General features: G+C 38.4%; 1 protein-coding gene and 1 long non-coding RNA gene across 2 annotated transcripts; one reads left to right on the forward strand and one right to left on the reverse strand.

Moving 5' to 3' along the window:
- The first annotated feature begins 12668 nt into the window (after window positions 1-12668).
- LOC124161521 lies at window positions 12669-21220 on the forward strand. Its single transcript, XR_006865371.1, has 2 exons — window positions 12669-16162; window positions 21068-21220. It is a non-coding gene; the product is annotated as an uncharacterized LOC124161521 (long non-coding RNA).
- LOC124161520 lies at window positions 17254-20674 on the reverse strand. Its single transcript, XM_046537873.1, has 8 exons — window positions 19755-20674; window positions 19438-19464; window positions 18628-18768; window positions 18475-18540; window positions 18299-18364; window positions 17959-18221; window positions 17546-17735; window positions 17254-17431 (listed from the first exon to the last, which is right to left on the reverse strand). The coding sequence occupies exons 3-8, from the start codon at window positions 18650-18652 to the stop codon at window positions 17301-17303; spliced, it is 741 nt and encodes a 246-aa protein (XP_046393829.1). The 5' UTR covers window positions 18653-18768; window positions 19438-19464; window positions 19755-20674; the 3' UTR covers window positions 17254-17300.
- Window positions 21221-72089: the final 50869 nt, after the last annotated feature.

Genomic DNA, 72089 nt, shown 5'->3' on the forward strand with positions numbered 1-72089 from the left:
ATGTAAAACTCCTATCTGCTCGTATAGAAACTAGGTCCCTGTGACGACATGAGGAGTGGAATCGCATTGGCGCCAATCTGGCCTTTTTCAATTCAAGTTAATGTTGACCGTTGCCATTCGTCTAAACTGGGATTTCTGTAACCAAATAATTTGTAAATTATGAATACACTAATGGTGGGTAAGGAATTGCAATCAATGCCTTTCGTTTTCTTAGATTAAGGAAACTACCCTATACTGATGGTAGCACCGATTTTTAATTGCTTTGTGGAAATAATTGTCAAAAATTCCGTCTTACATAATACTAATACTTTCTTTGGTATAATAAATACTTGAAATGTATTTGAATTTCACATGAAATGAGCTATTTGTCAAGATATAAAAGTTAATCCTTATTGAAATGTGCTATAAGAATACCATTGCAAGTGGGTTTGCCGCGCTTCGCGTAGACCGTCTAGTAAAAGCGACGGAGGTATTTTTACAGTCTATACGTCTCGCAAGCATGGTAAGAAGGATTTAGCGGAGTACTAACAACGTCCTTGAATTATATAAAGTCATAATATTTTCAAAGTGGTATTTGTTGCCACCTCGATCTTTAGCATATATCTACATAATACCCTGCGAGCTACCTCTAGTGTGATTGACAGGGTGTGGTCATTCGCCAGCAAGCAAGAATATTCACAAATAAACACACTACAGTGTATAGTCACGCATGCTAACAAATCACCCTTCCACGTTTATGCAAAGGCAAAACCTGCCAACGACTCATGAAGACATTCTGCCTAAGAAGCTAGAACATGTAAAGCTTAATGCATGTTTCTCAATTTTATTATTATTTCTAACGGCATATGGTAGTATAATTTGCTAGTATGCGTGACGTATTTTGTACTGTGTGGTGAGCATGTGGGAGTCCAAATGCATGCTGCATCCTGGTGATTGATCACCCCCTGCCAAACACCCAAGAGGTGGCTCGCACGGTATTATGTAGATGTAGATGAACATACTGTTAGCAATACTAGACAAATTCAGAAACATCATTAGGGAATACACTATTCATACGGCTACACTACAAGTCAACTAACCAATTTTTAAGTCTTAATGGTGCCGTTATAATCTCTTATTGATCGTGGAAAAAACGACATTCCGAATAAATCTGTTCTAGAGTTCTCTCTCTCTCGTTTTATTTTTATGATATAATCTTCCGTTGTATGTTGGCGTTCGTAAGATGTAATTATGCATGATACCTTGCTTGATACGAGACCAAAGTTGGTTTACTACCCTTATAGCACAATCGAGATCAAAAAAGATCGAGGCATTGTTAAACATAGCACATAGGTATGGGTTTCTGAAGAATGCCTCAAGTTGAATTTCTTTTATTTATATTCATGCTTAGCCTAATTCTTATTATTATTGTTATTGTTATTTTTATTGATACATATGTGAATAAATGTTCAACTAAATTTAGAATTGTGCTAAATCACAGTGTTATCCTAATGTTTTATTAAAGTATTTCAGAATTTTTAGCGGATTGGTAAATAAATCTTTATCACAGTTCACCGCATTCTAATTCAAATTAAATAATTCTGGCGATTTCACATTGGTTTGATAAATTTTAGCCATAAAGATAACCTGGCGCAGATTATTTCAGAGTATCTAAGCCAAACTTAGGCTTCTAAACTGGAAGGCATGCTTTAAAAAATAATTCTCTCACAACGAATCATCATCCCGGCCTTTATGATGCCTTAAATGTTTGCTCCAATGCTCAGCTTGGAATTCCTCAGAATATCCTAAAGGAATTCCTGACTGAGGAGAAAGGTGTTATTATGCAACGCGCTTCTAATGTCATCCGCATTTCCAAAGATTCTAATGAACTCAGCTGCGAGAGTGAATGCATTTTATGGCGTCATAAATACGCTCTTCGAGCCATGACATGCCGACTCGAATCAGTTCCGACATTCATGGCGTCAGAGAACAAAAAAAACGCAGCTCCGAAATTAGAGACAACATCGATGCTTCCATAGTTTCGAGGTATCGATACTTATTCTACGATGAAATTAACGAAAAGTGAACGAGGGGTACATCTACATCTTCATAATACCCCGCAAGCCGCCTAAAAGGCGTGTGGCAGGGGATGTTAGGACACCAGCCGTTTACAGCAAAAAAAAAATGAAGTGCTCTAACGAAGTTGGGACTAGAGTTTACTAAAGTCCTTCATGGTTCGGAGGAAAAACGAATTCCCATATCTATCCGTTAGGCAAAACATCTCTCTTATTTATCGCTTCTATCGGACCTGGAAATATAGTGTGGCCCTAATATTATGTTCTCTGTATCGCTCTTAAAGATATCCATTCTCAATTGTTCAAGCAATCTAAAGGCCGTATCACACTAGCGACTGCGACCGCCGCTGCGACCGCGACTGCGGCTGCGGCTGCGACTACACCCCATCACACATTGCGGCCGACGCCACGATCGCGCATGCGCACGTATGAACGTTTCTGCTTGTGGCTTGTTTGTTTACGAAAGCCCAAAGAATAGATAGAGAGCAGCAATTGTTGAAAATGTTCCTAAAATATGTTAAAACGTACTTAATTTTCATTCACCTGTGTACTCGGGTGCAATATCCGATATACTGGCCTTCCATCTTCACTTTAAAAATCCGAAATTATCTCAGCGTTATCTTATAACCTTCTTGAACTTCCCTCGCTACGGTAACCAAAACAAACAAACACGTCTGCCGCCAGCGCGCGAGATTGAAATGGAGCTCTCTGATTGGCTGCGACTGCGACTGCGACTCTGAAGAATAGCCGGTCGGCTATTCTTCGGAGTCGCAGTCGCAGCGTCGACTGCCTCGCTCTGATTGGTCGACGGGCCAGTCGCAGTCGCGGTCGCAGCCGCAGCGCCGGCCGCAGTCGCTAGTGTGATACGGCCTTGAGACTAGCGCGCAGCCTCCGAGTCTCCAGCGGCTCCCAGCCTAGTTCGCTTTACATCTGGGTAACACTGTCTGTACGCCCGTAGGAGTTTTTGACGAAACGCGCAGCCTTCCTGTGTATTTTATTCAGTTCGCGGATTAAGTCTTTCTGCACCGGATCCCATACGCTCGCTGCATATTCGAGGTGCGGTCGGACGAGAGCGAAATAGCACCTTTCTTTTATTTTCTCATCCGAAAATCTTCCCACAATACGCTTAACGAATCCTGATTTCTTCACGGCTATGCCGCAAATATTCTTTATATGTGTTCCCCACGTGAGGTTCGAGGCTATCGTAATTCCCAGGTACTTCACTTCGTCCGCTGCCTTAATGTTAATACCATCCACTGCATAAACATGGTTAGAGTATAGTAGAGTAGAGGGTACATGAATAGGAAGGTACTCACAAGAGGGTGCGGAAAATGGACACTCAGGAAGGAGGACGAGAGGAAAGACAGGAGGCGTTTCAGAGAGGGTGTGGAGAAGAATAAAGAAGGTGAAGTGGTCGGAGGGGAGGAGGAGGGACGATGAAGTGATGGACATGGTGGGTGAGGGGAGGTAGCTATGAGATACGGATAAAGCAGAATGTAAGAGAACATGAATTTTACAGGAAAATCATTGCGACTGATAATTATGTCTGTCGCAGTTTCAAAAAAAAATACGTCCTGTCAGGGAGATTGAAAATCTATTGAACCATTTTAATGTACAAGATATGGAAATTACACACTCAGGCCCGTATCGTCAGTCGCTTCTTTAGCCATCCTTCATCTTCCTCGGCTCCTAAAGGATAGATTTCAGTTCGAGAGACGTCCGAAGGTCTTCTTCAGCGCACTTTGCTGGTGAAGGACTCCTCGCCAGCGTAGGTTGGTCTGACCCAACCTTCACATCCACTTCACAACCATTTCATCACTTTAAAGATTTTTAACCCTTTCACTGCTGTTCAATCTCCGGAAACCTTCTCCTCACATGCGGCGAAAATGTTAAAATGCGTCTCCTGGGCCCGTGGAGCAGGTACTTCCAGGATGGGTGTGGTACAACCTCCGAAGGGTCACTAATCCCCGACCCTATCCTCGACGAACTCACCCTCGCAGGACCGTCTCATCGGCCCTAGCAGCGGGGCCCTACCTCCGGAAAAGTGACCGCTCTGACTGCAATTTGAAAATCAATCAATCAATCCGATCATCGAAATATGATAGTTTTCATCGCACTCCTGCCAATCAAGCAATCAAGTACGTCTTTGAACCGTGTCTCTGCGATAAAAAATAACGATTTTGTTAACTTTGCAATAAAACGTGGCTGCGGACCACCGGAAAATGGCCATTATATCAAAGTTAACAAAATCATTATTTTTCATCGCAGAAACACGGTTCAAAGACGTACTTTATTGCTTGATTGGCAGGAGTGCGATGAAAACAATCATATTGTGATGATCGGATTGATTGATTGATTTTCAAATTGCAGTCAGAGCGGTCACTTTTCCGGAGGTAGGGCCCCAGCTGGTAGGGCCGATGAGACGGTCTAGCGTGGGTGAGTTCGTCGAGGAAAGTGTCCTGGATTAGTGGGTCCCTTCGAAGTGCTTCGTGGAAGTGGTGACCGTATGGCAGGGAGGAAGAAAAAGTACGTCCACCGCAGTCTGTCGTGCGGACGTACTAGGTACGTCCACAGCAGTGAAAGGGTTAAACAGGCCTTACATAAAAGATAGGTTGGTAGAAATGATTTTGTTTTTATTATTTGTGATGGCGATAACGTTTTAATTTTGTTTACGTTCATTTTTCTGTTAAATTCTGCTTTACATTGCAATGTTATCCGTAAGCCGGTGCATCAAAGGCAATGATTGAACAGCGTATTATCATGGATATTAAAGCTGTAAGGAGATGTTTGTGTATTTCGACACATAAAAACCTTAATTAGAGGTATTCCTGAGGCATAATCATTCGCGATCATGTTGAATGACATGTGATAAAAGTCGTCATACTAGACTCAATCCATCACCCAGCACGTTATAATCATCTCTACATCGATGTAAAAAGCCTACAAATAAAGTTTTCTTGCGCATCTGCACTAGAAATGGATATGGAGTAACTACGTAATGCAATTGTGTGCATCAAGTATTCCTCTTAAGATTAGAAAGGGAAAGTTTAGTCACATCTTATTCACATTTCAACGCAAAGGTTGATTATTTACATTAATAAAATATTATTGCCTTTGTGTATGGCATTCTTACTGTAATCGATTTAGCCCAGTCGTTAGCGCCAGTCGCTACCACGCGGAGGGCACACGTTTGGATGCTGCTTGAAGGTGAATGTTTTTTAGCTTTTTTTTGTATTTCTTTAGCATAAACTTACGTTAAACTATTAATTTTATGATTTTAAATCAGAATAGTGTTTTCTGGATTGAAAATCTTTCACGCGCACTCTGCACGCTACGTCGGTTTTATTAACTTTTGATTTTGATAGTTTTTATCGAACTGCTGTGGCCATTTCGGTATCAATTACCAAACCAGTTTGATATAATTTATCAAACTGGTTTGGTAATTGTTACTTAATTTTTCAATGAGCCATATGACGACCGAAAAGTTTGATGAATTTCATCAGAATTCGATAGTTCTAACTAAACCTTTTTTCCGCGTACGATTACTTATCTCGACAATACTTGAGGAATTGCCAAAATCCAGTGGAATTTTATTCGGAAAGGGAATGATGGCTTTAAAATAAAACAACACATTTAAGTAAATGAAAGATCGCAGCACTTTTCCACAAGAATTTTTAATGAGCCATCATCTGGTACAACCAGATGATGGCTCAGTGAGCCGAAACGCGTTGTACGCATTAAAAATTCTTGTGGAAAAGTGCTACGATCTTTCATTTACTTAAATATGTCTAACTTCCACCAATTGAAGTCTGAATCTGTTGAACTTATTATAAAACAACACGTTGGCAAACACTTTTTCCATTATATTACCTACACCCCAGGAATTATTTAATCATCATGTTGGCTTACGTTAATGCTGGATTGTTTAGGTGTACGTTTCGACTACTAAAGACTATAGTTGATATTTACTAATCATCTAACTGAGGAAACTTGTTGCTTTTTTCCCACGCTTCGGTCTGTTGTGTATTTGAAGTATGAATTATCTATGAATTTTCGGTGAATTTAATTTCTGATTCCAATGCAAACTGTCACTGCGTCCGTTTTCTTATTTTCTTGAATATCCCTATGTTTGATTACCAAATTAAACAGAAAAACTCTTTCCGCGTTACCCATTCGCTCCATTTCGGCTTATTTTGTGACCCATGTGACGCTAGGTGAGTTATGCTTTGTCTTTGTTTGGCTGGATGACCGGATCTCAGAACCGGACATGCCATGAGCGACGAAAATGATCCAAAAGACCAGCTTACGTCGGAAGATAAAGAAGAGCTTCACTGAGGATCGTCTCTCGAACGTAATCGCGTCCTTCGCGAAGGAGGCCGCCGAAGGAATCCTAAGTGAAGACGAGATCTGAAGGAGCGACTGACGATATGGGCCTCAAAGTGCCTAAAGAATTTAATCAGATACCTCTTAGTTTAATTAAAATTACGACAAAACGAAATTAAGTTTTAAGATGATCAGTTGAAGACTGATAATATTCACAATAAACGAAAATTGTGTTGTGTTGACATGCGAGTAAATTTACAAATGTTGCCCACGAATAAAAATGTTTATTCTATATTCGTTGGCAATGGCGTATTGGTATTGTATATTTCATTATATACCTATTGGATATTTAAATTGTATAATTCACTTTTCATTGAGGGAAATTTGAATGGGGTACTCTACATATAAAATGGAAAATGTAGATAAAAAATTATATTTTTAAATGATATCACCTACTGACAAGTCCTTAAAAACTTAGTAATGAACCAAAGATGTGTTATATTTTATTTGTGTCAACATTTCGTAGTTTTTGTGTATAAAAGACATATATTATAAATTGACATTAGTATTACATAGAAAAAGGGGTGTGGATAGGAAAGAGGAATGGAGAACTATGTAAAACCAATCTTAGGATGGTTGACTAATGATGATTAAATAGAAATAGTAAAATCTTCCAAATATTTACATAAAAGGGTAATGATTAAGGTGGATTATTAGTTCAACTTGTTCTGAAGTATGGCCATAAAATATTATTTGGGGTAATTGAGCATCCCACTAGACGGACGAAGGTTTAATTTAATGATTTAATAATTTTGTTACGATAGAGTAACTGCGATAACCAACTTTAAATTTGAATAGAATAACGCCTCGTTTGTATTTATAGCTTTTAACCACAGAATTTATAACGGCATCAAACAGAAATTGAAAATTTTAACTAAAATATTTACTTAAAAATGGTTTGAAAATGGGAGGATTATAAGTTGAACCAGTCCTTAGATACCTATGCTCAATATTCTCTCATACTCAAAAATCATGTCAGCATCAACAGTGTAGATGAGATAAAGTTTTGATGACTGACTCATGAAGTAATTGATTGTCCTTTCGATTGAATTATTGTGTGAAAACGAACTTTATAACGGTTTTTGTCAAACTTTCACGTATGTTGGGAAAGCAATTCAGCATTTATCTAATTATTACACATGCGTTTTCGTCAGATTTTGTGCACAAATCGACCGCTCTAACCGCAAAATGGTATCCCTAAAAATCATTCCATTCGGTATATCTTCAATTCCAAGCCCACAAAATGGCATAAGTAAAACCTGAGCCATGTATCGCAAGTATCTTAAATTTCGTGCGTGAAATCGTACGTCAGAGCACTAGTCCACAAGGCCGTATCCTGACTAATAATTCTATTTTAGTTTTCTGAACTCAATTTTTCATTAACTTTTATTATAATTATGAATTCCAACCGAAATCCGGCGAAAGAATGCCATAAATAACAAATCTCCCTCTCCTATATACACATCATCACTGGTCAACAATCCTAGGATTGGTTTGACGCAGCTCTCCACTCAGTTCTCCTATCAGCTAATCTTTTCACTCCTACGTATTTCTTCTCTTTCACATCTTTCTTTACTTGTTCCATATATTTTGTTCGAGGTCTTCCTTTTCCATTCTTGCCTTCCACTTGTCCCTCAAGGATTGTCTTCATCAGGCCATCATGTCTCAAGATGTGGCCTATTAGGTTGTTCCGTCTTCTTATTAAGGTTTTCATGAGGCTTCTCTTCTCTCCTCCCCTTCTTAGGACTTCCTCGTAACTAACTCGGTCGATCCATTTGATTTTCATCATTATATACACATGGAGTTTAAAACCGAGAAAATGGTTTTAAAGGTAAGACACGAAAATGTTGCTTTTCATAAAATATACAGGATGAGCCATTTCTCTTGACCACCCGAAATGACTTTTTCTCCGGATCCAAATTCGAAAATGTTTCTAGCAAATGTTCATTATCCGTCAGGGGGACATTAATCAGCATGTTTGCCTTCCTTGTAGCTTTGTTATTTACAAAGATATGAACAGCGGTATGTCTTTTTTAAATGGCACCCTATAATTTTTATTCTGCAATTCATTTCCTCTCCTGAAGACTTATTCAAAAATGTAACAAAGTGGACCATTAACATAAACGCAACGTTAGGAAAATATAAGAAACTCGTCCACTTACTGGACTTAGCTGTAAACAAATAACAACCAAGTCAAAACATAACACAAAAGTCACTTTGAGCCCGGGACCACAACCGCGTCCACTTATTGGAGTTAGCAGTAAACAAATGACAACCAAGTCAAAACATAACAGAAAAGTCACGTGGACTCTCCTGTACTACAGTACTGTACAGTACAGTACATGACACATTTTTGAATTTGCATCTGGACAAAAAGTAATTTCGGGTGGTCAAGTTAAATGGGAAACCCTGTATATGATTTAAAAATAATGGAAATCGAGATCCAAAAACAAAAATTAACTAATCGGGCGAGATTATATGGCTACCTGGTCTGATTTTTCGACGCAAAGCTTTGTAACCTGGTGTTCTAACATGCGATTTCATTGACTGAATTTCAGATACGATCTTGCGGCTCTACTTTTACAAATACGATTCTCTAGACTAGAAATTCCAGATACGCCTGAATGCAATGATATTCTAAGTTACTGTTTCGCGTAATTCGTTCTCTCGGGCGTGACTTCATGGCATTGACTTAGCATAAAGATATGCAAAAAAACCTTTTGATTCCACATAAATATAATATTGTTCGACGTAGGCTACGACGTGGCACGCCGTTATCTTGTACCATGACCATATACCTGACCATAGGAGGATTACGGGGGGGAGGGGCACGGGGGCATGTACCCCCCCGCCAGACGCTTATAAAATAGACAAATATTCTTATGCGGTTATCATTACGTTCGTTTCATTATGTGTATTACGGAGTCTCAGTCACTTAATATTAATAACTTTCATATCAAATAGATAAAATATTTTCAAAGGTAATAGTCGTATTTTGTTTTTAATCTCAAATATGAGAAGGCCTTTGAGACTCTTGTTCCAATCACAGAAAAAAATCCGGGATCCGCCCCTTTACCAGACCATGTACCAGTTGATGACGTGCCACGTCGAATCCTAAGTCGAAAAGTACGAAATTCATGTGGAATTATTAAGTTTTCTAACATTACGTTAAGGCCGTTTTACACTGGGCACGGAATTGCGTAGGTTAGACCTGCAGTAACATCTAAAATGGTGTAGAATTGCGCGAAGGCATGAACGACATTAAAACAGGGGCTATTTTGCCGTCTCGCATCCACGCATTCTCGCATGTGTTCTAGCAATTCACCGCTTTACACGACGCAATTTTGATTGCGCCTTCGCACGTACGTCAGGTCGCGCAATTCCGTGTACCGTGTAAAACGGCCTTCATACTCTTTTGCGTTTAGGAGCGGTCGAAATATATATTTTCACGTGCAACGTCAAAAATTGACACTAAGGATTTGGTAAGCCTACTTAAGACTCTGAGGAGAAAAGGCATTCTTTCGGTTCGCGCGTTGGGCCGCGGGTCACAAATTTCACCGTTCGTTTTGGAAAAGGTTAAGTAGGAGAGGGCACCTCAGCCCCCACGAGAGTCATTCCGAAGGAAGAAAAGAACGGAACTTGATGTCGAGTGAGTATGTGTGTGAATCTTGCGTCGGAGTTCACGCCATTGAGAGAAATGATTGATGCAGCAAATGGCGGGCCGGAGTTCATCCCAAAAAGTTTGTGCTTAAATAACATACCGTGGCAAATTGTTGTGCCTACGATTTTTCAAAAATGGCCATTTACGACATCCACTGCCAACCTATGAATCTCTCCTCAGCATTCCCTGCGCCTACGATGCCTCAATTAAATATTTTTCGTATATTCCAGGGTGGGTACACCGCTATTTAACGGTGAACTTTCAAAAACGTTTGGTACACATTTTTTTACGATTTTCCATTTAGTACACACTTGCTATTGGAAGAACAGACTTCGAAAGTTTCACGAAAATGGCATCTACTTCTCTTCTCGCAAATGTGTAACAAGGTTCGTGGTGTATGAAGAAGTTTAATGGGGGAAATTCTTTACCAAAATTATTATACCAGTTTATTCTTATGAAGGGTTGGTCAACACAAATTATTTTCTATTTCTACATCAACATCTAAATAATACCCTGCGAGCCACCCCTAGGGTGTTTGGCAGGGGGAGACCAATCACCAACATGCAGCATGCAAGAGGACCGCCACATGCACACCGCACGGTTATAGAAATATTACGCACACAAGAAAAATATACATGCGTATTCATAAAAAAATGCTAAGGGTTAGTAATTCCTATAACAAGTACATGCAAGGTTAGAAATATGAAAAAAAACATACAATGAGTCATCCTCGCGAGTGACGCCATCAGTCATATTAATTGAGACTGCGTTACTATCCTTAATAGTACGAGGGAAGAATTGCATTTTAAATCTCTCTATTTGGCAATATAGTTCTTTTAATTTCTTCTCATGATCACGTTTACCTTAGTAAGACGGTAAACGTTTCACGTCGTCTGAGATTTACTAAGTAAATTTACCATATACTTCAACCTACGCTCCTGTAAAGAGTCCCATCCTAACTCACTCGTGTAACATAGTGGAAACGCTGAACTTTTTGTCATAACAACTCATCACAAATCTGGCCGCCCTGCGCTGTACTGGATTGATTTCAGCTATCAGTCCTACTTCATAAGGGTCCCGTACGCTAGCAGCGTATTCTAAGTGAGGCCTCACTAGAGTCAGGTAGCTTATTTCTTTCACCATTTTTGGGCATTTTACCGAGAATTCATTTTACAAATCCAAGTTAACGGTTAGCATTTCTGCATACTCCACGCATGTGTTTACTCCTGGAAAGATCCCGGGTAATGGTGACCCCTAAGTATTTTTCGAATTCGGCATTTGATAAAGGAATCCCGTTAGCGGTGTAGCTCCTTCTGGAATATATACTTTTCCCAAAAATACGTCACCATACACTTTTCAATATTTAATTCTAACTCCCAATTACTGCTTTAGTCATTTATGGCAACGAGGTCCTTTTCTAATACTAATCTATCGCTATGGTCGTAAACCTCTCTGTATACAACTACATCATCTGCGAAGAGGCGGATTTTGCTCGTGACCACGGTGGTAATGTCATTAATGCAAAGAAGGAACAAAAGAGGACTGATAACACTTCCTTGGGTTACACCTGAGGTAACTTGAAATTTATCCTAAAATTACCTGAAATAATATCCTAGCGACATTCTTATCTAAAATATAGTACTATTTCCCTGCGGCAATGTTACACAAAATATAAAAATCATAATTATTTTCCATGATATTCCTCATGACAACAAACTCCCTTAGCAACAACTGATAATAACGTTGGTTAGTGTCTGGGAGTACAGGTCTTGAAATACAAATATTAACCAACGTTTCGATATAAATATCAGGGAATTTATGCAATGGTTATGAAATAAATTCATATCAAAATTAATAATTAATTAATAAATAGAAAAACATTTCAATTCATTGCAAATAACCCTGTTGAAGGTCTATAATTATAGCAAAATGTTGGATAAAATTTGCGTTCAAATTCTTCAAGACCTATCCTCCAAGGCACTAACCAAAGATAAACATTGTGTTCAAGAGAAAGAAAAAAAACTCAATTGATAATAAATGGAATGCTCTGCGCTCGTTCTAGCAGAAATTTTCAAAAAATTATTCAATAGCTAGCGAAGTGGCTAAATAAATCAAGTTCCTGCGGCCTCCTTTACGTAGTTCTCTATTCAGGGCGTAAATGTGCAGTTGAAACATTAGGTTACAGCCGGGTTGGATCTCAGAGTAAGGATAGGGAGAGAGATTTTTGGTTTCTGCGCATGCGGACAACATTGAAAGAGCCGTGGTGGGGGTAGGTCACGTGTCATCGGGGCTTTTTGCTGGAATCTCCTATTTAAATGCATGGGATTTCTGTACGAGGTATGCTATTTTGCAGTGAATTCGGCATAAATATTTTTATGAAGAAGATTCTAGTGCCCTCACGTTGAAGAAGAGATATTGTTCTTATCACGGAAGAATCTTTGGGCCGATACATCGCCTATTTTGTGCATTAATTAGCTTCAATATACCGGTAAGATGGTTATGTATTGCTGCGCTTGGAATTGTACGGAATCGTACGTGAAAGGAGGAAAAATTACTTTCCACTCGTAAGTATTTCTTTTTTATGTGTACCATGTGTTTTATTTCTATCCGCTTGAAGTACTCTGCTACAAATATGTTAAAGTATAGTGTTTAGCTACGTTGGTGATGAGATAACGTGGTTAACAATGTAAATGTGTGCTTCTGTCCATATCCTTGGTTGCTGATTTTTAAATCGATTCCACCACTGTTAAAAATCACATACTTTTTAATTGGTAAATATAATTAATGGCGCGTGTTAAAAATGCGTACTCGCTGAACGATGAAATGCGGTAAGTTCTTTCTGTCTAAGAAAATCTTCACGTTGTCGGGAAATCAAATTGTGTGATTGCTTATTTTTTATATGCTTCTATTAGTGCTGGGTATTGAAGGATGCTCAAGACATTTGCTATGAAGCTGCATTATTATATTGTTCCTGTGACTTTCTTCTGAGTGCTTATTTTTGATAAGCTTCTATTAGTGCTGAGTATTGGGGGATGCTCAAGACATTTGCTATGAAGCTGCATTATTATATTGTTCCTATGACTTTCTTCTGAGTGCTTATTTTTGATAAGCTTCTATTAGTGCTGAGTATTGGGGGATGCTCAAGACATTTGCTATGAAGCTGCATTATTATATTGTTCCTGTGACTTTCTTCTGAGTGCTTATTTTTGATATGCTTCTATTAGTGCTGAGTATTGGGGGATGCTCAAGACATTTGCTTATTTTTGATATGCTTCTATTAGTGCTGGGTATTGAAGGATGCTCAAGACATTTGCTATGAAGCTGCATTATTATATTGTTCCTGTGACTTTCTTCTGAGTGCTTATTTTTAATATGCTTCTATTAGTGCTGGGTATTGAAGGATGCTCAAGACATTTGCTATGAAGCTGCTTTATTATATTGTTCCTGTGACTTTCTTTTGAGTGCTTATTTTTGATATGCTTCTATTAGTGCTGAGTATTGGGGGATGCTCAAGACATTTGCTTATTTTTGATATGCTTCTATTAGTGCTGGGTATTGAAGGATGCTCAAGACATTTGCTATGAAGCTGCATTATTATATTGTTCCTGTGACTTTCTTCTGAGTGCTTATTTTTAATATGCTTCTATTAGTGCTGGGTATTGAAGGATGCTCAAGACATTTGCTATGAAGCTGCATTATTATATTGTTCCTGTGACTTTCTTTTGAGTGCTTATTTTTGATATGCTTCTATTAGTGCTGGGTATTAGTGAATACTCATGACATTTGCTTTGAAGATTCAGGGATTTATAAGTGCTTGTGAAAGTTATTTTGAGTTCTCTCAGATGCTCTTTCGCTTCTTTTTTTCCTGAGTGTTGGGGATGCTTATGATTTTTGCTTTGAATTTTCATGATTGTGCTAATTGTTTTGAGTGCTCATAGACACTTTTTAATATCCAACCTGAAGTGCCTGCTCCTTTCTCTTCAAGTTTCTTTTAGCGCTGAGTATTGGGGCATGCTCATGGTGTTTGCTTTGAAGCTTCATGCTTTTATTTGTGTATATTAATCTTTTTTGAGTGCTCATAGATGCTCTTTTGCTTCTTTTTTTTCTTAGTATTGGGGAAGCTCATGGCATTTGCTTTGAAGCTGCATTATTATATTGTTCCTGTGACTTTCTTCTGAGTGCTTAATTTTGATATGCTTCTATTAGTGCTGGGTATTGAAGGATGCTCAAGACAGAAGAAGCTCTATCGATTTGTGCTCATGCTCTTGTTTTTGAGTGCTAACAGACAATTATACATTTGTATGTCCTTCCTGAAGCACCTTCTATTTTCAAAATGCTTCATTTAGTGCTGATTGTTTGGGGCATCCTCATCTGCTTATGCCTACGTTTTTAAGTGTTAATAGACATCCTCTCTCTTTAATATTCACGTTAAAGTGCCCATTCATATTTATACACCCTTCTTTTAGTGATGAGCATTTGAGGTAACTCATGACATTGGATTGGAAGCTTCCTTATTATGTCTTGCTTCTGGATTTGTTTTCAAGTACTAATGGACATTGTCTCTCATAAATATCCATTCTTTATTGCTTTTTTCTATTTTTAATGTGCTACTTTTACTGCTGATCATGGGAGGTTGCTCATGACATTTTCTTTGAAGCTGCCGGAATTATTTTATGCTTGTTACTTTTTTATAGTGCTGAAAGACATTCTTTTAATGTCCATTCTGTATTCCTGCTTCTATTTTCAACATTCTTTTTTTGTGCGGAGTATTGGGGATACTCATGACATTTGCTGACGCTGATGGATTAATTAGTGCTTTTGACCTTGTTTTCGAGTACTGAAAGACACTTTTATGTATCCATCCTGGAGTGCCTGCTTATATTTTCAACATGCTTATTTTTGTGCTGAGCATAGGGGGATAGCCAAGACATTTGCTTTGAAGAGACTTGATTATTTTGTGCTTATGCCCTTCTTTTTGACTGCTGAGAGAGACACTTAAAGATCCATCCTCAAGTCCCTTCTTCTATTTTGAATATGCTTAATTTAGTTCTGATTATTGTGGATGAAAAATCCATCCAGAAGTTCATCTTCTATTTTTACCATGCTTCTTGTAGTGCTGAGTAGTTGGGGTGCTCATTACTTTGGCTTTAACGCTGCCTTATTATATCTTGCTAGTGGATTTTTTTCGAGTGCTGATAGAAATTTTCTCTTAAATATCCATCCTGAAGTGCTTGTTTATATGTTTAATATACTTCTTTAACTGCTGAGTATTGGGGGATGCTCATGACATTTGCTTTGAAGCTGCATAATTCTATTGACCTTGTGACTTAATTTTGAGTGCTTATTTTAAATATGCTTCTGTACCATGGTGCTGAGCACTGGGGGATGCTCATGAAATTTGCTTTGAAGCTGCATTATTATATTGTTCTTGTGCCTTTGTTTTTGAGTGCTTATTTTTAATATGCTTCTTTTAGTGCTGACTATTAGAGGATTATCATGACAATTGCTTGAAGCTGCTTGTTTAATTTGTGTTTAGCCCTAGTTCTTGAGTGCAAAGAGACACTTTTTTAATGATCCATTCTTAAGGGCCTGCTTCTATTTTAAATATGCTTTATGAGGGCCTGTGAATATTGTTTTGAAATCTCATAGACACACTTATGCTTCTTTCAGTGCTGGTTATTGGTTGATGCTCATGATATTTGCTTTGAAGATTCAGGGATTTATAAGTGCTTGTGAAAGTTATTTTGAGTTCTCTCAGATGCTCTTTCGCTTCTTTTTTTCCTGAGTGTTGGGGATGCTTATGATTTTTGCTTTGATTTTATAAGTGTGTTTAAATATTGTTTTGAATGCTCATAGAAACAGTTACATATCCAACCTGAAGTGCCTACTTCCATTTTTCTTTCACTTCTTTTGTGCTGACAGGCTTTTGGGATGATCATAACACTTGATTTTAAAGTGCCTTTTAGTATTGTTATTGAGCTTAATGTTTTCAGTCCTCATGTATTCAATCCCTTTCCTTATATTGCAGTATTCCGGTGAGGATTATTTCTGTGGACAATGACTGGTAACGGATTTTATTTGGTGTTTTTATTGTTTTATGATTATATATCAAGTATCATTTTTTGTTAACCTTACTTTTCCTATTTTCATTGAACCTTTTTTGGTACATATATTATTCTTCTGCAATATCTTCCCTACAAGGTATATTATCGCAGACAATTATTTATTCGCTTACTGCATAATTTCTTTCAAATATCAGTATATTGTCTCGACTTACTTAGTACTCACCAGTTATGTTTTTCCTCGCTATGACTCATCATTTTAATTTCCATGCTGTTATTGTTTTACAGTCTCGTTCTGTGACAATTCGATTTCATTATATTCTAACGACCTAACCCAGTCAACACACATGAGTCCTATGTGAAGTCTTAAAGAGCTCATACAAATTTGTATGAGTCTTATGACACGGTCTCAAATGCCTCATGAGGAGGTCTTTATGAGGTCTTATGCAATCATACAAGAGTCATGAAGGATGTCACGTAAGACTCCTAAAGACCTCCTGCATGAGGTCCCGTAAGACTCCTATAAGACCGTAGCTGCGAAGGGGGCGCCATCTGTTGATTGATGGTAGAACTACGATCTATCATCGCTTAATTATACCGAAAGATGGCGCTAAAATCGATTCATAATACGCCGGGTTGCCTATATAACCCCCGGGAGACCACAGTACCGTCTCTTAATTATATAGTAATTCCGTTGTTCTAAAACTTACTGACCATGAATATTACTGGAAAAAAGCAGTGAAAGAAACCAATCTTCTTTGTTATTAAAAAGGAAATAGAGTAGCTACACATTCAAACACACTAGGGAGAGGTATAAAAATACCAAAACATTAACCTACTCAATAGAAATAACCATTTAGAGAAAAGTTTCCAGTTAAAAAAGTAGACAGCCATCAACCAATCTCCCAAGGTTTTGGTTCCTTGGCAAATAGTATCAATTACCTAGATGTTAAGCTGGCAGAGGCTGGATTAACAAATGCATTCCTCATCCTGTTAATAAATCACCTGAAATTATAAAACGAACTGACAATAAAGGCAACTAAACCACTAATGGAAGGAAGCATGGGAAGTCATAAGTAGACATATAATTCACTTTACAGGCATGAACAATTTTTTATTGGACACGAAATGGGAACAATATCAACAACTAAACAGCAGGAACATTTTTTTTTCGGCATACTTCAAACGGTCTCCTGCATGCTGCAGCCACTGCTTGGCTACTCTCTCCAAGCTGGCAATGTTGCTTGAACAATGGGACTCCATTACAGCAGCTGGAAAATATATTCATCATAAGGGTGATAGAAAATAACTATAAGGCTGAGGAAATGATTAAGTAGACTTCATAAGCCACCTAAATACCATTCAGGAGGAAAACTTATTCATACCAATCAATGTATCTGCAAACTTAGTAGTTCTTAAAGACATGGTATCTTGGGAGCACCCTCCTTTCTTGCTCCCATGCTGTGGACCAGTCCACGTCAGTTGATATGCTAACTCATTAGTCAGGAGGGTCGACAACACCCTCCTCAGGTGGGCATCTCCACTTGCTCCTCCAATGAGTTTTACTTTCAGCTTCTGCGAAGTGCAAGAAAGATCTCAATTAGAATGTTTTGGATCATCATACCCAGTTCCTAAGGAATTCATAATGCTTATTATTTCAGGAAAATGTTTAAAATTCATAATGCTTATTTCAGGAAAATGTTTAAAATTCATGGCTCATTACTACAATGAAAACCTTGCATAGAAACAATATATTTCACATCTTAAGAAATATGAATCAATTGAAGATATGGCTCACCAACTGTTTCCGGGCTTGCTCATCACTCAGTAGTTTTCCCTCAAAAGTTGTAATTTCTCTGACTGACTTTAATGGAAAAGTTGGCAGAGCATCTAATGTGCTCGACATTTGGGCACCAGAATAACTCTCTAATCCTTCATTTTGAAGGAATGCCAGCACAAAGTCAAGCTTATTACTTAGCGTCTCATTCTTCCTTTCCATATTATCTAATCTGGCATGCAAATTTGCAAATTCTCTTTTCATTAGAGCTGCAATGTTATATTCTGAAATATAGTATGCAATGCAGGGATTAAACTGATTGATAAAGACATATTAAAACCAAGATTTGAAGTAAAAATACCTCCTCCAACGTCATCTGTCTCTATAGGAGAAGGCAGAGGTCCTTCTTGATTGTCACCACCAAGACCTGAAAACAAAAATAGCAATTCAATGCCAAATATAACCTCTTTCTGCAAATCACCTTCTGAATGACAAATTACATAATCCATTATCATCCATCATTAATATATTTCCTACCATTCGTTTCCACATTAATTTTGACCGAACTTGGTCCACTTTTAGATGCACAATTTTCATGAACTTCTGGAAGGCAAAGGTAAGGCATCATTATTGGGACTATTTAAATTCCTTCAACACAAACTTTGTCCATACATTATTGAGAAAACCAACCATTTTCAATGATGCCCGACTTCATAGTATTTGATGATTTTTTAATGCTTCCACTGCACTGAGGCCTTTGAATGCCTTTAGTGTGTTCTCCACGAGACAATCCCACAGGTGGAGGGGGCAACTTATCTAAAAGATCATCACCTAGAATATCAATTTCAACCTGCAGGAGGAATAGCAAATTCAAAGGGATAGAGTATGTTTTAAAGGCCAGATATTTAAATGTCACAATAAAATTATATTATTCATATCCCAGGCAGATAAACATTAATGTTAGCATTAAATACACATTTAAAATGTACAGTCCTGTTCAAAAAAATCTTAACACCTCGGGGCCGAAAAATTCTAATGTAATCTTATGCTAAAATTTCAGGCTGATATTGTGATAGCCGGCAGCCACTATTTTCCACCGTAGAATTATGTTTGGTATGTTTGATAAAAAGAGTCATGGTCAATAACCATAATTTCTATTTATATGTCGATAAACAGATTCAACACATAATTTCCCTTCATGACTGTCGTACCGTGTCATATTTTTGTTTATCAATTGTGCTAATGGTTTCTACATATTATTATATTATTCTAGTTCCTCAAAATAGATTAAACTGGAATTTTCATCATGGTACACCCTTACGCACATGTAGAGCAAGATCAGGGTGAATATAATAAACAATTCATGAACACATCTCACCCGCCGCAATTAATTATATTTAATAAGGGTGTTTGTGCGATAAAGCCCAGTCTGGGAGAATTTTCTCCCAGACGACCCTATCGCTCATTTGCCGATATTAGTATTGTATGAACGTTACTCACCTCGATTTTCAGCACGATGTACACTTTCTGCGAACCAGACGAGGTGCAAGATGCACACGAGGGTCCGATAAAACAAGCCGATCCCAGGAAAAACGGGTCGAAACAAAGCCGGATCAGTAGAGCGGTCCAAAGAAGGTATGGTGATAATATTTTTTTAGGAATCCAAAGGAAGAGCAAAGAAGGATGATCCAAAACATGTCCCGATTCCGTGAAGGGTTCAACAGCAGGGCGAGAAAAAAATTAGTCACGTAAATATATTTCATTGCGAACTCATTATTATAAATTGTGCAAAAGGAATGCATACGAACCAAAGTGACCTCGGAAATTCAAGACGATGTCCGGGCACGCACGCGTCCTACGACGACACTCAAGTCCACCAAATGTCAAAACAGACCCAGAAAAATCGGGCAAGTAAAACGATGCAATAGTCCGATTCAGGCAGGGTGAAAATCAAAGAAAGTCCGAAGGAGGCAGGGTCAAAATAGATTCACTGAGCGGAATGTCCAAAGCGGTGCGAGGGTCGAAAACGGGAGAGAGAGGTCCAAATTACGCGCGAAGTCAATAAAGGTTCCGTTAGGGTAGTTCAATCAGGTGCGGAGGTCAAAACAGGAGAGCAAAGTCCAAACGAAGCAGAGGTCAAATAATACAAGAAGCCGAGTCGCAAAACAAACACACCGAATCACAAGGAAACCCACGCGCCCACGCCAACTAACAACTGAATGTGTCGTTTCTGTGGTCTACCACAAGGGGGCCGATTGTGTAACTATGGTGTAACTTTCCGTTCGTATTTTCGCAATACCGCCATTTTAAATTTATTCCGCGCGGAATTACGAAGTTACAGGGGAAATAAGAATACAGGAGAAATATACCCACACCGTTGGAATGGTGGAGAATTAAGAAAAAAATGTACTTTATAATCCATTGGTCCAATCTTTGGTCTATAAATGTCTCCTCAATTTAGTATATCTCAAAGACATTATACGTCCTCTATTTTTTTTAATGTCTTACGTTCAGAGGCAAGTTCACCCTCATTATTTGGGAAATGCACTCGTACATTAACTTGTACGTGTAAATATCCGTGTAACCAGACCTTTAGACCTACTACTAGTCGAGTCGAACAAGAGTCACACAGCATGAGCCGTGAAGACCTCTTTAAGACCTCCTAGAGTCGAGTCTAAAAGAGGTCTCACGTACGACCTCTTATATGACCTCATCACGACTCCTGTGTTGACTGGGAAGTCATGGATTTTTAGTGTTGTTAATTTGTGACGGTAGCTTTCAAAGTTGTTTTATTTGTCATCATAGCTTAAAATTATCATAGTCATTTTGCCTTTTTTGAGTTTAACTTCTGAGGACATTAACATGACTTGCCTAATAATAAATTATGCCGTCAAGATTAGAATCATACAGTTTATTGCATTTTTACCTTAGTTGCTTATGTTAGGTCCTTCATGTAGTTGCTTACATACCTATTTGGTTTGATATTAATAATTTTCATAAACATGCCATGAATCATAATGGCTTTAAACAATAAAACATTCAGCATCATACTCTATAACTCTTTTAACATAATCTTTATATGATTATCCATGATGAACTTCTTTTAATATTTCAATTTATTTGCTTTCAGGGCTGCAGTCAATGAAGTTATGAAGTTGAAATTCTACTTCAGTGAATGAATTACTTTGGAGCTTCTGTGGCTGTCACAAATGTTCATAGCTTGCTTAATGTTTTATATTCTGATGATTGGTTGTTATTTAATAAATGATTTAATGAGTTTTAATTTGTGTTCTCTTTCAAAATAATGCCTCCCTTAATTAACTTAACAAGGTTTTTGTGCATGGTTAATTGCACTTTCCCTGCAATGTTTCCTTAGTTATTTGATTTCTGAATTCATCTAAATCAGTCTGCTTGACCTTTTTCCTATTAATTTTTACTGATGCAAAAATTATTTCCTCTCTCTTTAATGTAATTAATTTGTCATTAATAATTTTTATTAAAAAATTTCTGGTCCTTAAACGGCTGAATACCTTGAGTTGAGTGTAGCATTTTTCGGATTAGGGTTAATCTTGTGTCAAATGTTAAATACCTTTTATTTCATTTCAACCTTACATCTTTAAAACTATACCAGCTTCTTAAGACCGTGATGATATTTTCGAAGTTCCTTAAATTGCAATTATAAATATCTCTGAGTGGATGAGTTGTCCAATCGTACGTCGACTTCATTGCTGTAATATTGGTAATATTTATTTCCATTTGGGAAGAAATCCTTCAGCAAGCATGCTAATGATAAGGATCTTACGTTGAAAACACGTTGGACACAGTAATATATTAACCCTACATTCATTTAAAATATCGTGGAGCTAACTTGACGTCATATTTTAATTTTAAATCTTATGCATATTCGTACGTAGTAGTGTTATAAGTAGCTCAAGCGTATTCAAATTTCCCGCACTTTTCCCCGGAGTCACGTGGTTTCAATCTTGTCCTCACATCCCGGCTACTGCGCAGCTATAATAAGCGCTCTTCATATATTTCCTCTGAGGGTTGGATACCTCTTAAAAAAAAAGACGACGCGACAACGTGAAGCAGCATCGGCGTCGTCTAGGCTTCGGCATGGATACGTTTGACACGACACTCTGCTGCACGAGGCCATTAGTGAAGGATAGGTTGGAGGGAGGAAACAATAGGAGACGCAAAGAATGCTGGTTACTTCAGGAGTTACGCAGGTCACGGGACTCAAAGAAAAAAAGGAAATTGGACGGATAATAGGACCTGGGAGACATGGAAACAAATTTATCTATACGACATAGTGAAATGTAAAAAAACTATGTAATCCCCCTTTGGTCGTGTCATTTGCCGCATCACCGAAGAGAAAAGAAAAGAAAATCGAAAAGATCGCCGTAATCTGAGTCGTGTAGAATTAAATTTATGTGGAATTACGAAGTTTTTTACATTTCTCTATGTCAAGTCTACTCCATGTCGTGGCGCCCGAGACTATGAATTATTTCTATACTTACGATAGTCGATATATTTACACAAATTGAAGTGCAGTAATAGATATTATCACGAAAATGGTATTTATTTCACCTCATACAAGTGTTAATTAAAAAAATCCACTCCATCAAGCTTGAACCATCAAATTTTATCCTTTTGTTTTTTAGAACAATAAACGATCATTATAAATTGTAATTATAAATTATAACGCGGAACTTATTTGTATTTTTTGAATCAAAACCGTAGAAAATTGAATTGAAGGTGTAAAATTTTGATCTTAAATTCATAGGTGCAGCTTTCGGTTAGAACAATAGAGGCGGGGTCTTCTTAAAAATAACTAAGGCGACGCGACAGCGTTAAGCAGCATTGTCGTCGTCTGGTCTCCGCCGTGGTGACGTTTGACACGGCTCTCTACTGAGGACACGAGGGCATTAGCGGGGGAAGGTGCGGAACCACAGAGGACGCTTCGGGTGCCGTGAGGGACGCGGAAGAAAAAAAGGACATACGGTTAAGGATCTGGGAAACGTAGAACCGGTCAAGAGGGTTAGAAGGAAGGAGGGGTCAAGTGGGGGGGAGAGGGAGGACAACTGGGGACATAGGGAGCCGCCTGACGACGGGAAGTGGCCTCTGGGAGCCATGGAGACACACCTCCTCAAAGCGCCCCGTTCATTACTCACCGAAACGTCACTTGTCCTCCTCTAAAAAAAATCCTTACGGACAGTCAGCCCTAAAATCAAATCCATGTCAGAATTTTCACGCCCCTGGCCCCTGCGGAAGCGAGCCCCACTTACGAAGGAGAATTGGAACCCTACTCCACCCGGATAACGATCATTTTTCACCAATTTTGTTTTCAAACCAATAAAATATCATTAAAATTGAAAAAAAATGCTAATAATAGCACTCGCGTTGCAGAAAAATGATCGTGAGTTAAGCGACAAATATATAATAAATGATATGCACGACGAATGAACCCCGAAGATTCACTATTAATAGAGCGGGATTTCACCCTCATGGGATTAAAAAACAAAGCAGTTTTCCGCGATTGAAGTTTAAAAAGACTTCCCTATGAGATTCGATGCCCACCATATCATCTTTGGGTAAATAGTAAGGCACGAGTTCCCTACGTCCACTACTTAGTACATCTAGTATCTGTCTGGGTACTCGAGTACACTTGAAAAAATTATTGTGGCAACGAATTCAAATGACTAAATCAATACAGACTTACGACTATTCGAAAATATTTGTAGGTGATTGATAAGGAAAGTGATTTCAAGTCTGAGCGGTAAATAATTCCAAGTCAACGTGTGTCACAAAGCGGTTAAAATGGAGCTGAGCCAAGTTCATATTACACCACATTACTTTGCACTTTATCGAGTTCTTAGATTAAATCATCGGCTTCTAGGAGAATCTGCCACAACTATTTCTAATTTGTGTTCCCCATGATACATTTGGAGCCCAGGACTCCCAAATATTTGGCTTCATCTGTCGCATTTATCCACAATTACGCTTCCATGAGGTACTCTCTGGATTTCACCTATTTACCAAGAGACGTCCACATTTGGCAATAGCAAAGGGAATGAGTTTCGAGAAACTTTTAAAAAAATGATGAACAACCTTTTCTCACCTTGAGCAAAAGAGAAAGGTTTGAAACTCGAGAATAAGGTACTTCATATAAATAATGAAAAAAAAGGCGCCGATTACGCTTCCTTGTGGTACTCTCTGGGTTTTACCTTTTCACCTAGAGAGGCTCGTAGCATACGCTTCACCCCCTCCCCACTTTTAGCGAAAGAGGAGGAGGGGGATAGGACGGAGGAGACGGAGAGGAATATTTATGGGCGGGTCGAATGTGAGGTTGAGGATGAGAAGGAGAGGTATCTAGCGAGACGGGGCGGGCAGGAGGTTGTCTCCGGGGCCATAGGACGCGGAGGAGAGTCTCCACGACGACGCTGTTGCTTCGGCACCGTGCGAGTGGTTTGGGACTGTGCGAGGTTGAGGGCAAAGGCGAAGTAGTGTTCGGAGGAGAGGAGACCTTCTCTTCTCCCCCTCCCTCTCTTCATCTTGTCGGGGCTCTCTCTCTCTCTGACCGTTAGATTTCGTCGGCAAGATACCACCGGCTCTCTTCCTCCCTCGGATATAAAAGGGGGAGAAGATGGAGATTCTTCTTCCCCTTTCCAGCCTCTTACTCCTCTTAAGAGAACGAATCACACCACCTCGACCGATCTTTCTCGGTAAAAACATCGCAGTGGACCCTCGTTTTGCGATATTCATCCGTTCCGGAGTGCCAAATTTAAATAAAAAACAACCGAACTTTCAATTAGCATAATTGGGGATCGAGTTGAAGTGGAGTCTAAAATACTGGCTTCCCGTCCAATAGGTCCTTGTTCAAATCTCGGTGGTGGCAGACAGTGGCGTAACCAGAAATTTCGTTCTGGGAGGGGGGATCCAAAACCAGGGGGAGAAATTTTTTAATTACAGGGTACTAAGTAATGGGTTTTAAACTAATTTTAACGCTTTTCATAATAAAAAAAACTTCATTTGTTAAAATATTTTTTAAACTCATAATTTTTCAATATTTTGTATTCTTTTATGAATAAAAATGATTGTGTTTTTATACTTCAGGGGGGTCCGGACCCCCTCCCCTCCCCCCGCAGCTATGCCACCGGTGGAAGAGATTTTTCAGACACGGCCCGATACCTGCTTAAGTGCTTTGTGGAGGGCATTTCAAGAACTGCATTTCATTCGCATTTCACGCAGAACTGCATTTCACTTTAGAACAGCATTTCGTCCGTTGGATGAGGCGCTAAACCGTTGTCCACTGGGTATCTTTCGTAATGAGCATGCTAATGCCGACGCCGGGTTTCCCTCCACCCTTCCCTCCCCCCCCTCATTGTAAAAATACCCTCAGCCGTCGGTCGTCTCCACATATTATACCTTGAGCCATTGAGCCATTAAGTAACAATTGGGAGGTAGAGGTCATCACGAATTTCGGACTTGGGAATCGAAAATCCCATCGAGAATTATACATATAATATACATATATCCACCGAATATAAATAATTAAAATCTAATCCTACATATAAATGTACATATATCAAAAGTAGGATAGATTAAAGGGTATGTCATATGTATCGTACAAGACGCGAAGTGCATGTTAATGGATGTAAATTTTGTTTTCTCTGTTTTCTCTTGCATGTTAGTGACGGTTCACCTCTGCCAAACACCTTTGTGGGTGGATTTCAGGGTAATATGTAAAGACTTTCACGAGTTCGAGATTATCTTCGGGACCATTTGACGCGGGAAGTAGATATATCATGGCAGGTATATTCATATTGGAAGGATGACGAGAGTAATCAGAATTCCAGTTTGGCAAGCTAACAAATTTATTTAACCCCGAGTCGATATCCGCTTGCGAGGAGTAGAAGGGTAAGAAATATTTACTTTGGCGTAAGGGGTGGGGATGGTGCCATCACCACGGATGGGTACTCTTGGCGCCAATTGCTTTCTTTATTCCACGCTTGGGTGACTAAGGCAATGAGAGCCAGAATTGCGGGAGAAAGATCAAAATGGAAATGGTAGTTGCGTGACCGTGGCGATTTAGATAACCATTTACCGCTTCTCCCATGCATGTAATAACTCTGTGTATTTCAATAGACATTCTAGGCTCATACATGTATCGAAATCAAATAAATATTAACTCGGAATATTTTTGTTAGATGCAGAAGGACGGCCATGAGTTTTATTTACTTATAAATACCAATTTCGGTTTTACGTGGACCGCCAGAGAGCAAAGTTCAACGAAATTTTTTTCATAACTGTAGTTATGACTTCATTCAAATGCTTTTGATATTCTGTACATATATTCTTCATTATAATAATATAATTATGTAGCATCTGCAGTTAGCAGACCTGTTTTCGTTTCTCATGAAAAAACAAGCGCCTCTACCCAAAATCCTCCAATCACAGAAGAGTTTCCATATCCATTTCACTAAATTTGAAGCATCTTACTGGACTATGCCATGGGAATTTGTATTTATATGTTTATTTAATACATATTGTGACAAGAAATCTATCCCCTAATGGTAGTATGAGAATAAAAATGATGTATGAAAATCTTTAAGAGCAAAGGAGGAACAGAAAATACATCTATAGGATACAAAAAATACACTAATACTATTACCATTCTACAAAAACATTAAAGTTGAACCAAATAATCCAATTCCCATCGCTCCCGAATGAACCATGCGAGGAAGATTTTCAAGATTTCTTCAGATAAGGTCATTCCACTCCATTACATATTTCTCTCGGAGGATAAGCTCGAATACTTTTCCTGTACCACTTGTGATGTTTTGCTGAATTCTAAATTTCACAACATGAAAATGCGAAGAGAAAAGCAAGGAATGTAAGGAAGGAAGATGGTTGGACTATGGGGTGGGGAAGAAGAAGTTTCCTTGCAACCTCATTCAGCCTCCACAAGAGCCGCAGTCAAAGAAGAAGTGGTGGAGGACGAGAAGAAGCTCCTTCGGCCATTTACATTCTTAGCTCCGCAGGGGACGAAGATACGGAAGGGATCGGAGGGTTTCCATGGGGACTGTGGTTTATTTGACACGTCACACGTGCAACCTTCTCATTTTTTTTCCATTTAGCACACGTGCAGAGTCCAGACTTGTTCGGCGAAATGGAGGTTTTTAAGACTAAATGATTCCTTGGTTCACCTCGTCCTTATCTTTAGATTATTCTTTCACTTTAAAAAACATCACGCATTTATATATGACATACAGGAAGTATGGATGGAGCGAGTGCTAAGCGGGGAGGAGAAGATGAGAACAGTATGAGAGGGTTGAATACTGTGTAAGCGAGGGAGAGGAAGGAATAGAATTGGATTTTTTAAATGAAATGAAAGGGAACAGGTTTTATTGTGAATTCAAGAGGGAAGTCCATGAAGGTAGGGAGGATTACCAGAGTACTTAGTAAATACTCCATGAAAATCTGTCTAAATCAATTGAATACCTACATAATAGCAATAATGCCACGCATACAGACCGACGCACAGTGGGCTAGAATCGAAAAAAGCTGGCAAAAACCCAAAAACATTTTTTTGAGTAAGGAAGTTGAAACTTCGCATTCATATTTTCAAGTAAATTGTGCATAACTTTCCAGATTATTACTTTCCGTTTTACTTCCCCTTCACACTTCTTCACTAACACGCAAGAGAGTTTGTTTGTTAATACAAAGAGTCCGCTTCCCTTCGTTAAGCACACGATTCTTCTTAGTAGTATATGGAATGCACCCAAAGAAAGAAGCTTTAAAGAACGATGTGGTATAAGTTACTTGGCGGAAGTCAGCGGCAGTATCTACTTTTTCTCTACGTTTATGTAAAAAATTGGTTGAAAACAGGCTCCGCCATTTTGTTATATATCTATGTTTAATGATGAAACACAATCTTTAAAAACCCTCCAAATGGAAGAAAAACAAGTGTTAATTAAGATGGTATAACATTTTTGTCAATAAAACTATTCATGAAACCACCGCACGAGGCTAAAGTTAGTTATTTTCAGAAAAAATCGAGGGTGGTCGTTTTTCGCTAAATTCTAAAATAAGCGATATAATTAGTTCCATATTCCACTTGAGTAGACTTAATCAGTACTGAGAAGAGTTTCCATGCAAAAATATAGTAAAAATGGCGGTTATTACTATTCCAGCTTAACAATTTCCGCTGAGATAATGTGCTTCTTTCATTGCTGCTCAATAACGGGGGAAAGAAATTATTCTCTCGATGAGAACGTGTCAAATAACTTGGCTCCTATAGATGGTGAACAAGTGCATTCATTACAAATCGAAGCTAGGGATATAGTTCAGGGGAATAGCTTGTCCAAAGAAAACATCTTTTTCATCTACATCTACCAGATACGGTGGAAGCCACCACCAGGGTGTTTGACTCAGAGTGATTCCACCGCAAGCATGCAGCACTCATCCTAGCCTAAGATCAGACACGCGCTTGCTTGCCGGACACTGTCAGTGGCGCCGACTCCATGGGGCCTGAGGGGGCCCGAGCCCCCTCAAAGATTCGTTTGGGGGTGCGGAGCCCCCTCAATATTTCAAGAAAATAATTAAGTTATATTATGCTTTGTGAAACTACAAAAAGATAATGGTAATTTTTATTTCCCATGTTCGACGATAGTTACCTTTTAAAATAAATTCAACAATGTGCTAAAACAAATAATTATAGTGTTTCGGTGTTGCGACACACTTTGAATTTAACCTCTTCCCGTGGCAAGACCTCGGATATGGGCCCCCCCAATATTTTTTATAAGTCGGCGCCCCTGGACACTGTCCAAGCATACAGGGACAGTGAGATAATTAATGCATGATATATAGCATACCATTGATTCAGGAATAGGGTAGTTTCCTTCATCAAAGAAAACGAAAGGCATTGATTGCGATTCTTTAACCACCATTAGTGTATTCATAATATTCAAATTATTTGGTTTTAGATATTTTTAATAAGTAATAAACAACACATATAAAGCCTATTTTGCCTAATCCAAGTGAGTTTATCCTAGAAATAAACTAGATACTTTAAAAGGAAGCTCCCCTATTGCAAACGGAAAAAACGGCATCTGAACTCTATCGCTTCTATTTCTGTGCAGTCCGTTCCATGCAATATATTTTTTGTATTTTATTTTAATACTCCTTGAATAGCAAGTCTAGTAGGTGTTAAATCTAGACGAATATAGATTTGAGAAATTTTCAATTGAAAGATACTACAACTTAAAATAAAATACAATTCGAAAAATAAGTATAATATATTCACAATAACGTTCGCAAAACAAATATAACGAGCATAATATTAATATATCAGTTTTACTGTTGGATGTGGCAAAAGTTTTTAAATAATGAATGGCACTGGAATGGCCTCACTGCCTCACATCATATCCCTTTTCCTCAGATCTAACTGCAACGAAACTTTTCTTAACGGATGCCTATGAATAACATCGCAAATAATCTGATATGATAATTTCCAAATCAGCATATATTGGCAGATGCTTCCGGTTAGGCAGATTCTCATCCACTCTTTGTATGAAGTACTAATGATATACGATGTTCCTAATGTTAGCATGAGGAAATTCATTCCTGTTTCCCCTCCAATTATTAAACGATTTCATCATAGCGTTTACTCTGTATGGCTCTTATATTTCTTCATGATTTCCCTTCGAAGACATTTTGAAAATAAATGAATCGTATACTGCGGCCCTAAGAATATTAACTATAAATATATTTGTGTTTCTTCCTAGCAAAGGATACGGTGCAATTCAGCACGCACTAACTTGCGCAATGAAGACGTGATCTCCGATTTTGTACGGCTTGGATTAAATTACATGCACTCTTAAAGACTGCTAGCGACATCTGTTTTTTTTAATTTCAGATTATTTCCGCCGCCTATTCAAGAATTTCATACGGACACCCCAGTGACTTTATGCAACTCGTCTCGACCCAGGAATACGAAATGGATTCCCGTGCCCAGTGGGCCGGGTGCGAAGCCCTGAATGGCGGTGACAATCTGCTGGTCTCGTATTTGCTCAGGACACACAGAAAGGTAGCGCGCATCAATGGATTCATGAGCGCCCAAAAAGCCGCGCTGTGCAAATAGAGAGGAGAGAAAGGCATATCTGACGATTTGGGATTTCCTCCTTACCAAAGGTGTTTAGGAGACACATTGTGTATCCTTTTGCTCCCCAAATCCTCTGATTCTTACTCTTCATGTATTAAAAAGCCACAGCCCAGGGTTAATCCTCTAGAAAGATGGTGACAAAGATTTTGTCCGATTCCACGACGAAACTTGGACAAATCCAGCTGTTACCATCGGAAAGACATTTTATGTAATGCCTCATTTCATTGGCGGAATTCACCGGCGGGGAATATGTTATGCCTTCACAAGAAGGCCGTCGTCTGGTAGCGAAGCAAAAAATTGAACCGGGCAGTCAGTTACTATGGAAAAAAATCATTTCAAGTAACTGTAAGTTAATTACTGATTGGAAAATCAAAGCATAACCTACGCAGTGGCTACAAAATATAACATTGATTTTTTAAAAATTATGACGCTATTGAGAAATATTTCAAAGATTGCTACCCAATCAACCAATGAATCGCATTTTGAGATTATCCGCCATTCTATTGTTTTGAAGAAACTCTCCACTAAAGTCTACAATCGAATTATCTTTTACCACCTAGACAATTCTTCTTTCTGAAATCATTCATCACCTGATCTACGTCTTATCCCTGGCCTACCTTCGTCCTTCTTCCCTTCCACCTGTCCATAAAAGATATTTTTCATCAAATTACACAGGCCAACAAAAACATTTTGTATGAAAACTTTTTTTATTGTAATACCTGATCTTTATATATTTTGATGAGCCGAATCCAAACCTGGCCTTAGTTTTTTTGAATCACCCATAGTTTCCAAGCAATATGTATTTAATATTTAATCTAATACCCCTATACGGTATACAGGGAAATCAATGAAACACTGTGTTACATCGTAAAATTGTTTTTGTTTACTGTTCGCAACATCGTGATAAAATTGTTTGTATTTACTACAGCGTGATAATACAGCGTTCACTTGTCAACTGGAATTGGTCTACATTTTCTTTCCCTTTTTTCCTTAAAGCTTCTTGTGTAGTTTTTTTCAGCGATGAATCGCTTGCTGAACTTTTCGGTGAAGTACCATTAGTAATCCTCCATTATCTTCGTTCATTAGACCTACTTTTTCAATTTTATTATAACAATAAAAAAGCAGTTAAATTCTAAAAATATAGATTGATTTCATAAATTTAACTGTAAAATATGAATAAATGGTGGGTGATACAACTTTAAAACCATCATATTTGGACTCAGCAACTTCAAAAGCATAAGAGTAAGGTATTTTCAGTAAAAAAGTTTTTTTTCATTTTTGGCCTGTGTTATTGTATCTCATTATGCTGCCGATTAAACTGTACCCAAGACTTAAAAAAAACTGCTCTCTCACCCCTACAGAACTTCCCCCTACACAAAAGATCTATCGATTTGATCTTCATCATTCTTCTGTAACACCTTCATTTCGAATGCTTCGAACCATGATTTTTTTCCAATGCAGTCATCATCCAGCGTTATGCATGGGTGGACAAACCACTTTGGAATTGCGAGTAATTTGACGTTTTTGTGTTAACATTAATCAAGTTTTGATCAATATTATAATTTTTTAATTTATTTCGGTCGAAACTTTGGACATTAATCTCGAATGTAATTCGTTATTGTGCTTAACCCTTTCTAACCCAGAGTTGTTTCTAGGAGAAATCAAACTTCAAGATTTTTCTTTTTTTAAACTTGAAAATTTTACACTCAATGACACTCCTGGCAGCTAAATATTTCGTCATTAAAGTTTACACTACCAAATAATATTTAGTATTGATATCTCCTAAATAGAGCTGAAAGTTTAAACATTTTTGATGCTGCGTAGAAGCAACATTGGGTTATAAAGGGTTAAAGTGCCGTTCACAGAGCAATCAAGCGGGGACCGGACTGTTTCTGATAAATTTCCGCCACCACCGGACTTTGAACCCAGACCGACAAGGAGAGAAGGCAATCTAATCATCATTCCAACCCAAACTCCGTCTTCCTTTTGACTCTAAAAAAAAATAAAAAATGCAGACACGGAAGTTTTCGCTCTAATAATAGTTAATGATAAATTCATTCTGCCCTCATTATGAGTGAAAATTTCGCTAGATACCCTGCGAAGGCAATAAAAAGTGAGATACAAACTGTCTAAAGGGAAGGGCATCTACAAAGATGAACCCATCAACTGGATCGGATCGGATTTTAAGCCCACGGACATTTGTTACCCAGCAGCGAAAGCATTAGCCACGCATTATTCGCACATACTACGCACTTAGAGTGTTCCTCTCACACGACTTTTCACGCTCCATTCTGACGCGATGACTTCGCGTCGCGTCCCTTGGATACGGTCGCCTTCGTCTCCATGGTATTTGCTCTGCAAACAGACGCCGCGACGCGCATAGATAAATTCATAACGAATTCCGAGGAGGTAAGCTGTGCAAAGAGGGGATGATGGGAGCTAGCGATTCCCTCTATCAACCTACCCCAAAATGCCAGCCAGCCCAAAGTAAAAAGGAGGGGGATACGCGGGTCACATTGTGCCGTGACCCCGGCTTCCCTATAACGCCCGCCTTTTAATTCAAACGAGGACACCCTATTTGCTCGGGAGATTTAAAAAAAATGTACACACAAAGCACAGGAAGGGATTGAGTGAAAGATGGAGGTGCCCTCAGGTGCTACGGAGAGCCAACTTGAACCCTCAAATGATCAGGAATGCATATATATATATTATTTTTTTTAAATCCCAGGTGGAAAATATATTCCACAGGAGCACGAGCCGATAGTGCTGCTGAACAGAGCTGGATGTGCTGCCATGGAATCTAAAAAAAAGAGAATACCCTTTAACCTTGAGCAGGCACACCTTGTGTCATCCCTCCCCACTCTCAGTTGGTATTTGCATAGGGATCCTGTTCCCTGGATAAGGGGTACGCGCACTCAGAGAGAAAGACAGGGGTAAAGGGAAAAGGGGGAGAAAAGGGTCGTTATAAATCATAAAATGGGGAAAGGGAGGAGGACTCGAAATATTTGGAGAAGGTACGAGGAGGACATTTCCTTTTTCCTTTGCATTCGCTGCCGGCTTAAACGCGCGCGCGAGTATGTATGCGTGGATCGGCCGCTGGGCAAGCCGGAAGCGAACTGTCTTCTGGTCGATGCAGGGTCATCCTGTGGGAGTGCAAAAGCAGGGGTGGACAGGACACTGGCATCTATGCCTGAACAGGAGTTCGCTACCGGTAGGGAGTCAAGTTAACTCAAAAAATACAAAATAAAAATAAATTTATACATAAAACAACGCCTTAGAGAGATAGATTGTAGAACAGACACGTTCAGAATATCTTTTTTTCCATATAAATAAAATAAGAGAGATAGATTGTAGAACAGACAGATTCACATTGTCTTTTTTTCCACGATCAATAAGAGATTATAACGGTAGCGATAGAACTATTAAATAGATTGCATGACTTGTAGTGTAACCTACTAACCTATGTGAAACTTAATGCATGTTTCTTAATTTTACTATTATATCTAACACCATGTGGTAGTATAATTTGTTAGTATGCGTGACGTTTTTTGGACCGTGTGGTGTGCATGTGGGAGTCCAATTGCATGCTGCATGCTGGTGATTGATCACCCCCTGCCAAACACCATAGAGGTGGCTCGCAGGGTATTATGTAGATGTAGATGTCTATATCGCGAAGTATAAAGAATGCTAAAATTTATCAGTTTAGAATTGTTCATATGTACACTAGCAATAAAAAAATTTGACTTTCCTAAATTTACATTGCAACACAAATTTCCTATCTTATCTGTCCCCTCTTTTTATTTTAGCTTCTTCTTCGGCTAAAAAATTTTCATTGATTCGAGTTTTCAACGAACATTGATGTAAACAAATTCGTTGTCATGACTTTCTATTATTCTATTTACTTTAAATGGTCGCATCGCCGCCATCGGATTTTAGTGGCCATTTTTTGAACTAGTCTCCAGAATTTTAAAGTCATGAATAAAATCGGCATACGTTAAAATCTCAATAAAAGTGTTAGAATATTGCATCGTACTCTAGTTTTGAGTTATCCTGAAAATTTCTGCTTGGAAGCTAATCGGAAATTGGGTTAAAATTGAGTTGCAAGATTTGACCCGAACAAGATGACGAACAGCCAAGCGAGTTTATAAAAATATAATAAAAAGCCACAGCGATCAAACCCGAAGGCTGGTTTGGATAATTAGGGTAGAGCTCATCCCGAACTAAGCCGCAGGCGAGCTATTTTCAAACATTCAGGGTCCTGATTGTAATTGAGAATAATAGTAATACTGATTTTCAACTACTTTACTCAACGACCAGATGGCTAGTTTTATATATGCCAATTTTTATAATTTTTTCAAAACTTTACGTATGTACAGAGGAAACTACTGACTGGTCACAAAATATCCGGCCATGATGCATCATTCCAGTCCACCCTCTTAATTTATTTGATATTCTTATATTTCCAGCAAGGCAGAGTTCATAGCAGAGTTTGTTTTACCATAATATACAAACAAATCTATGCTTGGAACAAAAAGAAGGATGATATTATGCACAACGCTTAATAATTCATCTTGCGCATAACGCGAATCAGTTATCTACATATTAAATAAAATGGGCTCGGTTGTGCTTCCTGGCAAAGCCGATGCCAGCATTTTCTACGGAGTAGATGCAATCAAGACATTGTTTGTTTTTTAAATGGAAATCCAATCAAAGAATAAAGAAACGTTGCTGCCAGGATCAATGAAAAAGTATGCGCGTTAATACCAAAACGTAATAAAAGCTCATAATATACTTTAAATTACTTATTTGCTTATCCTATTGATATTAACCAAGTTGAGAAGAAGTATGTTTCAACATGATAGTAAACCCATAAATTTATCCCTTCTTAAATGCTCCCTAATTTAATTATAGCTTTTATTCCGTAGTAATTAGAGTTAGCCATCATCAACCGAATTATTACGTATTTTTCAGACAGAAGTAAATCTGCGATCGATAAAAAATTCAAATACCGTAACGCTAAATCGGTAAAATTTCGCTAAACCCATAGGCATCATTAAACATAAGAGGTACGCAAATATTCCTGAGCAAATCCACCAGCTCTCTTCAGAAAATACGTTACTATAATTACATCAGTTGACATGATTTTTAATTATGAAATTTGATTGCGCTAATGTTTTTCATCATTAAGTCCAATTACACTTTCATTTTCATCGGCTTCACGACTGAAGATTCTTAGAATAATGGCACTAGGTTGAAATAGGATTTGTTTTATGTAAAAGGCAAGAAAAATTATGAAAGTATTATAAGCAATTATGCAAAAGGTAAGAAAAATTATGGAAGCATTTATTCTTTCAGAATGAAGTCAGTAGATATTTTTGGCTAAGCCTACGTACGTTGAGAAAGCAACCTCCCCTGACCATAGGCTTGGATTCCAGGGGTGGGGAGAGAGCAGCTGTATCACGTGACAGGCCGATTCTCTTCTGCCACGCTCGCAATAATTGGTTCTCTCACTCGGCAGAATCGTATTTCCTCGAGAGTGTCCAGAAGTAACACCTAGAGTGAAAAAGGTCGAAGAAGTATATCGTCTATTTATCCAACAGCGGACTCCGTCTAATAAGGGTCAGCTGTGAAGGTATTGGGGGTTTGGATGGCAGCGGAAATAGGGTGGTTTCCTATTATTTTTTTATTGCCTAAATCGAAAGATTATTACTCCTGGAGTACGCGTTTCACGCTTTTAGACTTTTAAATGACAATATCTATTTTTCGCGATTAAATGAAAAGTGAAAATTTTCCAGCGCGCGAAAACGCGACGGCTAAGTATGAATTTATTCATTTACTTAATCCAGTCCAAAAATATAACGAGGCCAATTACAGAGGACTCACAATAACATGAGAAACAATTTAATAATATTAAGCAGCGTAACCAATAATTAACACATAATATTCAGCAGTATTTACAAATAAATAACAGTATTTACAAATGAATGCTGGGAGCACGTGTGACGTCCTTCTGGTTCCCGCTGTCGCCGTGTGAGGTGACCTTGGGGCGAGGGTATGCGCGCTGCTGCAATGCAGGCTGCTAGCAGATAGCAGGGTACCCTGCTCGCAGGTAGCGCTTGGCTTAAATAAGGATTATTAATGCATTACCAAACGAAGGAAACTTTCCGATCTTAGGCAGTTTTAATAGGTGATTATTAAGACATGTTTCCCTGAACTCTGTGCCTCATGCGTGCATTGATAATCTCAGACGATGTAAAACTCCTATCTACTCGTATAGAAACTAGGCCCCTGTGACGTCACGTGGAGTGGTATCGTATGGGCGCCAATATGGCCTTTTTCAAATGCGGTTAAAATTGACCACTGTCATTCGTCTGAACTGGGATTTGTAAAACCAAATAATTTGAATATAATGAATAAACTAATGGTGGGTAACGAATCGCAATCAATGCCTTTCGTTTTCATTGATGAAGGTAACCACCCTATTGTGAAACTGCCCATGCGTTAGCCTTTCAGGAATAGAAAGTTTTTAACTATGAGTAATCCTTTTTTTTTTCAAATCGTTGCCTCGTACAATTCCTTCGTATAAAGGACTAGTTAAAACCACAAATGACACCATTCATCAACAATTGACGATTACCATGAGCAACCACTCACACTTCTCGGCGTCTGCCTAGACAATAAATTAACGTTCCATAATCCTCTGAAATATTGCACTACCAAAGCATTAATAGTAATGCAAGCGCATTCTTCACTCTTCTCCTCTACCTCTCCAATCTCCCACACTTCCAGAATTAAGTTATGCCTAGTCAGACCAACACTCCTCTACGGCAGCGAGATCTTAACCAAAAGTTAACTAACCCGCAAAAAGCTAGAAATATTCAAAAGAAAATCACTCCGAATGCTTCTGAACCACTGAAAGTTTACCCGAATTTCCAATGTGCTTTTTATTAGATTTACATCATTTCAATGATAGTTTCATTTTTCTAAATAGTTGATTCGCCGAATTACTAGATATTGATCAATGGCATTCGAATTATATGTTATAATATTTCTTGGAGTGTAGGTCAACGTATGTTATGCAAAAAAGTTTTAGCCAACGTTTCTGTTTATTTTAAACTATCAGCAGGGCTTAGCTTTGCACATATTTATTGATATTGTACTGTACATTGCATAAGAATATATATAAATAGTTGGGTTGGGTTGGGTATAATCAAATCTAAGCCCTGATGATAGTTTAAAATAAACAGAAACGTTGGCTAAAACTTTTTTGCATAACATACGTTGACCTACACACCAAGAACTATTTTAGCATGAATAAAACGACATCAAGATAAGGAAAAAAATCGAATGATATTGCCAATCCTTTAAATGGGTAAAAAAGAAATTGTTCCCTTAGTTAATAGTGACTTTGCAGAATTGGTCTCATACTCAACTAGCCTACATGATATTCATTAAATGATTTTAAGGCCCAGTTTCACCAACACGGATAATATTCTCTATTATCTCAGTTTTCAAAAACTCGGTTAAAATCATTATCTCAGAAATGTGAGGGCCGTGTTTCACCAACGACGTTTTATCCTAGTTTTCAAAAACCGAGATAATCAGAATAAATGATTTGGCTTGTACGTTTTTCATAACTCTGACGTGGGAAAAACAAATGACGGTAAGCAACCGTATGACATGGAATCAGCTTTAATAAGCCGGTAAGTGTACAATCAAGTACAGAGTGATAAAATGAACAGCAACAGTATTAATATAGACAATGAGAGTTCGAAAAGCTCAAATATTAAGTTTTCGTGTAAGGATTTATTAATTTGCCTTACGAAATACCACGCACGGGTAGTAAAAAATAAATAAAAAACAAATAGGGGAACCGCGTTTAGCAAGAGCAAGGAATGCGAGAATATTGCGGTAAAAAAACTTGTAAGCACCTTTGTTTAATGCATCGTTATTTAAAAATGAAAATTTTTAATTTACCGAGACTCCCACATTTAAACAAACACAGTTCTTAGTTATTTTGTGCTACAATAATTAATTACGTCTCACATTGGTAAAATTGCGATTTCGAAGATAACGATGCTGTTACATAGGTATTAATTCAGGAAGAGGACAGAGATAAAAGGTTTTTGTACATATATGTAAGAAAATTCAAAGAAAGGCTTATGACATTTATGAATACGAACATATTTTGGCAAGAGTTGTCGGAAATATTGGCTCAAGGGGAGCATAGGCATGGGAAAGCTCAAGTTTAAGATAAAGAAACGTGAAATTTCTTTGACAAGGGGAGATCACGTACCCCATTATGATGATAAAAAAATTTCCTCATGTCTATGCTTGCTACAATTAAAATTATTCATATACTTATCGCCGTATGATCAAAACGAAGACGAAAAAAAAGCCATGCAAAAGTTGCCACGGCGAAGGATCGAACCCTGGTCCCCTGGGTGAGAGTCGACGACGGTATCACTACACCAACTACCCGAGATAAGAGATACCGCGCTATTTTAGCATTATAAATCATTATTGAATAAGGCTTGTTAAAAGTACCGCATGAAAATTAATTAATTACAGCCAAACAAAGGCCCATTCATTAGAATCACCACCAGTTTATAGATGTGTTCGCCATTCCGAATGCTATAAAATATACGGCATTGGAAACCTCCACTTCCCCTTGTTAGTAAAATTCGTCTTCTTCAATGAGAGCGAGAACTGCCTTTGCAGTTTCATATGCCAATTTGGGATGAGTAAGTAAATGTACTTCACCATATATATTAAAATAATCTGCACGCTCATTTATCCATAATGAACGAGGTCTCCGAATAGAATGTCGATATTCTTCATCGCTGTCATTCGTATTTTCCGAGAGCTGATGAAGCTGCATGCGCGCCATGCCATCTGCCCTCAGATTAACTCGGATAATAAGCTTTGAACTGCGGAATATCGTCAGTAAAAGTATAAACCGAGATAACAGCCCAAAACCGAGTTAATGCATCTGGTGAAACGCGATTGTTGTAATATCTCGGTTTTTGAGAATATTATCCGAGTTAATTCAATTATCCTCGTTGGTGAAACTGGCCCTAAGAGAAATATGCTGGTGAGGTAAACGTCCCATGATATCTATATATCTATTCATAATCATGAGCCAAGCTGAGCGTAATAAAAAGCCCGCACCCATATTTTTTCCTTTTTTTTGTGAATTTTATTGTTCATGGGTTTGGCCTATAAACCCTTGATAAGTAACTTGAAAGATTGAAACCTGTCGGTTTCATATGAGCATACTCAGGAATAATTCTGAAATGGGAAAAACCCAAATCTGCCTTCCCAGATCTTTTACCAGCACTTTTAGCGAAATATTAAGTCAGTTAATCTTCTTACTACCAAAAACATTCAGACCAATCGAAAAGTCGGACGGTACATTCGATGCTGTTCCGAGAACTTACGTATATCAGGCAAAAGCGAGGGGGCGACAGATCAGCAGTATCACGTGTCAAGCGAAAACCTTAACCAATAAGGAGTTCCCTTCCTTCAGATATTTTCACAAGGGTGTTCAGAAGAGGGAGGAACAGGAGCGAAAAACGTCGGAGACGGCAGATCATCTATTTGTGCAAGCGGCCTCCGACTAATAAGGGTAAGCTGTAAGGGTATAGTATAAGGGTACTAGGGAGTGACGGAGGGGAATTGCTGGGCTGACTATGTGTGTGGTCAGGGTCCTAAGCCAATAACGAGCATCTTGACACCAGCCGGAGGAGAACGGCAAACAGTTGAGATAGGAAATGCGCTCCATAGACGACGCCCGAGGCGTATATCGCGGACCACCGCATCGCTCCGTGTTATTCTTTCGTCGGAGAACCGCCCGCGAACTAGAGAGGAGATGTTTGTTTAGGATGACTGGATCCGCTCCCTTTTCCTCCGGCCCAAGCGCCGGCTGTTGTAGCGGCGAAAAGTTAAGGATGCAATTTGAGTCACACTCTTGGGGGAACACCTGGCCCATGGTATGTGCGGAATTGGATGGGATTCGTCAAAATCCTTCTGCCACACTCTGAACGCACTCCAACCAGAAGGAAAGGAATTTTGCCACCCTATCTATGACATCTGTCCACTATCGCCTTTGCTTTTTTAACGTGTAGGAATGCTGAGGAGATAGTAAGGGAAGCGAAAGATTAGTTGGAAGCAATAGTTAGAGTGGGGCGCATTATATATTTTTAATTGGAAATAAAGAAATAAAACTTTGTAAGGTTCACTATTATTTTAAAATGGGCACGACCCGGGTTTCGTAACGTGGTAACATCTTCAGCTGACTGTCACCTGATGATTTCACCAAGTTATGAATCCAGGGTCGTGCCCATAATTAAATAATAGTGAGCCTTACAAAGTTTTATTTCTTTATTTCCAACATGGAGAGGTTTCACAAAGTAAAGCCTGAAGTTATCGGTTATATTTTTTTACTTTATTTATTTCAATTACCCGCGAAAAACAGCACGATGAGGCCTTTACATCGGGAGTTTTACACAAATAACAACAGAGGATCACACACACCCATGTCCTCATGTCCTGGAAGGGGCAGCCTATCCAGGCGGGGGCCGAACCCGCGACCATCGGTAAGGTAGGCGAGGGCACCTAAGCCAACGAGTTAAATCAGAGGTTCGCGCATGATCAGGCGTTGGTTAACCGGTGAGCGAGGGGTCTGCTGGCTTTAGTGGATCATACGCATTGCAAGCATTACGAGGAATATGGTATAAGGTTAAATAACAAGTGGTTTTGCAAAACATCTATGGAAGGAATGCAGGAACAATGATAAGAAGAAGGTGGCCGCATAGTTTAACAGGTGAAGCAGTTAACTATTGGTGAAGAATAATGGAGGATAATGGACAATGTGGTAAGGAAAAATAGATTAGAATTAGTACGTTAGCGAGGGAATAAACGAATACCAAAGGGCATTCAATAATATTGCTATGTAAGATTTTTATGAAAAGGTTAGAGAAACATTTGTAGTGTAGTGCTTTGTGGTGCGGACACGTGGACACTTAGGAAGCAGGACAAGAGAATATCCGGAGATAATTGAAAGTATGGATGGAGCGAGTGCTGAGCAGATAGGGGATTTTAACAACCGTTAAAGAGGAGAGGATACTTGGTTAGTGGGGTAGAGGGAGTAAGATAATGGGATTTATAGATTAAATGAAAGAGAATACGCCTTACTGTGAAATTATGAAGGATGGAGCTACCGACACCTGATGTCATGAGGGAAGAATAAAAACGGCGGAGGTCAACATTGACCGATAGAATAACTTAACAATAATTTGGAGTTACGAATGATTTCCCGTGGACATTGTTACAACAATTACAATTTTCTTTGGAAATTTGTCATTGTTGTAACACTAACCATGGTAAATCATATGTAACTCCAAGTTATTGTTAATATTATAATAAACGATTACAATAAATTGTTTTAAGACAAACGTCATCAGACAATGGTCTATGGTTCGATTTCCGGTCCTGGGTAATTTTTTCTCATGACAATCCACAGAAATTATGTCTGAAAATTTGGTGATTAAAAACCGCTCGCTCATTCACGAGTGAAAAAGAATATCATTTCCAAAGGCGAGGCTAACATCTGCTAATTGAAAACGCATTTAATTACTTGAATACGTGACATGTTCCCCTCGTACGCCGCCAAATTGCATTAATGGCGTTTAATTACATCATCTAATTATCAACTAGTTCAATTGCGGCTCAGTTAAACAGAAATTACGAAGCAGAGTGGTATCAATTAAGAGGGATAATATCCACTTCCTTGATATTCTTTGTTGGCTCAAAAAAGAGGACCAGGACTTAAATGTTTGCGAATATTTCTGTTTGAAATGATCGAATACTGATCCTACTCATGGGACTCATATGGATAATATTGTATCAACGGGAAGGATTACGAAAACCAATTTCATGGATTTGCATTTGCACTGTGATCAGCTATACGGCTTCAAACATATCAGTCGAAATTTGAGCGTGAAATTAGATATGAGGTAATAAAATCTACACTTTTAATCTTTGTTTGAGGAATCTCATGGAAGTTCATTTAGACCGTGATCAGAGAAATTTGTTACCATATACGAAAGTATCTGTGGAAATTTGAGCATAACATTAGATTTAAGGTAATAATCAAATTTCCACAGATACCTAATACAAATAGCCTAATTCAATTATTCAAATTAGGTTCATGTATGAGAAAAATTAATGATTTGATAATTTTTTACGCCAAAAGGGCAAATGTCGAAATATCATGATTAGTTCTGATATCGAAAAAAAATTTCATCACCACATTTGGTGCGTACAATAAGCACGAGTTGAAAATTCCACATTTTCGAATTTCTAAATCCTGTTCAAGTCTGACCATTGCTGATTACCATTGCGCGTTAAATATTTTCGCAATCAATACACCCGTGAAACTCAGGATAATTTTTTTAGGCGGATGAAAATAATGTATGACAATGTTTCTTAATCAAGCATTTGATATTCTGAGTAAAATGACTGATATCACACAAATTAGAGAGTTCAAGCGATTGCAAGATAATTGCTGTTGATTCGCGCAAAATATATATTAAACATACAGTCGCAGCAGTATGGCCATTCATTGCACATTCAATATTTATTTTATACCGAATTTTCTCGTTACCACATAGGCCATTCAAGTTTCTGTAAAATTGTAAAATATAAAATTGTTAATTGTAAAATATAAGGAGCGCTGGAAAGGCGAAAACCTAAGGATAATCAATTAAGTATTTCCTGAAGTTTTGGTCACCGTATAATATGGATAAAATGAAAATAACTTTTTGTCTACGAAAGGTTTTCATTATTTGGTATCCTCTGGGCTTAGAAAATTGGTGTGTTTTCGCTGTTTTATGTAGTATAACAAAATAATAGATAATACACTATTAATATCCCTTTTTTCATGAACAAGCCGCAGTAAGCGGACGAGTTTATTATGTTTTCACAATGTTGTGTTAATGTTAGTAGCCCACTGTGCTATATTTTTTAATAGGTCTTAGTAGAGGAAATGAATTGCCGAATAAAAAATATAGGGTGCCCTTTAAAAAATACATACTGATGTTCATATATTTGTACATAACAAAGCTACAATGAAGGCAATCATGCTGATTAATGTCCCCCTGACGGCTAATGAACATTTGCTAGACAAGTTTTTGAATTTGCATCTGGACAAAAAGTTATTTCGGGTGGTCAAGATAAATGGGACAGCCTGTATTTTCTCTGTACGTGAAAGGGTGTTTGCGGCTGAAACGGCCTTAGTTCTGGTCAAATGATGGAGCATCCCCAACTGGTCAAAAGAGTGGGCCCAACAGTGGAGATATAAAGGGAATGAAACCTTATATAATCCGATGCGTAATACCGCGGTGGTCCAAATTTCCCTCTACGATCCGCAGAGAGTGTATTTGCCTTCTCTTTACGAATATGTGGCTTTGTGTGGTTGGTCTCTCCCGGAATACTACCGATAAAAAGTTCTTAGCTCTGTTTTTATCCACACATTTTATGGATAATCGGCCCCATCGCAAAACATGATTATCAGAAATGGTGGGTACCACAAAGTGAACTGTGGAATTGCTCTCTTAAAATTAAAAAAAAAAATACCGGCACTGTGGATTTAATATCTTCCGCCGCTTTACGATTTAATGCTCCACGAGTTTGGTCCATGATGGAGACATTGATGTGGTCTTGTCAAAGATGGGTTGGTAAAAAAAAAAGGATCATTTTAAACGCTTGAAGGATTATGGGACGTGACCGCGTATTCATTGTTGTGGGTTGAACGCAATACCACTGCTGGGAGCTTTCACTTCAATTCAAAGAATAAGCTTTATTTTTTGCGAAGGAGAAAATGGATGTTTATTTAGACTCCCATCAATTCTAATAATTTCAGTTGTTGTTTTATACCTCTGCTAGTTAGCTCATCCTTAAAGAATTCTTGTGTACGTTGGCTGAGACGAAATGCGATGTCAAGGGTAGAGAGAAAGTAATTTTTAAAGAGATTTTTCCCCGCGAAGATGACTGAAAATATTATCAGCATTAGTAAAATTGGGCCTTCTATCGCCAAAGAAATTATATGGATTTAAGTTTGATTAGGAATACCAAACTGACAACCTATCGAAAAATTATACAAGCTATTTTTAACTTCTTCGCTCAGTTTTGCGTTGTAATAAAAATTAACTTAGAAATGAATTTTAATAGATTTCATCGCAATTTCTAGGAAAAAACTACCCGTATATTGAGGAAATTGTTTTGAATTGAATAGTGAAGATTGTAAAAGGATCATAATCGTCCAATGACTCCGATAGTTGATATTTGGTGCATTTCTCTCCGAAAATGTAAGTTTTTTTTAGAGTCATTCCGGATAGAAATCGGCACTTTATTATTCCTCCTCCATAAAAGCTTTTCCTGGTCCATATGTGCTTTACACAAAGAATAGGTGCTCATCCTCGTATCGATGCATGCTTTAGCTTCCAGAACCTCGCCACAGGCCATTAAAGTTTCCAGTGTGTAACATGTAAAATATTTTCCGATGGTGCAAATTTATAACGATACAACAGTGGAGGCAATTCGTATAAAACTCAAAGTCTCTTCGTAGCAAATTTCTGGCTTTTTGCCTATATAAGCAAATATACTTATTTAGAGGCATGATTTAGAAGGTTGTATTAAGTAGGTACTTATAAAGATCGTTGATGGATACCCTGTTTGTAGGACTCTTTCCGATAATTACCTACTGGAATATTTGGTTTAAATGGTTGGGTTGTGAACAATTATCGCTTGGCGAAAGCTCCCCTATATTTCTCGGCGTTGCTTGATGAAGCACCCCGTCTCATTTGAAATGCGGTTCGTCGTTCAGGCTTTTAAAGTTCCCTCGCCACCCGAAACTTTTAGCGCCTGTGGCGAAGTGCTGAAAGATGTAACATACGTCAATGTGGGTCTGAGCACCTACTCTTTGTGTATAAAGCATGCATGGGCCAGAGAAAGCTTTTATGGAGGCGAATAATAAATTATCAATGCCCATCCGGAGGGGCTCTTTAAGCAAAAAAAAACTCAATTGCACCTGCAGACAGGTTAAATGCTGTATTCCGGAAAATTTAATTTTTCAACAATAATTTGCTAAGTGCATAAATCGGGGCCACTTCAATGGTCATCTCAATAATTGTTTGAACAAATGATATTTAATAATTAAATTCATGATTTCCGTTAATAATATCTCCGTTATAATTTCTGGGTTCGACTCCGCTGTCATCTGTACCAAGAATGAGCATTATAATCTCGGATTTTTCCCATGAAAGATAATTTTTACATTTGTTCTAGTAGATGAATCCCTTGTTTCAAACGAGGATTGCAAATAAAAATGTTTAAACGCTACTTTACCATTTAAACATAATGTAATGCCTTGATATATAGTGATATAGTTTCAAGAAAAAAACTTCCCGTTGATCGGTTTAATATTGGACTGTAATAACTCGACACAATAATTTCCAGTTTCTATAAAATTTTAATACCGTGAAGATGGCGAAAGCTACCGACAAGTATGATGACCATTCATTTTTTATGTTATCGAAGTGTCACTGTTTAAACATTGATTTCCATACTAATTCTCATTTTAGCAGATTCTATCATTCGCTCAAAAGTGAAGGTATCCATGTTTTTACATGTCCCATCTATAGCTAATACCACGGTTACCAAGGGAATGCGTTGATATTTACGCGTATAAATAAGTAAAATGCGAAAGGTATTTTAATAATGTAAGGGATTTTTATGAGAACACTTATGCGTAGACAAAAGTGAATGAAATATTTTAAGAAACAGAAAATTTTCTACTATAAAGTGAAAGAAATAACCTGTTCCCGAGAGTGGAAGTAATTTATTTGTTATTAGCGAAATTTCTAACCTCTGATCTGATTCATAGCTTTTAAAACATACATATGTACTCGATTTTTCAATTCAAATCAAATTAACCGTATATTCGAGATATATTCTATGCATGTATCTGTCTAAAGAGAGAGAAAATCTGGATCAAAAATTTGTATGTGACCGACTTTGATGATTAGTCGTTCTCGGTTGTCGCACTTAACGAAACTCATCTTCCCCTTTTCAAACAGCAGCTTTAGCTATTTATTACATTCATTAACTTGAATTGCGATGACAACCGATATCTTTCCTTTGCTTAAAAAACTCATATTCTCATTGGTATTGTAGAAGAACCTCATTGGAAATGTGTGCAAGAGCGTTCATGCATGGAGCCAATATTAAAATAGAAAAATCCTAGTACACATGTTACATCTGATGGTTTCAGTTGGCTGACATAAACGATAACCTTCATAGTAAAACTTAATCTTAAACTCCACTCTTATTTTAATGCTAACCAAACCGAGTTTCGGTAGCTCAGTGCTATTTTTTCACCCTATTACCAATAAAATGAAGAAGAACTGAGGAAACCCCTTGTCAGTTACCATTCAAATAAGTGTGGCGTTTACAGTTGTATTTTACTATGAAGATGAAATACTTTTAAGAAATATCGCCGGAGACGGTTTCTTATATCCAACGATAGATTGAATGATTTATTTCTATTCGATTTTAAGATTTTAAATCATTATCCACATCATTTATCCTTGCAATTACAGAGAATTTCTCACCCATCATAGCTCCCTCCAATCCCACCTCTCTTAACAAAAAAACTTACTTCTTCGCTAGAATTGTAAAACGCAGAGTTCCCCACTTCCGTAACATATCTAACAGCTCGTCCCATGTTCTCTGTCGATCCCGGGTCTCTACCATCAAAGAATTAAAACAGATTTAAAATGCATTTACAATATTGTAAACTCACGCACCGAATGTCCTGATTTGCTTTACCCTACTGATGTCAGAGTGCCCGTTCGATCCACCCGTAACTATTCCTTACTCCATAAGCGCATGCCTAGACTATCAATCGTCAAGCATTTACTCCATCACCACCTTCCCTCCCTGCTGAATTCATCGCCGGATAATAATGATCCGTATTTTTCTCCCCTTAAACTCATCAATCAATCTCGCCATTTCCAATGTCTTGCGAATAAATGATCCTCCTCTACCTTCCTTTCCCCGAGTCTTGTATATATTCTTTATTATTTTTACCCTGTTGGCACGGGTCGTTTTCTATTTATTGTTTACGTTTATATTTTATGCTTGTTACTGTGTCACAGTAAATTGACATAACTACTCTATGCGAGCAATAACTTTCATTAATTAATTCATTACTAAAGAAGCAAGAGCTATTTCCAGATTTTAATGAAAAATGCATCAGTATTTACTTTGTTCTTTCAATTTCGCATAATGATGCGGAAGTATTGAATTTAATGTAGGTCTCGACTCTTGGTTACTACGCATCCATCACGCGATCTCTTTTGTACAATATATTCCCTCGGAGCAATGAACTAGCTAGATTTCTATCAGTTACATCGTTAGTTGGGGCATCCCTGTAAATCAAATCTTAAATTGATCGATTCTTTGACGTATCCATTAGGGAGCAGATCTCCTTCGTAAAGTCTCAAGCGCAACTCACCTCGTGTCATCTTTGATTCAATACGGACTCGTGCAGTAATTAATGTTTCCTTCAAAGTCTATCCTTTGAACACGATTGATAGAAAGAAGAAACCGTAAGTACCTAAAATATATTTCCCAGCTCTCCCATCCGGCTGTAAATCTTTATTGAGTCAATCTTCTTCCACTTTATGTCGAGAATATGTGTTGGTTCAACTTTTCCTCTGCCAGCGCATGACGCGACGTACCTCGAGTGGGTACTCTTTACGTCCGCTTTGTTCATTTCTTTCCCTCTTCCATGAATTTTTTTTACGACCGGTTAGAGGTCATACGTCCGGACGGCGGCAAGATTATTTTTTCCCGCCATCTCCCCAGCCGCCGAATTGTTGGAGGGAGTTTGGTATCCCTCCTCTTGCATTAACTTCAACGACGTAAAATCACATTATCTTGCTCTGACAGAGAAGCACTTCTCGATCTCTCTCCCTTTCTATTTTTCTGTAAATAATGCAGTCATCTGCGAAAAGCCTAATATGGGAGCTAATGCTATCCGGGAGGTCATTTATGGCAATTAAGAATAAAGGTTTTCGTTCTTTGCGTGTCCTCCATCGTTTTAGGCTTTGCTATTTCGCAAATTATAATGAAGAAGTGTTTGTTTGCATCACAGCCCTCACTTTTAAAAAGTAAAATTGAGAAAATAATAGACATCTGTGTTGTTGCTGCATAAATATTAAGTATTTGCGATAATATAAAACTGCCAGCATCTGATCTGCGTGAGTGAATAAGTAAAAGATTGAGTAAGATAGTTAAAATAATGAAATAGTCGTTGGGAGGGTGAGAGAGAAGTATTTTGAAACGCTACTCCTATTTCTTCAGAGGCCGTTTGAGCTACCGTTTTTCACACTTAAAAGTTATTACTAATCGATCAGCTCAGTGGCGCGGCGAGAAGGGGTTTTGGGGGATAAACCCCCCTTCAGGGCTCAGAGAAATTTTTAAGTTTAATGCATTTTAATCAATTGCATTAATATTACTCATAGAATAGTCTATTATAGGATTAATAACATATCCCTCAGAATGCAGTAAAACTCTGGCCATTTCGAACCAATTATCTTAACTTTCCGGGGAGGGCCCCCGCACCTCTCGCTTACCTTGGCGGGTTTTCTATACCCTCCAGACCCGCCAGTATTAGTTGCGCCTAAACCCCCCCCCCCCGATAGCCTTAATTCCTAGCTGCTTCCCTGGATCAGCAGCAGCATTAATGTTAACGATTCAATTCTTGGTAACTGAATAAGGGACTATGTGGCGTAACGGATAACGCGTCCAACTAAAACCCTAAGCCAAATTCTTTCCCAGTAAATATTTATTAAAACACTACAAATAAATTCTCAAATATACGATAATGAACTTCACTCTAGTGTTACATCTATGGCGAATGTGTCGCACCTTATTGGTTTTGAACATGCGGTATTTTTTCTGTATAAGTAAACTTAGGACTAAGTTTTCCTGGGTATATATAAAATAAACAAATCATAATTTGCGCCTGAAGATGATGATAATTCATCGAAACCCTGGTCGCACTCTGCAAAAGAAAGGAGTGGTACTTATAAGTAATTGTGTGATATCATAGAGTAAGCATATATAGAGGGCTCAACACACGAACAAAAATCGTATACGTTTTTGGTGTAATTCTGGAACAATCAACCAGATGGCTAGGAACAATTTTTTGCGATTTTTTGAATTTGCTCGTTCCACAAGTCTAAAAATATATACTCAAGCAGAAAGGGTCGCTACGTTTAGTGGAAACATTAATTATTCGATTTTGTTTATAACAATATACTTACTCTATGTTGATATCCAGGAAAACTTATAATGGAATACCACAAAGTTAATCAAGGGTTAGTGATACTTAGGACTTTCGGCAAAAGTAGAGTGGCTAATTTTGTTTTTTTTAGTGTAAATAACAACAAGGATTTTTTCATTTAATTTTTTAACTTATTTTAATATTATTTTTAAACGGCTGGTGTCCTAACACCCCATACCACCAGCCTGTTTATGTTGTTTGCAAGCTGGAATGAAGATCGGGAGCGGCCATCGCAGCATTTACACTTCAAAAAAAGTCAACAATGGGTCTGAACCAAATTTGGGGAAATAGTTTTTATGCGGCCCGCGGAGTCATGGATGCATTTCAAAAGTGATCCGCCGGATCATTTTATTTGGCCATTCTTCATCTACATACCTGCATACTACCCCCCTTGCCGTCCCAAAGGAGTGTGGCGAGTGCGTGTCAGGAAATCAGCTTAAAATAAGCACAAAGGAAATGCACATTGGCATTTACTAAAGTCCTGGCATTTATTAAAGTCCTTTATTGCTCGGGGAAAAAACGACTTCATATACCTACCCGTTCGGTAAAATATCTTTCTCAATTTATTGCTTCTGAGGGCTCTCGAAATATAGAGACAATCTAATACGATGTTCTCCGTGTTTTTCTGAAAGATATCTTTCCTCATATTGCTCAAGCAATCTAAGCATAGCGCGCAGTCTCGGAGTTCCTAGCTTCTCCTAGCTCCCGCGATGTAACAGAGAAAGAAATGTAAACAAGGAGCTGGTAAAGATCCTTGACGATTGATATGAGATAGGTGCCTTAAACTTAAAATTCGTGACTCGTCACAACCTTTCGAATCGACTCAGAGATAAACCTTTCCGATACAAAGAGATGATGGCTACCTTCACTCGGATGTACGCGATAGGGTGCTCTATGGTCTCCTTTCAAATTGAACTCGGTTTTCTAACGGTCCATCAACCACACGATTCCTCATCCAAACAGGAAATCAATGAGCTCGTCTTCGTCATCGCCCGATCAAACGAGTCGGGGAGGTTTATATCGAGACCAGAGCATTTAAATCTAATGGAGACTGATTCAATCGAAATTGACTCAACGGAACGCAACGGGAAAATCGGAAACCAATTATTTTCTTCCTTAGGTGAAAAGCAAACGCGGAAGGTCTTCCTTCCGGGTTCACTATAGCAGCACACACCCCTAAAAAAAGGCAATCTACGAAATACAAGGTATATAAGGAACCTCCACAGCGACAGTCATGATTATCATAAATGAAAAAAGATATATTTCAACCAATTTCGACCTGAAAATTAGAATATAAGATGCATCCACCTCTTATTATTTTAAGAGCTGCCAGGTATGAGAAAGGTCGTAACGATAGTCTTGTTAGTGTAACTGACCTCTTAGATAGACTCGGATGGCAATCTCTGTCGGACAGTAGATTTAAAAATAGACTAAACCTTTTAGATAAATTCAAGAGCAGTGTATTTTCTAACGAAGTTAACCATATCTTACGGACGCCAACATACTACAGAAGATCAGATCATATAAAGAAAATAAGAGAGATAGATTGTAGAACAGACAGGTTCAGAATGCCTTTTTCCACGATCTATAAGAGATTATAATGGCAGCGATATAACTCATAAATAGATTGCATGGCTTGTAGTGTAGCCTACAAACCTATGTAAAACTTAATGCATGTTTCTTAATTTTATTATTATTTCTAACAGCATATGGTGGTATAATTTGTTAGTATACGTGACGCTTTTTGGGCCGTGTGGTGTGCATGTGGGAGTCCAATTGCATGCTGGTGATTGATCACCCCCTGCCAAACACCATAGAGGTGGCTCGCCGGGTATTATGTAGATGTAGATGTATTAAAAATGTGATCGAAGGCAAAAATGGGGAACATCACTGATAACTATTAAATTTATTTAGAATCCAGTTAGGAGAACTGACTAGGAGTGAGATAAAAACATGTTATCCTCAACTTTGATGATTTCAAAAGATAGTTGAAAAACCGATTTCAGAGATACTTTTTCTGCTAACTTTAGCTGACATTTCGATTTCCTGTCTGTGATCGTTACTTAGGCAATTAGTCGCTCAACATTATCATTCCAAAAAGATACCGCCAGAGCATTTCAACGACAGAGCTACCTCTAATTTGCCGACACAAGTAGATTTATCACAGATTAAATTCACATATTTCGTTGAACGCAGTTCAAAACGGAGGCGTTGAGAAATTTAATTCCATAAGCGTGGAGAGAGCGTTATGAGTTTTTGAACACCAGTTTCTTTTTGAAAATCGTCGTTGAATTCTGAATAAAAATAATAAACCTGAGACAAAACCGCCACTATGTGTCACTGCCTTCACAAAAGTAACCACAAACGTCGGGCTTAAATTGCACAAAAAAAAAAACAATTTTAACCAGACAAGTGAAGAGTTTTATTTTTCTCCAGACAGGTGTCACCTCTAACCCATTCCCTTTCGCTTGCCCTGATAATTCCTCGGAATCGAATCTTGCTCCGCGGAAGAATGAGGGGAAAATTGCGCGGCCGACATCGGGAAAAAAGAAAGAGGGTGGTCTGGTTATCTCGACATAAAAGGCGAGCGAAATTCTTATCGGTGCGGAAGCCGTGCGCAATGCGGCGCAGACGCTGCCATCTCTCGGCCAGCCAGCCAAGCAATGCGTCAGCGACACGGGCCTCGACAACATACATTTAAAAAATAAATAAATGAAAGAAAAGGCGACGAACGATATGGGCCGAAAAAAAGTAACCACACGGATTATTCGGGGGAGGAAAGGGTAAAAAAAATACGAAATTGGCGAATTACGAAAATAAACCTGTCTCTCCCAAGGCATTATAAATTTTGTGGAAGGGAAGCTTGTTTGTTTTTTATATATATACTTGATCCTTGAAAATCTCATTCCTCGTGGCGAAAGGAAAACACGAGGGAAATATTCAGAAGGGATAAGGAGGAGGAAGGAATAAGGAATAGGGTGAGAATATGGCGATAAGAATTCAGCCAAGGAAAAAGAGATAGGGAGGCGTGGATAAAAATGAGACTATGGCCGCCCTGAAAGAAGGCAAAAGGAGACCAAGGGAAAGCGCTGCGAACCCTAGGGTAATTGCGCCACACCACCGCTGCTTATTGCGGAGTCGAACGAACACAAAAAAAACAAGTGACTGGCGAGAAAAACGCGACGGTGCTGCCGCGGATGGCGGGAAATCGAAATAATGGCGAGGAAGGATTTGGTTTCCTCTCCGTTCTCTATATTTTTTCTTCTTTTCTCGTTAAAGAAAAACAAAGGCGATCCGATGTTTTTTATATCCCAAGGATTTCTCGAAAAAACCGTTCTCTCCCGGGATTTTTCGTCTCCAACAATACACCAAACAATAGCCATCGCGTATTTGCCGCTGTGACGCCATGGATCGGACGAAAACGGAATATAAGGTATGAAAGGGGGAAGAGGAAGATGGAGAGAAAAGCGAGGGAAAAGTACGGAAAAGGGAGAAATGCGTGACCTTTGCGAGTTCATTTAAGCAATTGACTCCCATAGATGTTGCCGGTGCCAAAAAGGTTGACTGAAAAAAAAATGGTTTACTAATGCACTAGGGCAAACAGCTGGAGCAAAGGAAAGAAATTACGCGTCGAATTCTCCTCAGAAACAATGAAATATTTTTTTAACAATACATTCAATAACAGCGATGTAATTTTTTTTTAGGCTTAAATGAAATCGTAAAAGGCGCATCAAAAATAATAATAAAAATTTAATATCAACACAACAAAAAACTCAATATCAGTAAAATAAAAAAAAACATGTTTAACGGTTTAAATAAATTGTGACGAACACTAACAAGAATTTAATGTTTTGACCGCACGAAAAAAGAAAAATTAAGAGAGAATTTAAATTCGGGTCTCAATAGTTACATAGATGTCAATATTAGGGTGGGAGCCGCTAGAGAATCGGAGGCTGCGCGGTGGTCTTAGATTCCTTGAGGATTCATTTTTCAGAGCGACACGGAGAATACCGCTTTGGAACTTTACTGTGTTTCACTATGTCATATGGAAGCAATAAATTAAGTGATGCATATTCCTCATTGGATAGATATGAGTATTTGTTTTTCCCCTGAACTATAAAGAACTTTAATGAATACTGAGCGGAACTTGGTAAGAGTATTTCCTTTTTATTTGTCATCGTTTGGTGGCTTAACACCCTCCTCTACACGCCTATTGAGGCGGCTAGCGGGATAGTATGTAATTATGGATGGGAAGTCGTAATACTACCTTATAACTGATATTTTTATGGAACATCGCTCTTCGTCTACATCTACATCTACGCCGCCTAAAAGGCGTCTGGGGGGTGTTAGGACACCAGCCGTTTACAGCTAAAAAAATGAAGCTTGAGGAATTACTATTGCCTGCAGTTCATTTCGTATCCAAGTCACTTAAATCGTTCTCCTATGCACATTTCCCTTTAATTTTATTGGCTAACTAGCTAAGAGCTGGTGTGCTTACACCCCTTGCCACACGCCTATTGTGGCGGCTTGCAAGGTATGATATAGATGTAGATGAATTAGTTTTGAACAAGAAAATGTTCTGAACCGAAGTGAAGCATCATCTTAAGTGATAAAAGCACCCTGGGGAATCCTGGACAGACTCAACGACCAGATAGACGAATAGGGTAGTGTCCTTCATCAAAGAAAACGGAAGGCATTTATTGCGATTCGTTACCCACCATTTGTGTATTCATAATATACAAATTATTTCGTTTTAGAATTCCCAGTTTAGTGGAATGACAACGGTCAATTTTATCCTCATTTGGAAAAGGCCAGATTGGCACCAATGAGGTGCCACTCCACGTGACGTCAAAGGGACCTAGTTTCTATACGAGTAGTCAGGAGTTTTACATCGATTGAGATTACCAATGCATGCATAATACACATAGCTCAGGGAAACATAACTTAATAATCACTTATTAAAATTGCCTAAGCTCGGAAAGTTTCTTTTGTTTGATAGGGTAATAATAATCCTTATTAAAGCCAAGCGCTACCAGCTAGCAGGGTACTCTGCCACCTGCCAGCATCCTGCGTCGTATCAGCGCTTAAAGCTTCTCCCCAAGGTCACCTCACTTGCGGCAGCGGGAACCAGAACGACGTCACTCGGAGTTTTCCCAGCATTCATACTCAGCCGTCGCGTTTTCGCGCGCTTGAAAATTTTCACTTTTCTTTTAATCGCGAAATAGATATAGTCATTTAAAAATCTATAAGCGTAAAATATGTACTCCAGGAGTAATAATCTTTCGATTTAGGCAGTAAAAAAATAATAGAAAACCACCCTAATCTCCCGCGTTTGAATTTCGCCCTCTCCTCTCGTAGTACCTTTAGTACTTGTAGGCCATTTCCAACTCGCAGATTTACGTCGACATTCATTCACGGGGCGTAAAATTTATTAATGTGAAAAATATTGGGGGAAAAAATAACAGGAATTCATGGAAATTTCATAATTTTTATCGCCGCAATTATTTGCAGGCATGCATGCGTCCCGTTGTGAGCTCAAATTGATTGAAATGCTTAAGTAGGATTGGAGGAATAAAGGGAATCTCCCGGTTTTAACGAGAATCCTGAAGGGTCGAGTGCATTCGGTGCATAAATACGCATTGCAAGAGGATACGGCGGAATTGAAAGCAAGGCGAGCGGTATTATTATACTTATATAGGTCGCATATATAGGTTTGCTAATTAGGGAGGATTTTTGTCGGCCGAATCGCACGAAATCGTGCAAGAACCGCAAACCGTGTCTATTCATCAAATATCACGAACGCTCCCTGCTCACGCAGTGACCCGAGCAGGGGCGGTCTCGCCATGGCAGGGGCGGTCTCGCCATGGCAGGGGCCGTCTGGCTGGTCTGCAATAGCCGAGGGCCCCGAAGTTAGGGGGGCCCCCAACAACGCTCGCGTCTATCGAAAAGCGTGTATGAAAGTTATAATACAAAAAAAATCAGATAAAATAACCCAATTTTTTATTATAATATTCTACGTTGTCATAAGTTACATCATTAACAATATACTTCCTAATAAATAATATATAAAAAAATAATAAAATAAAAAAGTCGGAAGATGGAAGAGAACCATATGGCTTTTTGTAGGGGTTACCATTTCAAAAGGATATTGTAAAGTTTTTTTTAGATTTCAGTGCAGTGTCAAGGAAAAAATTTCACTAAAGAGATACTAGAACCACAGTTAGTACATTTTAAAATTTTTAACAGCTGTGAAATTCTCACTTTTTGAAATATTATTTCCCACGAAGGTGCTCCATTTCTTACCAACTTTCATCTAGTTCTTAAGACCATTAATAGCGTTAAAATCCATTTCCGGGCATGCAATTTCCTAAAATATTCCCCCCCGAATCTCCCGTGGAGGAGGGCCCCATCACGAGCCCCAATCACCCAAGACCGACCCTGGACTTGATCATGATATGCGATGGTTGAGCTTAGCAATGAATAATCCACAGGCATGTGAAAACACCCTCTTCAATTATATTATTATTCCCTGACTATTAACGCCCTTGCTGTCCTTTTCACTCCTTTAAAAAGGTTGAATCCAATAGTCTGTGCAGGTTTCCCCTTTTCCGTCTCCTTTGTCTTCTTTCTTAGATGCTTCTGATGATGATAAGGAACGTTATGTAAGAGTTCAAATAAAAGCCCAGTGAATTGTGTGATCTGCAGTGTGTGAAGCACTTTACTATGCGAGAAATTGGACATTTACGAAGGAGGACGAGAAAAGACTGGAGGGATTCCATGTAGAACATTGATAGGTTTTATATTTACGCAACGTGAAAAATAATCGGGGTAGCCATATTCAAATTCACAAACACAGACAATGATCCTCCGAAAATTAGGAACCAGCCTCCTTAAATTTTTATGTGAATTCATTCACAAGAAAATGTTATGAGGCTAATAATGCACATTCAGTCTTTGCCTTATTATAGGATGAACCCTACCCTCGTCAATCGAAACTATGTCAGGTCAAAAAAGTCACGACAATATATTTATTTGATATTGGAATTCAACTTATTATGTTAAAATTATTAGTGAAATTTATTCAAAAATTTGGATTTCAAAAAAGCCTCGTACGTACAAAGGTACAAAATTTCCAGCGAATGACAAATTGGTCAGAGCAACAAAACAAGCGATGTCAAGGCAATTTTCGATTGGATTTGGATTCCAATTCATTTGAATCCTCCCAGCGTTTAACCAGCTTCGCATAAGCTGTTATTTATGAAGAAGATTGTCGCTGATTGCATCTATCTGGGTCACATTATATAAAGCCATCATAATGTACCTCCAAATCCGCAGTAATATTTCCGAACTGCGCCAAGCACTCTTCGCCCAAATCGATCGGCTCGCTGCAGTGGATTTTCCAATAATTATCATTTGCTTTCCTGAATCGCAACTTCCGGAAAAAAAAATGAAAAAGTACAAATAAAAGAATATTATTACGTAGACCGATTTCGATTGATCATTATCCCAATCAGTGGCGTAACTATGGGGGAGATGAGGGGATGTATCACCCCCCCAAAGCCTCAGAGAAATCAAAATATTATTTGTAATTCTTGTCTGGATTTGATAGATAATAACTGCATCTGATAAAAGTTAAATTTTGAGAGACAAAAGTATATAAAATGCATTTTCAGGCATGTTATTTTTCAAAACTTTTCGTGAAATCCCCGTTTCCTGGGGGGGTTAGCCCCCACTAAACCCCTTCATCCCCCCCAAAGCCCCCTCATGCCCCCAAAGCTCCCTCGTCCCCTCCAAAGCATATTCTTAGTTACGCCACTGATCCCCATAGAATTTTAAATCCATATAGTTTATATAAATAATTAGAGAGTTTGTCAGTTAATAAAGCCAAATGAGACTTTTTTATCACTACGCGAGCCCTCATAGTTGCTTTGCTCTTCATAATAAGTTTATAAATAATCCAGAATGTTATACTAGGTGAAATGGTTCCCTGCTGCAAAATTTCCAAAAATTAAGTATTCCCGTTTCACCTAATTAAATGAAAAAATTACGTCACATTATTTCCTTTTCAGTATATATTAATTTCATTTATACCATACGTCCGTCATTGCCGAGCTGTGCATATGTTGATCTTCGCTGGAAACAGAAAAATTATACAGTTCATATAAAACAAACATTTGACTGGGTGATTGCGAAATTATGATCTGCATAAAAAAAACTGATGTCTATCCGTTTCCCTTAATTATTAATCGGGTGCAACTCGTGTGCCCTGTAAAAATTTTGACAAGTGTAAATATCTTTGGTCGTTTATGTACGAGCTCGCAACCGCATAGCATTGTGCTTTCCCCAAAAACGAAAACTAATAATTAATGCCGTCACGTCCGCTTGCTGATGCAAAACCGGAACAGAAAATCAATGATCAATGCGCCCCATACAGATTATTGGCGCCGATATTGACTCAAATTGGGTGAAAGTATGTATGCATCAACCCGTTGTACACGTGGTTGTTGTATTAAAAAAAACAATCGCGCTGCGGTCGGCGCGGCGGTTCGCGGAATTCCGTGAAAGTCATTGTTATCCTGTATTTTTCATTGGAAATCAACTTATGACGCAGAGAAATGTTTAATTATCGTTTCCGTGATAAATAATCACAATATACAAACAGTGCCAGGTCGTATGACGTCACATTTGCGTTTACCATCCATTGATAAAAGCCATAAGTAACTGGACATAATATAAGCATAGCCGATTATGTAATATTTCTGAATATTCATTTCTATCTTTGAGAGTTGCTTTGGGGGAGTGGAAAGAAACTTGGAAGTACAGCTTTAATAAGAAATTCCGTCATTTTCCCACAGAAAACCGTCCATTTTCGTATTGAATTGAGTTAGAACTTAGAAAGTTAGAATACTTAGCCATCGCGTTTTCGCGCGCTGGAAAATTTTCACTTTTCATTTAATCGCGAAAAATAGATATCGTCATTTAAAAAATCTAAAAGTGTAAAATGCGTACTCAAGGAGAAATAATCTTCTTATTTTGACAGTAAAAAAAATAATAGGAAACCACCCTACTTTCAAAGTGGAATATCACTAATAATACGCAGGTTAGAGAAGAACTGCTTTCACTGTAATTTTCAGTGTAGAGGTAATTTTTTTATCGCATAATCATCCATTTTCAGTGGAATTCCCAATTAAAGTGCGAGTAGTTCGGCAAGGCTGGGTGCTGGGACTGGAGATGTGTGCTACTTGGGTATGACTCATAGCAAGGGCGGGGCCGTACCGCGGCGAGGGCAAATTTATCGGCGCCCTCCCCAGCCGAGCGGAGAAAACGCGTGCGCATCAAATGTGAGCCGACTGCACTGCCCCCCTGCGGCCAATGAACAAGATTTCACGGTCGGAAAATCCTCGCAGAACTCATTCGCGGAACGATGAACAATGAAACTGGCCGTGGAGTGGTATTATTCCATCGGAACGGGCAGTGAGCGATGAGCACATTAATTAATGTTACCCTGCCCTCGCGCAAATGGTATTGAACGCGAGTGTTTTTTTTTAAGAGCTAAAGTTAATCAGGGCGACGAGAATATCACTGACGAATACATGGTCAAACGTAAGCTTCGAGACGCGCTATAAAAATATCGATTAATTATTTCAGTCTACCTCGATTGTGCTGATGAATTTCTCTCTCTGAAGACTCTCCCGTGCTTTGAAGAGACTCTTCAGGGAATCCAAATTATGATTTCAACCAACCTGAACGAATCTGATAGAAAAGCATATTATAACACTGCGACGCATAAATACTTGTATACAGGGTGTCCCATTTATCTTGTTAACCCGAAATAACTTTTTGTCCAGATGCAAATTCAAAAATGTGTCAAGAAAATGTTCATTAGCCGTCAGGGGGACATTAATCAGCATGATTGCCTCCCTTGTAGATTTGTTATTTACAAAGATATGAACAGCGGTATGTCTTTTTTAAATGGCACCCTATATTTTTTATGAAATACTGGTGTGCATTTTGCTATGTTTTCATTTTTTCACTGTCAACGTCATGACGGGCGGTCACAGTGGGCGGAAATCGAAAAAAGCTTGACAAAACTAATATCCCCGTTATTATTCAACGTAGATCCACGATTTTTTCGATTCTATATTTTTTTACCTCCTTAATCCGATTATAATGTTATTTTTGCTCTAGAACAATCAGGAGCCTCTCTAAAATAAAATGGCGGAAACAGTAAAAATTCCCTAATTTTAATATTAAAAGCGCTGCATGTTAGATGCTTATTATATTCATACAAGTACTATCACTGACTTAGAAACTTTGATATATAATTCTAAACAACTTTACCGTGATGTATCGATACATCACATAATGTATAGATGCGTGGTATCTACATAACATTAAGGATATGGATTTTATCAATGCATTCCACGGAAATTAATGCAGGTATTTTTCAATTATTTCCATTAGAAGTTAAAACCGTATTTCTGTATCTGAAATGAATGACTAATGAAATGAAAATAATGCATACCTGAGTAAATACAGTTATAGGTCTTCGTCACCTGAATCAATCTCGTCTCCATCTGACTCTGCGTTCTCGTCAATCAGAAGGAGGTTCCTAGCTCCCTTACGTACCTTCACATTTCCGTGATTCGAATCGATTGATGAGGATATTATTGCGTCCGAATATAGAAGAAGTCTTCGAAAAATAAATCTTCGAACGACACCATTCTTGAAAATTTTCTGGAGTGCTGTTCTTTGAACCTCCTAATATCCTTGTGCCTCGATTCAATGGCCTCCTCCGACAATTGTCCAATGGGTAGCACTGCTGCGTTTACAATAGACGCTCCATGTATTAGAATCTTATGCACAGTTGGAGGCATAAAATACCATTCATAGTGCTTCACATAAAGGGCAGCAGTGGAAGAGCAATACTTGCGGAAACGATCTACGCCAGTTGGAAGTCCAAAATTTCCCAAAAAATCCTTTATCTCTGCATCTCCTTCAATGCTAAATTTTTTAATAGAAATTTGAATGCCAATAATTTTTTTCGACTCTGTCGTCTACACCATTACTTGGCACATAGCATCGTGCAGTTCTTTTCAAGTCACTTCCCTCCTCTCCGTTTTCTCCGCTGTCGGAGATAAAAACTTCTAAATCTACAAGCCACAAAAAATGGCTACATTTTCTAACGTTGCCTCATCGGCAGTAAATATTTCTACAACTAGTGGTGTTAATCATACCTGTGACCTTTTAATGTATTCCCTCTATCGTGTACGACCTCTCTGTATTAGAGTAAGTTCGACAACCGCTAACCAATCGTTGGTTCACCTAGGAGAACTCATCTGTCAGTAGTCACTGTGGCTAAAAGACGTCGATGTTTCAACACTCACCAGCTTAGTTAGACTGACCATATGAGTAAAACTGAGGAAGCAAGACATTATCTAAGCTAATAGTACGTGTGCATTTTTGGGAAAACCGCCTTGTAAATCGCCAGCTAATTTGTTCGCTAGCGTGTTCCAGAGAAGCGATCTTTTGGAGGGCATTAACCGATGCACGTGCGCCACGGTGGTTAAACAAATAGCAGCGACTTTTAAAAGAAATAACCTAGCCCCAAATACCAAATTCACGAGCCCCACATTTTGAAGGAACAATATACTGGAGATGTCAAGAGGTGTTACTTAGTGAGCTACTAGTAGTGGAAGCGGATTACCGCCCCAAGGAAAAATTGCGGTATGTCGGTCGTATGCACTGACCGCGCCTGCTTCGATTCTTTCCCTCTCCTCAAGGTCGGAGGGATTTCTGGTTTGAAGGGACCTAGAAGCGGGAAATTCCATGTGTATATGCATGTGAGAATAAGTACTAATAAGGGAACAAAGCACTCTGCCGACGTATGGTCACACGTCCTTATCGGGCTCATGGTTGACCGACAGATCGGCAGGGGCGAATTTTCTACTTTCTATGTGCCACAAGAGAGTACGAAAGATTTTTTTGGGCAAAGCATTGCCTTTACTTTTAGATTTCACATCTTTCCTATCAATTGGGGTAAAAATAATAGTGGTAGAACCATTATTTGCTTTAAACTGGAGCAAAAACCAAATCAGGATATTCCGCGGCCGGGCCGAGCGGCTGCGTTGACTTTTTATGCATATCCCATCTTTAAAAGCGAGGTAGCAAATTGGAGCAAGATTTTTCTTTAGGATCATTTAGTCAATATTTAGGTCTTTCTTTCCATATGAATTTTACGATCGAGTCTCGTCGCCCTCATAAAGTTTATTTCCACTTTATGTCAAAAATAGTCCAAAAACAATGCACTTTTGAATGTTTAATTATTATATGAAAAATTGATAAAAATAAATAAAATATCCAGTGTAATTCTTAGGAAAGGTTTACTCTTTTACAAAATATGCGTTGAAATTTAAAGAAAACCATATTAACGGCTCACTAGTGAAAGTAAATACTCGATTTTTGCAGAAATTCAGAATTGGAATTTTTTATAATTTTGTCTCGTCTTTAACGCATTCTAATGATTTAATGGGTGAAGCAAATATTAAAATAGCCATAGTTCCTTGATCCTTGGACATTATTCTATCGGACTGTACCATTTTTGTTTACCAAAAAAATAGTGAAAATTTAGGGTTTTGTCACACTTTTTTCGATTTCCGCCCACTGTGCGTCAGCAAGTGGAGCATTTCCAATACCCGCATACCTGCACTAAGCGCTATTAGGTGAGTCATTTTTCATAACACTGTGTTAATGTTAATAGTCCACTGTGCAACATTTTTGAATAAGTCTGTAGCAGAGGAAATGAATAGCCGAATAAAAAATATAGGGTGCGATTTAAAAAAGACATACCGCAGTTCATATCTTTGTACATAACAAAGCTACAAGGAAGGCAATCATGCTAATTAATGTCCCCCTGACAGCTAAGGGACATTTGCTTGACACATTTTTGAATTTACATCTGGACAAAAAGCAATATAAAAAAGTAAAAGGTGGTCAAGATAAATGGGACACCCTGTATATTTCATCAAACTCCACATCTGACCTAATGATGGTGGAGGAATTGCCGGTGAAACTATCGTCAATAGATATAACACAAAATTTTATTTTGTTTTTATTTATATTTAAATATGAATTCCTGAGGTTTAGGCCATTTATAAAATAACACACTTGCAAAGAAACTGAACAAAAGCAAAACCATCATCGTCACTGGTTAACAATCCTTACATTGTGGCTAAAATCTTCACGGGGTTCCCACCGGGTTAATTTATCCATAATAGGCGACGTTTCAAGCTCCGACTCCGGGCTCATTCTTAGGGCTGCTGAATGTTGTTTTGATTCATTAAAGAGAGGGGTCCTATGATTGGTTTGAGGTAGCTCTTCATTCAATTCTTCAACCAGCTAATCTTTTCTCAACTAAGTATATATTCTCTTTAACATCCTTCTTTGCCTGTTCCATATATTTTGTTCGAGGTGTTCCTTATCTTATATTATATCATCTATATAGATGTGTTTTTGTACATGTATGAGCGACTAGTAGAGAAAAATAAGAAATGTTCAAACTCACCTACTAAGATTCACCTCCGGAAAACCAGGGTATAGATGGAGCATTCAGCACAGCCATCATATAATTTTCAAATTAATGATTCATCGGGAATACATTTGGTGCGAGAATATTCTCTCGAAGGAAATCCAAGCGCCCTGCCAATATTACAGGTGGAAATTACCTTCAGCCATGCAACAATTTGAGACCCAATGTCGATGCAAGCAGTCTGCCTGAAAGATCAGACGAACACATTTGAGAGGTTTTCCCTTAAGCCTGCATCAAACGATCATTTTTTTTCGTCGCGAAAGTGATCACTATATCGCGATCACTAGAGTGGTCACTCGCAAATGATCGTCGCCGGCAATTGTTTTTCGCGATCGCGATGAGGATTCCCATCGCTATTTTTCATCAATCGTCCGGTCACTTTTTCCGTCGCTAAAACCGTCACTAATACCCCATATCAGCCAATCATGCCCGTATGGAGCGATTGCAGCGCAGCGTTTGACAATTGTGGGAACGACATAGATAAACAAACACGCTATATATTTTCGTGATGCGTGTCCCATGACAACGAGCTGTGATATCGAAAGTGATGCGAAAGCCGACGGCGAGAGGGACCATGTGATTCAGAAAAATGATCACTACAGCTATCACTTTTCGCGACGAAAAAAATGATCGTGTGATTCAGGCTTTGGTCAAAAATAAAAATAGGGATTGATAGATGTAAGAAAAATTCAGTTATCAGAAAGTAATCAGAGAAAGTATCATGTATTATTGTGTACATAAATTATAAAATTAAAATTTTCGCTCACATATTTTAAATATGATTTTTGTATCTACACTCATTTCAATTCCAAAGAATGGTGAATTGATAACGTAGTTTATAAAGCTCTCCTGGCCTCCAGTTTTGACATCATTACATATTTGGTCATCCTTTCATTAACTTTCATAGGAATTCCGATTTTTCCTGGTTCTTTTTCAATTCGCCCGGGAATCGGTTCTAAGCTGTGTGCTATCCACGTTATGATTTCAATATCTCCCGCGCATGCAAAACGTGCACTGGAATTACCTTCGCTTTTGCAATCCGCGTCTACCATGGCAGGATAAATACGTTAGAGCTACTCCCCAGGAAGAAAAATAAGGAGATTACGTACTCCAGGGCACATGAATATTCTGATTGATGTATCTTCATTGCGCTGTCTGGGGAAACGGGACCATGGAAATAAGATGGAAACTAAACGACTTTTAAGGAAAATTTATGGAAATCCGAAATTGGCTTTCCTTCGGAAACGTTCGGTTTTAAGAACTGGCTTCACATTTACGAGCCATAAAGTTCTTAAGAAGTCGAAACGAATTGCCACTCAAATGCACCTTTGAAATATCAGCTTTCCAATCCGCAGCATTAGCATGTGAGGTCAAATTTGACTTGGAACAGGATAAAGGCGGAGATTCAGATGAAAGAAAAAAGATAATTACAAAACATTCTGGAACCGAGTTCGGACTCAAGAAAGAAAAAATGCAGAGGGGAAGGATTTTTATTAATATTTCCGGCGACAGTGGCGCCAGTAATACGGCTAATTAGGACACTGCTAAAAAAAACACGGACGAAAAGAGCGTCGCGAGCGAAAAGCCCTCTGACGAAAAAGGCGAAGAGCGGAATTATGAATTTTTTTTGTTCAGTCGGGGTGGTACCTGCTTCATTGCCCGAGTTTAGTCGAATAAATGAAAATATATCTCAGAAATAAAGCGCTTTTCTCGATTCTTTTTTTTCTCCTGCTTCCAAAACTTCCCGCAGCCCACCAGCGCTCAACCCATCCTTGAATCTCTCTCCCACATCGTGTGTGCGTATATATAAATTCTTCTTTTCGTTCTTATATTTTTTACGAGATCATGGAAAAAATGGATAATGGGGCGGCGTTGATGCGAGAGTAAAAAAACAAAGGAATGGCGAAATTCCTCTGCTTTCGCAGAAAACCGAAATGTCATTCGTTTCCTCATTTCTCCTTCACCCCCTGCCAACTACCCATATATTTTATCTCCCTCTCTCTTTTCCCAACCTTTTTTTACTCCATTCTCTTTAAATTTGCTTCCTCTTATAGACTGTATGATATATTATTCAAGGCAACTGCCCAGCACTTCACATTCCGAAAAATAAAATCTTACACACATTTACTTTTTTTAAATACGACTGTGTACCCAAAATCTCTTACGAAAAAAAGAGACTTTATTAGTTTTTGTTTTCCCTCGATGAAATACCCTTTTACCTTCCACCCTCATCAACCCTCGGCCCTACCCTCCACAGGATCCACAGTCGTTCCCATGGAAACCCGAGTAGGGGTCGAATTCATTTATATCATTTGGAGAGGAGTTATTTCGTCCCTCTTATGCAACGGAAAACGGTCACAAGTGGACCACGTTATTTCTCTCTGCATTGAATAACTAGCAAAAAAACAGGTTGATTTAGGTACTAAATGAAAGATAAATCAACAAGATTTAATTCTTTTGATATATTCGGAAATTCTCATTTCCCTGAAGTGACTTCTTGGAGAAGAAAAGCCGTCTTAATTAACGTCATAAATCTCCTCATACAAAGTAGATTTTTTGCACAAATCGTGATGAAATAAGACTATCTGGAATTGAGTTTCATAAAAATATCCTCTCAACCAATGTTTTGATAAATAACGGCCACTCCAAAAACAGCCCCCAGGTAAGATTTTCGAAAGAATAGTAAGATTTTCGAAAGAATAGTAAGATTTTCGAAAGAATAGTAAGATTTCCGAAAAGCGAATAAATATTGCAGTATTAATAGGTTTAGGAAATCCCTATAATTTTGACAACACTGACGTAGGGTGTATTTGTACCCAGGAGGAAAAGCTGAGGGTACTTCAATAATACTTTAGAGAATGATGTTATCAGCATTGATAACGTATTCCAAGTTCCACGGCGTCTTTTTCAAGAAAAATAAATTATACGATTTAAAAATATTCCGCAATTCCTTCCCCGCGAATTATTTGCGTTTAGTCTTCTCTGTACACAACTGCGAAAGGGAGGGTGGCGAACGGTGGATCTGGGTGACAAAGCATTGGGTGAGGAGTAAGGCAAGGCTACTCTTTATCGCAGCTGCTTTTTTAGCGTGTACGCTGAGGAGATAGTAAAGGATGGTGTGGGATGAGTTGGAAGTGAGAAGTGAGCGAAAGTTCAAGTTGAGGTGGAATTGATTCTTCAGTCAGTGAGGTTCGCGCATGATCAGGTGGTAATTAGCCAGTCAGCGAGAAGTCTGCAGGCTTCAGTGGCTGCGTTAGGTAGGCATAGAGAAGAGGATAAAAGTTGGTGGGCTGTGGAGCAATTCAACAATTTGGGCAGCATATTAGAGGAAAACGGATATAGCAGTAAGGATATCAGGAAGAGATTTTCTTTGGCAAAGGGAGGAGTTTATGAGTGGATGTAAGAGTTTAAAGAAAAGAGTCTAATCTCGGGGTAAGTTCTCTACCGTACTGAAACACAAAAAAGAGGACGAGAAAAGACTGCAGGCGTTCGAGATATGGGTGATGAGAAGAATGGAGAAGGTGATGAGGACGGAGAGGAAGAGGAACAACGAAGTGCTGGACTTGGTGGACGAGGAGAGGCAACATTTAGATGAGATACGGAGACAGAAGGCATGGATGGAGCGATTTCTTAGCGGGGATGGGATGTTGTAGACAGTGTTAGAGGGTAGAATTTTGGGTAAACGAGGGAGAGAAAGGAAGAGAAAAGCATTTATATAGATAGAATGAAAGGGAGCAGACCATATTGCGAATTGAAGGTAGGGGGGCTGCAAAAAAAACTTCACGAAAACCTACCTTCATTGGTAGAATAATTAAATGATAATTCGAACATCTCCAGTTTACATACCCTACTTAATGAGGAAAATGATTACCCAAAAAATTGCTCCAGAAGTTTGGAAGCAATATTTAATTGCGATAGAGCAAAAACATAATTTAAAAAATAATGTATGCACAGAGAAACTAATCCAAGAGACGCAAATAATGCAATATTGGAGGATATAAAGATCAATAAGATATTGCGGGGGAAAAAGGAAAATGAAAAATGGAATTAAAAGATTAAATTTCATAAACAGTACCCTCTCATTACGCAGCCATTAAAATTGTTCATGAAGTAACATTACGAGTACCGGAATATATTCATTCGCATGGAATGAATTCCAGGATAATAATACGCATTGGTAGCTTTGCTCATTAATGATGAAGTGGATGATTTCGAGAATGAATATTATCATTTTTTATTGTTAGAAAAAGTCAAATCGATCGAAACACTTATGAATGCCGAATAAAAAGGATAGGATTTAACTGCAAGTTATTGAAAAATGTTTGAAAGGCTTTCGATATTCATAATATTGAGCCCAATACCATCGATAAAAGCGGTGCTCTGCAATAACAACCGGTGCTACAGGCAGATGCTTCACTCGAGTTATCGCTCTGGTTCACATAAAGACCGTCTGATTGGATCTGAAATTTGGAAACAAAGGACCGATGATTTCAATGTTATCCCCTTAAAGTCTCATGTGCTTATAGAGGATTTACAGCGATGCAATAATATGAAAATTCGAACCAAATCAAAAAAAGAGAAACAAAATCAAACATCCTAAGCTAAGGATATATACAAAATCAAGAGGACTTTTATTTCAACGCGCAGTCTTCAAGCTGTCCACCGATCAAATATTTAAAAACTAAACGTCGAAATTGCCCAAAGAGGACAAAAGTCGATTTTGTACGATGGAAGGCGGAAATGGAATTTTTTAAATGCATTTTCAACCCCCTTTAAATGTGAAAAATAAAAACGGTTGCGTGGAAACGATACTGCCAGGGCAGGCTAAAGGGAGGGATTTGAATTTTCGAACACGCCCAATAATGCGAGGGACAGGATGGGGTTACTGCCAGAGAAAAATCGCGGAGCGGAGACTTCATGGAGTTGGACTAATTATTCCTTTCCTTTCTTCGCTTTCATTTTTTTATGCCACCGCGTCGCGAAAGCAGGAAGAGCTTATCAGGGGGAGGGAGGGTGATTGCCGCGGGGGAAAGGAAATTTCATCTTCCCGTGAGGGAGGATATTGAAAAAATATTACAATAGATTAAAAAATAATGTGAAAACCCAAATTTTCGTTCGAACTAAAAAAAATATAATAAATAGGCCGTTCCATCTGGTTCGTCCCTCTTTTAATTCAAAATTACATAAAATTTGATAGAAAAATTTGCAGATTTTAAAGCCTTGACGAATGTCATGACATGCTACAAACGTTGGTGACCTGACACATACCTTTACGTAATCACTTACGTCAGTATTTTTTACATTAATATACAACAAGGAATTTTATCATAAATTAACATTCACATCTTGTAACAATACTGACGTAAAACTATTAAACTTGAGAAATGGTCAAATATTGAAAAGGGTATCCTTTATACACTCCGAGAATTTCAAAGAGATAACATAAAGGTATCCCCCACTTGAGACAAAAAGTTTCGAGATAGAGTCTCTAGAGTCAAGATCATCATAAGTGGAGATGGTAGTGAGACCACTCTCGGAGACAACAACATGCGACAAGTCAAAGGAGACTTCAGTTGGGTCATTTCCTTCATCAAAGAAAACGAAATGCATTGATTGAGATTCCTTACCCATCATTAGAGTATTCATAGTACACAAATTATTTGGTTTTAGAAATACCAGTTTAGACGAATGGCAACGGTCAATTTTAACTTCATTTGAAAAAGGCCAGATTGGCGCCCATGCGATTCCACTCCACTTTACGTCACAGGGACCTAATTTCTATACGATTGGATAGGAGTTTTACACCGTATGAGATTACCTAAGCATGCATGAGGCACAGATCTCAGGGAAACATCTCTTAATCACCTATTAATCACTCAGTCACCTATTAAAACTGGCTAAGGTCGGAAAGTTTCCTTCGTTTGATAAGGTAGTAATAATCCATATTTAAGCCAAGCGCTACCTGCTAACAGGGTACTCTGCTACCTGCTAGCAGTCTGCGTGCTGGAAGGAAAGGGAGGCTCCCAGATTACGTCTTTAGTACTCCATGGAAACCTACCTTAATCGGTAGAATGCTATAGTAATAATAATTAATTATAGCGAAAAAGCCCTCATGAAGGTATAAAAATAGGTACCCATAATAAAACAATTTCAACAATTTTCAACAATTTTGCATTTCATTCTTTAAGCTCTACACTCTAAGGGGCCAGGGTTATAAATTAGGTCAAGAAAAAGAAAAAAACTCAATAATTTTCCTTCACTGGACACTTTGTTTAGATCAGTGTTTACCAAATTTTTTCGAGCCACCGCCCCTTGGATACATAAGCCTATACTCAACGCCCCCCTAATCGGTATCTTTAAAATTATAATCAGAATCGTATACTAATTAACCAAATGAGGAACGTTGTAATAATTAAAATAAAAACAATGACTAATTAAATGTTTATTTAGAATCCAATGGATGTATAGTTTTTTAAATCATTTATGCAAAAGATTTAATACACAACGAAAGGAACTTAACTAAGAATATACTTTTACATAAAAATAAATAATTTCAAGAAAGCTTTTTTAGAATTTTACAAGTCATTTGGTGATAATTATAAATCATGACTGATTGCACTGTAATAAATGACCGATTACACTGAATCTAGATGACCTGATTCCTCTCCGCATTCCCAACCGTTTTATTCACACTGAACTTTACTGCCGAAGTTCTCTGTGTGGTGAAGTTGTACCAACGATAGACCAAATGAAACTAAACCTCTTCAAACATTTCCCTTGTACAAGAAGGCTTGAAAATATTTTTCAACCGTTCTTACTTTAAAATGTAAGAAAACGGATGGTTCAAATTACTTTCAGATGCGGGAAACAAAGCAACTTTAGAGGCGAAGCTTGAAAACGAAGAAGGAAGGTTACGGGACCTTCGTATTTTTCACATTGTCAGGACCATCCGGCGCCCCCCTGCCGCCCCCTCGGCACTTTTCGCCCCCATAGACTACAGCAACGCCCCCCAGAGGGCGGTAGCGCCCACTTTGGGAAACACTGGTTTACATAATTCTACAAGACTACAGCTTTGGAGACCTCTCGGATTATGAGACTACTAGTCCCCATTGGACACAGTACTGAAATAACTATCGAGATTAAGTCTCGAAATTTGCTCACCGGTGGAAACATAGCTCCTGTATTAAAGGAGGAATGCGTCACGAAAATGAGACTTTCTTCTGTTCCCTATCTCTGCGTCAAAGCATATTCTTTGAGGTCTTCCTTTGCCATTCCTCGCGTCCACTTGTCCCTCGATAATAGTATTCATCATACCATCATGTCTCCTGATATGGCAAATAGGGTAGTTTCCTTCATCAAAGAAAACAAAAGATATTGATTGCGATTCATTACCCACCATTAGATATTCATAATATATTAATTATTTGGTTTTAGAAAAACCAGTTTAGACGAATTTTAATTGTCAATTTTAACCTTATTTGAAAAAGGTCAGATTGGCGCTCATGCGATGCCACTCCACGTGACGTCACAGGGACCTAGTTTCTTTACAAGGACATAGGAGTTTTACATCTTCTGAGATTACCATGCATGATGCACAGAGCTCAGGGAAACATGTGTTAATAATCACTAATTAAAACTGGCTAAGGTCGGAAAGTTTTCTTCGTTTGATAAGGTAATCCTTATTTAAGCCAAGCGCTATCAGCTAACAGTGTACTCTGCTACCTGCTAGCAGCCTGCGTCGTATAAGCGCTCAAAGCCTCGCCCCAAGGTCACCTCACTTGCGGCAACGGGAACCAGAACGACGTCACACGGAGTTTTCCCATCATTCATACTTAGCCTTCGCTTGAAAATTTTCACTTTTCATTTAATCGCGAAAATAGATATCATTTAGAAATCTAAATGCGTGAAATACGTACTCCAGGAGCAATAATCTTTCGAATTAGGCAATAAAAAAATAATGGGAAACCACCCTATTCAGACTGTAAATCACGCCTTGAAATGCGTTAGCTGGGTGCTTAGTACGTACATCGGATTTGCACGCGGAAAGCAAACGATGAAAAGGCCTAGAGGCTTGTTATAAATATCATTCCGCCGGGGAATTTTCCGATGTAAAAGGAGTATGGGTGAGATATTGGAAAATTGGAAAGAGCACACGAAATCTTTTTTTTTATCGCACAGTTGTGTCCCAGTATTTTTCGATACAATTATAATCAAATAAGTTTTAAAATCGTGTCATTTTGAAGTAAATTACTATCCTTTCGTAGGTAGTATTAATTAGCTTTTGGAATTTTTTTTTCTAAAAAATAATGAAGTATTTAATCATTGCAGAACAAAGAAGAAACGTCTACAAAATACCCCGCAAGCCGCCTAAATTGGCGTATGGCTGAGATGTAAGGACACCAGACGATAGCAGTAAAAGGCAAATGTTCTGACGAACTACCGCTCAGGATTTATTCAAGTTATTTATTATAACTAATAACTTCAGGCTTTACTTTGTGAAACCTCTCCATATTGGAAGTAAGGAAATAAAACTTTGTAAGGTTCACAGTTATTTAATTATGGGCACGACCAGGGTTTCGTAACTTGGTTACATCGTCAGGTGACAGGCTGACCCTTTTTCCCTTTACCCCCCCCCCCTCTCACTATTCCATTCCGTGTTTAACCCCCTACTCATCGCAACTCCCTAAACCGCAGAAGCGGTTCACAAGTCTAAATGATTCGACAGATAATTATAATCAGCGTAGTAGCTCTTTTTAAATGAAATGTCGATAACATCCCATTGAGCATCCCTTATGCAAAACCAGTTTTCCTCTCTTCAGATCTTACGCTATTGTATGCATTATTATAAATTAAATTTCAGAGCTGAAGTTAATGTAAAATTGCAAATTGAATTAAAGGTGGTGTCTGCGCTTAAAATAGCGATTGCTGCTTGTCCCCTTTTTGCTAACATTTTCACTTGTCAGTCTTATCAGATCATCTTTCAG

The sequence above is a fragment of the Ischnura elegans genome, chromosome 6 (genome assembly GCF_921293095.1).
Source record: "Ischnura elegans chromosome 6, ioIscEleg1.1, whole genome shotgun sequence".
Lineage (NCBI taxonomy): Eukaryota > Metazoa > Arthropoda > Insecta > Odonata > Coenagrionidae > Ischnura > Ischnura elegans.

Excerpts from the sequence above, each read along its gene's own strand:
- LOC124161520 (XM_046537873.1), bottom strand. The coding sequence starts at position 18,652 with ATGAAGTCGGGCATCATTGAAAATG. Across the intron at positions 18,365-18,474 it reads AATTAATGTGGAAACGAATG|GTCTTGGTGGTGACAATCAA; the intron begins GTAGGAAATATA and ends TTTTGTTTTCAG. Across the intron at positions 18,222-18,298 it reads GACAGATGACGTTGGAGGAG|AATATAACATTGCAGCTCTA; the intron begins GTATTTTTACTT and ends ACTATATTTCAG.